This window comes from Mesoplodon bidens (genome assembly GCF_964165515.1).
Source record: "Mesoplodon bidens genome assembly, chromosome: 3".
Classification (NCBI taxonomy): Eukaryota; Metazoa; Chordata; class Mammalia; order Artiodactyla; family Ziphiidae; genus Mesoplodon; species Mesoplodon bidens.
In genome coordinates, this window is record NC_138178.1 from 25,164,319 (window position 1) to 25,229,187 (window position 64,869).

At 42.7% G+C, this 64,869-nt stretch overlaps 1 protein-coding gene across 2 annotated transcripts; it reads right to left on the minus strand.

Annotated features, from left to right (window-relative positions):
* Window positions 1-1,815: 1,815 nt before the first annotated feature.
* Window positions 1,816-27,053, minus strand: RBM17 (RNA binding motif protein 17). Of its 2 annotated transcripts, XM_081228455.1 has the most exons (12): window positions 26,908-27,053; window positions 19,675-19,812; window positions 17,072-17,188; window positions 14,069-14,235; window positions 12,908-13,005; window positions 9,779-9,835; window positions 8,467-8,608; window positions 6,261-6,412; window positions 5,127-5,200; window positions 4,532-4,630; window positions 3,366-3,438; window positions 1,816-3,232 (listed from the first exon to the last, which is right to left on the minus strand). In XM_081228455.1, the coding sequence occupies exons 2-12, from the start codon at window positions 19,795-19,797 to the stop codon at window positions 3,129-3,131; spliced, it is 1,206 nt and encodes a 401-aa protein (XP_081084581.1). In that variant the 5' UTR covers window positions 19,798-19,812; window positions 26,908-27,053; the 3' UTR covers window positions 1,816-3,128. The 2 variants fall into 2 exon arrangements, with proteins under 2 accessions (XP_081084581.1, XP_081084582.1); XM_081228456.1 differs by lacking the exon at window positions 9,779-9,835.
* Between the last annotated feature and the right edge of the window lie 37,816 nt (window positions 27,054-64,869).

Here is a 64,869-nt window from a genome sequence, read left to right on the forward strand (position 1 = left end):
TTTAACCCCGTTTTGCAAGACCACAATCTCCAGTCTAAACTGCTGAGGCTGCTGCTGGACCCGTTGGCTGAGTCTTAGTTCTGATAGGCTTTCCCAAACCAGCAGGACTCTGTGGAACTCTCAGCTGACTCGGACTGCGGGCCACAGGCAGAGAAATCTTCTCTGGGTGAGGCCGTATTTCTTCTTCACTCTGCTTTCGAACCAGCTCCCTTTAGTCTGATTTGATGGTTTTCCCCCAAGACTTCGCAGCTTGCGTGTCCTGTGTCCTGTGGTGCTGCTTCCCACGTATGGCTTGTTTAATCCTCCTGACAACCCTAAGAAGTGGGTATGATTATCACTTCCATTTTCAGCAGAGGCACCTGGTCACACAGCGAGTGAGCAGAACCAGGGTTTGACGCCACGCGACCTGGCACCGATACCACAGCTGCCTAAGAGATGACCAGTCCAAGCCAACGCCCTGCAGATTTCCCTATCCTTCCCCTCAACGTCAGTCTTGTCTGGACCCTAAAGTACAGTAACAGTTTGGCAAAATGTTTTGCCACCAAATAACTAGGTTCATCACTTTTTCACTAAGACAGTAGGTCCTCCATTCTCCATCTTTTAGGATTTGTCGTTTGCAATTCCAGATACCAACTTTTTTTTTATCAGTTCTTGGTTGCAAATGAGAGAATTCACTCTGGCTTGTTTAAACAGAAAAATATTTTACAAACAAAAACAAAACCTAGGTAGCAAATGGAATCGCCAGACAGGAAGGCCCCAGTCAAGTCTGGAGGCTTTACATAAAGAAAGAAAACTCCCACACCACACCTAAAAACTGCTCCAAAGACTACCCTGCCACACAAGTGGCGCCGCCCCAAGACATGCCGCTATGGGGTAAGGTCTCTGCTACCACCGTCCCAAAGGCTACACAACGCTGGGCCTACTCTCGCCAGTGGGAGGATAGCTGACGGGAAGAGCCCAGGGCTGAACCCCCGCCCCTGCTGCCAGACACGCTGGGAGAGCAAGCTGAGTCTCTACCTCAGGGAGGCGGTAGAATGCGGGGGACCCCCAAACACAGGAAGGGCTTTCAGATCACAGGCGGGCACAGAATGACAAATGTCTATTACACAGAACCTTTCTAGTTATATTGTAGCTTCATTAATTTTCAATTTACTTTGAAAATTTTCCATTGAAGTTACTTTGAATTTTAGTTAATACTGAAGAAAATTTCAAATTTCTCAAGCACTACATTGCAGGAGATTTAAAATTATTCTAATGTTGGAAACTCACTGCAAGTAATGTACTAAGTGATTACTGCAATCATGGATAATTCAATAACTACAGAGATTGGGGAGAAAGATATTCACTAAGTTGTACCCATGCTAATAAAAATCAAAGTAGTGCAGTCACTTGTATTTCTGTGGTTGATCATGAGAATGTTGGGAAAATCCACCTAAATGCAAATAAACAATGATGTTACTATAAAGCGTAACAATAATGCAGATATCAAAGGGGCTGGAACTTATACTTTAAAACATCAGGGTTTATACAAATTAAACTAAGCCATAATAATAAATACTCAGCGTGAGCACATTTAGGTACTGGTAACCCCAAGCCAGGCACCATCACTGGTATTCCGGAGCTAAGTCCGCAGGTGGACCTGTTCTAGTTTCAGGCTGGCTGTTGATTCTCACGTCCTACAAAATTCTGTCCAATTATGTAATTCTTTTACCTTATATTCTTTAACCCAAATTTATTTCAGGGTATGTGCACTTTTATTTCAAAAGCAGAGTCTTAATTCACTTTTTACTCAGTAAAATAATACCACAAAAGAGAAAATGTTATTCTTTTATTTATGTTAAATAAAAACATGAGAAAATCCTTTTTTAAAAAGGGTCAGAATATTCCTTATGTCTCCAAACCAAGTCCATGGATGCAAAGAAATGCTGAGTACTTTCCTCCCCCACAGGGTCACAAGACGCTCTCATGTCGTAAAGACCTAAAGAGACAACACAGGCGCATGTCCCGCAGCTGCCGCTTCAGGTAAGTCACATGCAACATTTGGGCAAGCAAGGAACAGAACACAGGCACAAGTATATTCTGGAAACACTTCCTGCTCTGGCCAATGAACCGTAGTGCCAAACATTTTTATGTTTTGTTTCGGGCCCTGCTAAATGTTTGAGCCACATACACCACTGCACTTCAATGATACAATTTTTCACAATTCCATAATTATATTAATCGCCAGTACAGTTTAAGTAACTGATGTGGCTGAATTTTATACATTTTAAAATTATGTATGAGAACTAACACTACTGCAAATTTTGCCAGTAGAAACGTGACCCCAGGGAACCACCATTTCCAAAACATAATCGGGCACACATTTACAGTGTACCTGCGAGGTTTTGAATTAACCGGTCACTTCTGATCTACGCTGAAGACTAGGCTTGAATATCTGAAAACAAAGGCTATATTCATGATTTCTATACCCAAATACCCCTAAATCCATCACAAACCCTACAGTCTTGACTTAGCTTAACCGAAAATGATTCATCCAAACAGGTCATGGTAGGCTCACAATTCTTCAACCTTAGTTTAGGTCATAAAGAGTTTTTTCTACGATTGGAGTCAATAAGAAGAATTTCTCTGTTAGAGAAAGCAGAAATTTTCACCTTTGGCAGACTGCCAAGATGATACTTTATTATAGAATTTATGAAGCTACAGTTTAGTAACTTGCAGGTTTTATTAAAATGAATCAAAAAAAAAAAAAAGAAAAGCAAAGGGTAACACAACCCCATATCCCAAAACTTTCTAGATTTTTTTAGTGCAAGAAATGCCGTATCACTGAAGCACTTGAGAATTATCATGAAATCCTAGCAAAAAATGTAATCACCTCAGAAGTGGTAATAAAAAAGAGAAACAACCAGAGAGGCACACAGATTGTTTTTTTGTTTGTTTTTTTAAAGGATTTTTATACTATATTAAAAAACCACAAAATAAAAAAGGGATCAGTCAACATATATCTTAGAAGTCCTTCCAGAGTCTCTGTACCCACAGCCATGCAGGCTGCCTGTTGCCTTGCTCTCCTCTGCTCAGTCTGTGGCTCGTTGAAGGATCGTTGGAGATGACTCAGGCTCTAGTTCTTACAATCACACTTGTTCTGCCAAATCCAAGACCCTGAATTTATCCAAATTGTAGAAACATGCTTTAACCACCCGTCCACCAAAATACCTCCCATTCAGATCAACAACAGCTAAAAGGCAAACAAAAAGACAAGTCAGTTAAGGCAGGTATTCCATTAGTCATTACAAGAACATGTTTTAATTACAAAGATTAAGATCACAAATTCAACTTTTTAATTCTTTATAGTTAGCTGTACAACTTACCTTTAATTGCTGATTCAACCCTCTCAAATTCTAAAAATATTCGTACTGCTTCATCATCAGGGGCACCAGGAATCTGGAAAAGAAATGAAAGTATAGTAGGTAAAGATATCATCGGAGATATCATTGAATGTGAGTTTTCTCCCATAAATGATTTCTATCAGAGTAAGTATTCCAATTATCATCATATACAGATAAGCAATGGTCAAATACCAAGGAAATAAGTATAATTCATTCATCATCAAAATCTGCTGAAGGTCCGTTTATGACAGGTCTTGTGTTAAGTGCTGAACACACAGCCAAGCAGGACCTTTGGAGGTCCTATGCCATCTGACACATAAACCAATAATTACGCAGTCAACAGACAGCAACAAGATATGGAGGAGAAGCTGAAGTGAGCAGAAATTAAGGTGAAAAGACCCGTATGCTAACCGTCTCTCGCACGAGGCTAAGCTCCTTGGCAGAGCTTCCTAGGCCCCGCTTCCATAGCCCCACTGCCACTGTATAAGCACGGCTCCTGCTAACCCCCACCACGCCCAACCACTCCATTTTGCAGCCCTCCTCGGTCTCCCAGAAGCCATGACCCTAGTCTGAACACCCGTTCTCTCCTACCCAAATCCTACCCGCTCATTCCAAAGTTTCGCTCACACCTGATACTGTTCACAAAGCCTCCTCTAACTATTCTGTGTGGATCTAATCCTTCTCTCACCTCCTGTACTTATAAGTCAACATTACAGAGTCTAGCAACTGAATGTTCTCTAATTTCACGTGTTTGTTTTGTTGTTTCTTCAACGGAACGTTATCGCCAGGAGCACAGAATGTGTTTCCCCACCCACAGGCTCTCAATGCAGTACTGGGTATGTGGGAGGCACTAAGAAAACACCTGCCAAATGAATGAGACCAGAGGCACGTCCAAGTCACTAAACTACTGAGCACACTGTCATCTGGTCTAAACCTCAGTCACAAAATGAAATGTCCTTTGAAGTCCTTCTTGTGTTTATGTTTGAAATTGTAGTAACTGAGTAAAAGCAGTGTTAACTAACCAACATCTGTCACCTTCTATAGTATGACAATATGTTACTTACAGCACACTCTGTCTCTACAGAAAATGTTTTGTAGTCTATCAATTATAACTTGGTTTTATAAACATCAAAAGAAACCCCTCTTACTTCAAATATCACACATTTTCCAACTTTGCCATATTTTTCACACTCTTCCTTGGTTTCAACTTCCAAGTCTTCATCTACCTCTCCTGCACCAACCATGTTCTATAAACAAAAATAAATACATAAATTCCACTGTAAAGTATAATTTACAAATATGTAAACGAGATGTATAAATAACTTTTTTCCATGATGGCAAATCTTCCTAATCCCAAATGACATGAAGAAAATTTTCATCCCTGAAATATCCCAAAGTTGGCATTAAAACATATATAAAATATAAAAATATACATTAAGCTTCATAAAGAGTTATAAGAGCAACTGTGCAAGCATCAAAATACATAAACCAAGTTGAACTTCTAACAATTTCAAATATTTTAAAGTAATTACTCACTGTAGTCTTAAATACTGTGTTTAGCGAAGAAGCATTAGTGAAAAAGGAATCTAAAAATCAGTCTTATATGGAGTCTATCCAAAAGTGTCATTTTCAGTTTTCTTTAACTGTTCTGTCACCAGGGGGGCTGCAAGCATGCAGGGACAGGTCAAGGTGGCGTGACACAATTCAAAGAGAGCAAACAGGTTTCCTCCTTCTGCGTCTTACCCTTAGTAGGACCACTTTAGTAGGACACTTAAGTATTTCAGTTAATGGATTTGAATCTGACTTCTTGGCTGCATCTGTAAGAAAACATCATCAGACATAGACATGCTACAGCACTGAGTCCAAGTTACAATGAATAATTTAATTTCAATAGCAATCCCCACTATCTATGTCCTAGAGCTATCTATAAGCATCCGCACAGTCTCTCAGCAAAAATGCAGCCTTATCTGGCTGAAAGCATCACTTTGCTTTGGTATAATTTTTACCATAATTTCTAGAACTTTTTAATATCCCCAATTACCTGCATTTTTGCTCAGCTCACTTCCTAATGGGCTCACAGGGCACAGTGATCACAACCCTCAGAGGTGAGTCTTGGCTCAGGCAGTGGCCGAAGGTCCCCAGCCCAGTGTAATGAGCAGCCAGCCCCTGGCTGACCAATTTCAGACACTCCCACAAAGCCAGGTGACTGTTGGTTTTCGGTTCTAGCCTGTGAGGCTCACTGCTGCTTCCTAAAGCTGTGCATCGACAGGGCTCCCAGAAAAGTTCTCTCCCTTCTTTAGGAAAAGGTGTTCAGCTAAGCTGACTCAAAACCACTCAGTTCTGCTAAAAATGCTAAGTCATGTTTGACTCATTCCAATACGCCCTCACTACAGAACATACTGTAACAATCAAATGAAAATAAAATACCAAGTAGGCATCACCTACCAGTAGACTGCAAAATAACATTAGTCTCACAGAGCAATCAGTCAGTAAGAAAATTAGGATGAAAGGGCAGAAAAAAGAAAAGAGCAGAGAACCCTTACAGGATGGAGATGTAGCAGACAGAATCACCGATATACTGTGTATGGTGGCTCTGTCTTGCTATAAAAACTTAACTATGGTTTTATCAATGTAACAAGGCTCTTTGCTAGTAGAAGCAGGCATGACCTGGTTTTCTGGAGTCCTGTTCATTTCTGCCTAAGTCTCTTGTCTTCTTTTTCTTCCATGGGCGTTCCTATCTGTCTGTCTGTTCTGAACTATTTGTAAAAACGGGCCTCAGGATTCAGTTTCCACAACGCAGAGCTGGAACGCATCACAATCAGGATGGCCTGCCTCCACCCTGCTCACCCCCAGGGACCCGCTCAAGGGGAGGCCCACCTTTTTCAGTGGCATCGCCCACGATGATCTTGCCTCCCCGCTTGCTGGTCTTCTCCACGGACAGCGCTGTGCTCAAGCCCTGCTCGTGCTTCCCAAGACCCTGGCCTTCCCGGAAGCCGTACTTCTGCATGATTTTATGTGCTACTGTGCCACTGTGGGGAGGAAAAAGGGAAAGGTCCTCGCACTCAACGTCATCAGCTACAGCATAAATTGGATTTTACATCACAGTAATCTCCTTCTGGAAAGAGAGAGTGTAAATTCCACAAGGGCTTCGACGAGGCCACATATAATTACCAACGGGCCATGAGATGGAAGCCGTGGAATGTTTAGGAGAAAGATAAAAAGTGAACACTGAAATCCTGGGCATCCTGAGATTACCCCTGAGATGAGGGAAACACTAGTTCCCCTAGTGAGATTTCCCCAGGCTCTGTTAGAAAACACTAGATTTCCTGTGTGCTCCAGTATCTGCTCTGCTACAGGGCTCATAACCAGCTTATTTTAAAGTGAGCCTGTCAAAATGTAAGTATGGTTTCACATAATGAAGATGATTGCATTTTTCTAAATAGTACAGCAGAGTTTCCAATGACTGACTTCATACATGAAAGGACACTTAGGGACCATCTATTTCAGAGCTGGAAATGAAGAAACTGAGGCCCAGTTGGGCTGACGAGCTTAAGGCTAACTGAAAGCAAAGCAAGACACCACATGAGAATTATTTCTGTAGGAGTTTATGGGAGGATTGAAAGTGTAACCCACCACTCCTGATTCTTAGTCCACTGCTCTTCCTCTAATCCCATGACAGTTTTCAAACTGCACCGTGAGGAGCCTCCTGGGTCTCAAGGGTGCCCCCCACTGACCACTGCTACTTAGGGCTTAAATCACAAAACGCTGCTTCAACCAGAACTGGACCTACAGTATTTCATGTATGTAATTTCCTTAAATATTTCATTTGAACAAGCTGTTCTAGGGCTAAAAAGAAAAGACTGAAAACTGATGAACTGTACTACACTGTATCTTCCTTAGGCATAAAGATTTAATTCCTGTTTAAAGGAGATTCAGCAAAAAGTCAATTCTTACTAGCAAAAGGTCAATGTTTTCATTAGCAGGAAAAACCAAACAAAACCACCCCAATGGCTTCACGTCTGTCGCCCTCTAGCATACACTCTAGGGCAGCCTTTCTGCAATGAGGGAAATGTTCTCCATCTGCACTGCCCAGTATGGTAGCTGTTAGCCTGGTGAGCACTTGAGACTAGTGTGACTAAAGAAATACATGTTAAATTCTATTCACTTTCAATTAATTTAGCAGCCACGTGTGTCTAGTAGCTACCAGAGAGAACAGCACAGGTCTAGAAGACGGACACAAGATGAGAAACTCCAGATTCTCCTGTGGTGTGCAAACCCTATGGTGGAGGACCCACCTCCTCCAACTCTGACTAGCCCAGCTCCAAGGACGCTAAGAATCAAAGCACATGCACACAGGTGAGGGCAGACCAGTGTCACTACTACAGTCACAGCATTGCCACCAGAGGCAGTCCTTCTAGAGGACACAGAACTAAGGCCTTAGTGCAACGCTGCTTCACCTGACAACCCCTCAGAGCACGAGGGGAACAGACTAAACAACATAAAACACTCTTCTAACCAAAACGCATGCCAAGTCCAGTGAGACTTAAAATCCACAAGCCCCACCTGAAAGTCAACCTTAAAACTGATTTTCATACACCAACAAATTTCTAATTATAGTTAGAACGACTGAGAGTTTTTAGACCAAAGGTATAGAACCATGACCTTAAAGCAAAGGTCATTTTATCAAAAAAAAAAAAGATGTCATTCATCTTTTGGACATAGCGTTAAGTCAGCTCTAATTCATATGACCTATTTGCAAATGTTATGAAAACAAATATAATGATCACAAACTATTCCTAACTAGAGAATATAATGTTCAGCATCTAAATCTTTCAAAATTTCCATCAGAAACCTTTATGTTTTGTACAAAACATAACAGTGTCATGCTGGGATACCCTCCATGTGACTTGAACCCTGATCCTCAAGAAGGAGGCTGCGTGACTGAGCACACTGAGCATCTCCCCATAAACGCAAAAAAGGCCCCATCCCAAAACATGCTGCACCTACTGGAAAGGCTGACAGTGCCTCCCATTCGGCCCCGCCCTCCCTGCACCTGCCGAGGTGAGAGCACCCGGACCATTACCCCATGTTGGCGAGGAAGGAGTTGCCAGGGCCAGTCGGGGATCTGGGTCTGTCTTGTTCCTCGTACACTGGGGGAGGGATAGCAGCTTTGGAAGACTGTGAGCGAGGTCTTGAATCCTCTTCATAAGGGAAGTCTCGGGGTACTGTTGGATGAAAACAAAATAGGTTTACCAAAATGCGACAAAACAATTCTGAACTGCACTTGGACCTTCTGTATGTTCCAGTAGATCTGATCAACCCCTTTTTTGACTCCCATAGCATCCTGTGTACCTGTCTTAAGAGGCTCATCTTACGAACTTATTACACTGGCAGACAATAAAGGTCTTTGAGGTTAGGGGCCAGACGCCAGTTCAGTGATTTGTAACCCTAGCTACACATTAGAATCAACAAGGAAGCTTGTTGATCCAGATGCTTGGGCCCCACTCCCACAGACTGGTTTCAACTGGGGTTTATGGTTCGTCAGGTATTTTCACACAAAAGGTATTTAACAATTTTTTAATTACCTTCTTTATAAAAAGGTAACATTCATGGTGCAACAGGTATTAAAAAGCACTAGGGATGACTACATTTTCCTGGGATAGTTTAGGTATGGTCCAACCCAGAGGGCAGGAAGATGAGCTTCATGACTCCTCAAAGTTCAACTCCAGGGCTTCCCTGGTGGCGCAGTGGTTGAGAGTCCGCCTGCCGATGCAGGGGACACGGGTTCGTGCCCCAGTCCGGGAAGATCCCACATGGCGCGGAGCAGCTAGGCCCGTGGGCCATGGCCGCTGAGGCTGCGCGTCCGGAGCCTGTGCTCCGCAACGGGAGAGGCCACAACAGTGAGAGGCCCGCGTACCGCAAAAAAAAAAAAAAAAAAAAGTCCAACTCCAACCCCAAATCCTAGAACAGATCACTGGGAGAAGCCTGCTTTGGCAATCTGAGTGAATGCACACAACCTGTGCACTGACCTAACCCAGGAAGGTGCTGCCACCTTGTGGAGGGTCACAAATTTAACAGCCCCTAGACCACTGAGCACAAAAACTCAGCTACTATTTGTTTTTACCCAACTCCAAATAACGAAACGTTGGAGAAGACAAAATGAATTATTTTTAAAAACAAACAAAAAAAGAATCTCACAAGATAAAAACCGACGCCTCAGAGCCTGGTATAAAACTTAAGGGGTGGAAGGGAGCACTTGGCTGAGGGTTAGAGCAAGGACGGGTTTCCAGCCATTTCCCTGCACTCAAGGACACCTGGCTGATTCCAGCTAAGACTTCCCACAACTGGGTTAAAGATGTGTATCTGAACAGAGAGGGGAAGAAACAGGTACGTACACTCTTTGTCTTTCTCTACAAGAGAAGTGGGTGGTGCAATGGCAGCTCCGCCCATACCTGCAGAAAACAGAAATTCCACCAATTAAAGGAGGGAAAGAGTTTCAGATGCCGGATCCTCAGCAATGTGACACACGCCACCTGTCACATCACACCACCCTCCAAAGAAAGAAGCAAGAAGGGGTGCTACTCCGTCTCTCCCACTAACATCTGAAGACTTCAGTATCTGAATCCAGGATTAAAAATACAGAAGTAGGGGCTTCCCTGGTGGCGCAGTGGTTGAGAGTCCGCCTGCCGATGCAGGGGACGCGGGTTCGTGCCCCGATCCGGGAGGATCCCACATGCCACGGAGCAGCTGGGCCCGTGAGCCATGAGCCTGCACGTCCGGAGCCTGTGTTCCGCAACAGGAGAGGCCACAACAGTGAGAGGCCCACGTACCGCAAAAAAAAAAAAAATAACCCAACAAAAAAACAAAAGTAAGTATTACTGCTTCCATTTTCCAGATGAGAAAATGATCGCGGGACAGTGAACAGGCAGAGACAGAATGAAACCCAGCTCCGTGTGAGGCCAGAGCATCCCCCACAAGACAGCACCCTTCTTTCCAGGATGCAAACCACTGGGACTGAACACCTATTTGGAAGTGTCAGTACTTCTGGTTACAATCTGTTTTGTGTTGTCACCATTCCTGCTCATGTTTCCTGGACAGAGAATGGTGGACACGAACAAACCAAAGTAGACTCCATTTTCTATCAGACAACCAGAGGGAAAACATGAGCAGAGAACATAAGGAATTTTTCACTAGGGAGAAGTGCTAACATATATAACTTAATCATCAATGAAACACTCGAAAAAATTTGATACAATGTAAATTAAAGAAACCAATTACAAAACCATGCTGCACCAGCACACAATGTTTCACAAAAGAAATCCCCCAAAGCCAGTGTATGTGCGTAATGATTAACAGGCCTAGACTAGAAAAAATACTTACAGAGAGATATGAGCCTTAATAAAACTTCTATGTCTTTTGAAATACCTATTATCATTTTTCACCGTGCCACTAAGACCTAAGTGATTATTAACTGATTCTGAAAAGATCAGCTCCAATGAGTTTAGTATACAAAATTCAGGGTGTTTACTGAAAATTTGTTACTAATCACATTAAAATATGACCATCAATATGTTAACAGCAGTACACATAACGGATATTAACACCGTTACTTCCCTAATATTAGATTATATCGTTCCTGCTAATGTTCAAAAAAAAAAAAAATGTCCTCAGTATAGAAGGCACACCTCCTCACAAAAAAGGGCAGCTGATTTGTAAGTTGGAAAGATGAAACCAAGAAATACTCAACCTATGTGTTGGATTCTAAAACAAGTTAATAAATCAGGCATTTGTTGATTAGGAAGATAATGAGTCTGACATGTTAACATAATGCCTGACACACAGAGCACACTCAAATGTTAACCCTATTCCTCCTCAGAAAAACAATGCAGTGCCTGATAGTGCTTGGCACGCAGTAGGCCTTTTTTCAGCTGAGGTATAATTGACATGTAATATTATATTAGTTTCAGGTGTACGACATAATGATTTGGTATTTGTATATACTGTGAGATGATCACAACAAAAAGTCCAGTTAACATGTCACCACATACAGTTACAAACATTTTTTCTTGTGTTGAGAACTTTTAGGATGAAACCCAGCTCCCTGTGAGGCCAGAGCATCCCCTACAACACAGCACCCTTCTTTTCTTGTGCTGAGAACTCTCAGTCAACTTTCAAATATGCAATTATTTTATCCCCAAAATGTAATGGCCTAAAACAATAAACATTATCTTAAAAAACCCCAAAACTATGCAATTATTTGTATTATTAACATAGTGACCATGCTGTACATTACAATTTCATGATTCATTTTGTAACTGGAAGTTTGTACCTTTTGACCCTCTTCACCCATTTCTCCCAGCTCCCCACAACCCCTGCCTCTGGTAACCACCAATCTGTTTTCTGTATCTATGAGCTTGGTTTCTTTGTTGTTGTGCAGTAAGCATTCTATAAATCTGTATAATTCATATCTGCATTGAAAGAGTAAGAATCTAAATTAGTACAGATCCACTCCTTTCCAACTCATTTAGTATTTTGAAGTTTAAACTAAGCCCTGAAAAGCCTTGGCTGTACACTGGGAAGACCAAGCTTGCCAAACTGCTGCTCATAAAACCGAGTTCATGTATGTGGAAATACACTCCAGCTTCATGATAACATTCTTCTTAGGTCTCATGGTAAAGGTGACCACATTGCAATGAGGTTTTCAGGTAAAAAAAGATCTTGGTTAGATGCACAATGGACCCGTTTCATACACAACGTTATTCCCACCAGTCCACTATAACAGGGATATCACAGTTATCTGAGTTGTGTGGTATAAAGTTGTGTGGTGTAAAGGAGGTAATCCATCAGAGTGCTTAGAACAGTGCCTGGTATCCAGGAGACAAGAAGATTTCAATTTCTCATTTAAATCTCAATCTGTCAACCAAAGTGGTGAACTAAATCCAGGAAATCCCAGCAATCAAACATGATGAAGCTAAAATAAGTAGCATTCCACTCTCTCAAGAATGAACACTGCTTAGCTATCTAATGATCACTAAGAATTTGGCTCTAACACAAATACAATGCTGCTCTTAGAGACCTCTTAGAGATGGAAGAGGTCTTACGAAGCACCTAGTTCAAATGCTTGTCTCCCTGCTCCCCGTACGACACTGAAAGAAACCAGCGCCCAGGGAAGCTCAGTCATGCGTGTTAGTGGCAAAGGTTCTGGAAATGAGTGCCTTGACTTTCCATTCAGTGCTGTTCTTAACGGAAATGTAGCTGGATATAGAGAACAGGTTAGTGCGACTGTGCTGAGGGTAAAGTCGAGAGTGGGCATGTATTTTAAGGTATGTTCCAAGTGTCCAACAAGTAAATGTTAGAAAGACTGTGAAAACAATGTAAATTTACACTGTCATGCACATGTGGGTTGCTGAGATTCTGGAGAGAAAATTACCCAAATCAGTGTCAGATGAACCATTTATGAAATTGAATATGAAATGGTGGAACTGCACCATGTTTGAAACACAGTATCTGTGTTCATGCCTTACTTCTCTTCCTCCTCTCTCGCTCATAATCTTCATCTTCATCAGAATCTGGATCTGGTCGCCTGGAAAACCCACTAGCTTCATGTCTGTCTTTACGCCTCCTGTGATAAGAGGAAATAAACGTTCACCACAGATGAACCAATTCAGAGATGTGAACTCAAGGACGTCACCTTGACTTTTTTTTGTGGGGGGGGGGGGGCCATGCAAACTGGTTAAAGACTAAAGTAGTAGAAGTATGAGAAGTGAGAAAAATCCAGAAGATAAACCGAACAAATGTAAGAGGTATATGAATATAAATAGCAAGAAAAATGTTTCCTTGATATTTACCTCTTTCAATTTTAAACCATATCAACAATAGGCAATAGTTAATTAAATAATTTTGATTCTCTAGAACATGTTTTCACTTCATGAAGTGATTCAATAAATAGTATATTAATATTTTATATAACTAACAATTAATACTCAGTATTTTTAAAAGAAGAAATGCAAATAAATCCTTGTTGCCCATTCTTTCAAAAAACATAAAAGATGTATATGAGTTTTTAAAAACTCCATCTGGGGCTTCCCTGGTGGCGCAGTGGTTGGGAGTCCGCCTGCCGGTGCAGGGGACACGGGTTCGTGCCCCGGTCCGGGAGGATCCCACATGCCGCGGAGCGGCTGGGCCCGTGAGCCATGGCCGTTGAGCCTGCACGTCCAGAGCCTGTGCTCTGCAATGGGAGAGGCCACGACAGTGAGAGGCCCACATAGCGAAAAAAAAATAAATAAATAAAAATAAAAATAAAAATAAAAACTCCATCTGGCTCAAAAACAGTAAAAGTTAAGAATAACATTTTAAATACTTTAAGTAGTTATGACTCTAGCAGAGTCACAGCATAGGAAAAAACCCTATTATTCAACATCACTTTGTAAGTCATTTCTCCAAGAACTCACCCAAGACGTATACTCTAAGTTTTCTGCAACTGTATATGAAATTTGCTCTGGAGTTTGTTTTCGTGCTGGGATATAACGACCACACATTCTTAACAACAACCTGACTCCTCCTGACAACTGCTCAGACCAACCAGGAAACTCACTCAGCCTTACAGACAGCACTAAAGTTCATTCACCAACATCTGAACGACCATTTCAAACGTAGAGCACCTCCACATCTGCGCGAGGCCTTACTTTTCTCTCTCTTCTATTTCCTTCTGTCTTTCCAGCTCCCGCTGTCTCTGTCGCTCCTCTCTTTGGCGCTTCACTACTTTCTCATAATCGTTAGGAAACATGGGATCATATTCATCAGCTAGGGGAATCAAAACTTCTCCTGCAGAAAACCCACTGGGAACCGGGTCCTGAGGAAGGGAAAAATGCCAAAGTAAGTATCATCCTCTGTCCTGGAATTTTATGCACAGAATTAAGGTCAAAAAATACGAGGGCTTGGGCTTCCCTGGTGGCGCAGTGGTTGAGAGTCCGCCTGCCGATGCGGGGGACACGGGTTCGTGCCCCGGTCTGGGGGGATCCCATATGCCGCGGAGCGGCTGGGCCCGTGAGCCATGGCCGCTGAGCCTGCGTGTCCGGAGCCTGTGCTCCACAGCGGGAGAGGCCACAGCGGTGAGAGGCCCGCGTACCGCAAAAAAAAAAAAAAAAAAAAAAATACGAGGGCTAGGAGGGGCCCTGAAGACCACCTGTCTGCCTCTGCTTTACAGATGAGGGAGCAGATGCCCGAGGAGGTTCAGGGACTTGACGCGGCCACACACCTAGCCTGAGAGCAGCAGAAAATGACAAAGTTCAGTACTAATTCCATAAACACCCTACAGCACTTGCCTGGAAGTCTTAAACAAGCTGCCACCACCTAAAATTTTAAGCAATAAATTTGATTATTTATAGCAAACACAGAATACTTCTATATATATATATATATATATATATATATCTGTGAAAACTTAAAATACAAAACAACTCATGAATAACGCATTCTTATAGTCATTTAATAGAATAACTTTAGATTCTGATTACATGGAGACATGACATATTAAGATTAAAAAAAAAAGAAAAAAAAAAAGGTAAAAAGCATCCTCTTGGGCTTTGTGAAATCCTCTGGAATGCACACCCTCCCCAGGCATCTGCATCTCAGGCCTGAGTCTGCACAGGTGGAGGTAACTCCCTTCACATCATCATTCATTTTTTTAAGGTCCACTAAGTCAGGTTCAGATGACAACATTTTGCATTTCTCTTCTGTACATTTAGAAACTGGGGCTCCTCTTTGAGAGAAAAAGAGGTAGTAGCCTTAACAAAGAAATCGGAACAACAAAAGGCAGACAGCACACAGTCAACTAGACACACACGATGAGAAGGGGGCTTTGCCCTAGGCTCGTGGTTTTGACCTCCATGGTTCTCGTAAGCCCTGACCTACTGCGTGGTCTCACGTTCCTAAACCTCCATACTTTCTTCTGTTAGTTTCCCTAGCACAATGCCTCCTTATTGTCTGTAAAAGTAAGATGCCTTCTTCCCTGGTCTCCACAGATCCCCCAAATGAGCACAGGTCAGTGTCCCCAAGCGCCCACTCTGTACCTCTTTCAGGAGGAGCATGCCCAGCACTGCCAAAGGCAGGAAGGTGGTCTGTAAAATGTACTTTATATAAGAACACAAAACTGGCATGATAAAGAGAGGTTATGTTCATCATCAATGGATCTAAATCCAACAATTCCTGGATTACACTGTGCAGTTTGATGTTTTTTCATCATAAAACAAACACTTCATGGTTTCCTTACACCTAAAACTCAAAAAACACTTTGATTTGATGAATAAAAGAAATTAGAAAAGTAACTGTAATCACCTCCCAGGCCCTATCACTGGAAATCTTACAAAAATCTATTTAATGCAGGGCTACCAAAGGGCAGTTATTCATCTGTGTTCACATAAAAGACATTTTAAAAACACAAAAGCACATGAACGACATTTCCTTTCAGTTATTATTAAGATAGGAGAAGCTAACAATGAGCCCCTCGATTTACAGAACACTGCCATCACAAAGTTTCTAACTCAGAGACTAGACTGTCAGCATGAAGGTTAATTTTTTGTCATTTCAATATTTGACAGCAAACAACTTTTACTGTATAAACCCTGCTTAAGTTCAACAATGAGCCATCCTTCTCTAAATGCTATAAAGAATAAAGCAGCTTGCTTGATTTTAAAAGCCTGAATGTTAATACTCAATGCTGGGACGGTAGGAAAAACCCAAACGCTCACATGTTACAAGTGATACTATTTACTGATACAGCTCTGCTGGAAACAAGTTGGCGCTAAATAAATTGCCCATAAAAGTGACTGATCTCCTAATGTCACCTCAGGAAATCTATCCTAAGAAAATAATTTTAAATGCATAGAAAGCACTCTGCAGAGGTGTTCACTAGAGGTCTACTGGTTCTACAGTTAGGAAATAGGTGTGTAAATCACCATACATTCACCTGATGGGAATGCTTTACAATTAAAAATTGGCTATGCAGCAAGAAGGAAAATGCTTACTGATTAAATTTGGGGGTGATATTATAGGTTCTAGAGCCAATACACAATAACAGAAGATTGACTAACCAGTTTTTCATTAGATGTAGCAAAAAAAAATTAGGCAGAGAATCTGTGGGAAAAAATGTTGAATGACTAAGAATCCTCAGAAAATTTCCACTGTGGGGTGCCTTTCCCTCTTGACAGACTATCAGCCTGCAGGAGCATGACCAGTTCCTCTGGTCAAGAAACCCCACCAAGAGCTTCACAGCAAACCCACACGGGGGAATACTGTGAAGTCAATAAAATGATCATATGGTCCTAGGCTTTTTGACACAGATGGACACTCACAATATATTAAGTGAGAAAAGCGAGTCAGAGAACAGAAGGTGGAGAAGGCGAAGGATGGAAAGCTATTCCAAAATACAAAGTTTTTAAATTCTGGAGGGTAGGACCGAAGTCATTTATTTTTCTTTTTGCCTACCTCCAGTTTCTGATTTTTCTATAATTAACTACTGTGTTTTAAACAGATGAATGTTTTAAACTTGATAAAACAAAAGTAAACATTAAATTGAAAATGATACTGCCTAGAGTGCAAGGCCTACTGAGAAGGTGTGTTCAGAGTGATGTGTAAAGCGCAGCCTGTGGAAAGCAGGAGGCCCACCCAGCTGGGGGTGGGGAGTGTACCTTGAGGCCCGCCGCCACGTGCGGCGGGGTGTCCACGATCTGCCGCTCGTCTGAAGAGCCACCTCGCTTCAGGTCGATTACTGGGGCAAGGACCGTACTTTGTTTTGTCCTCTGGCTCTAAAATCATCAAAAAATAAGAAAAGTGTACCGAGGCTTCAAATTAAAACTCATACTGTTTGTAACAAAACTTTTTTTGGACTCTGCAACAAACCTTTCAGATATGAGAAAAATAATCTTAACAGCCTTTTAATTCAGTTATTACAATAACCATATACTAGTTTCTTTAGCCCTTTTTTTTTTACAACACAAATTTCCTCCATTTTTGTAAAAGCTTTACAGAAAGCTTGGTCGCTTTTGTTTAAATTTGCATATGAAATAATATAAGAAAAAAGCTCTACATTAGGTTCTCCGCATTACACTTCAACTAGTGTGGATCTTTCACAAGGAATGGGTATGTTTTATATCTTGGGCATACACTTGTGGATTAGTATATCTAACCTGTATATCTCTACTATATTTCGACTTCTGCTTTTCTATTTTATCTTCCATTGAACCAAGACTGCCCACTAATTATGTCCACTTATAGTCTAATTGAGTTTATGTTATTAAGTATGAGAATTGTTCCTAGGAGTCAGTCACTTTACAAAAGAGAAGACTGAGGCCTTCAAGAATAGAATATATGAAATAGCATTAGCATTAGAATGTAAAACCTTATTTATACATCTTATGTCCAAAGCAGAAGTTACATGAAACGAAGATTTAAAAATTAGACCAACTTAAAAAAAATTAAAACAAATAAACAAGACTTGGGCTTCCCTGGTGGCGCAGTGGTTAAGAATCCGCCTGCCAATGCAGGGGACACGGGTTCGAGCCCTGGTCTGGGAAGATCCCACATGCCGCGGAGCAACTAAACCCATGTGCCACAACTACTGAGCCTGCGCTCTAGAGCCCACGAGACACAACTACTGAGCCCGTGTGCCACAACTACTGAAGCCCACACGCCTAGAGCCCATGCTCCGCAACAAGAGAAGCCACTGCAATGAGAAGCCCGCGCACTGCAACAAAGAGAAGCCTCCGCTCACCACAACTAGAGAAAGCCCACATGCATCAAGGAAGACCCAACACAGCCAAAAATAAATTAATTAATTTAAAGAAAAGACTTGTTTTGTTAATCTTTTCATGTGGGATGAAAGTTTGTTTTAGAAAGACAATTCTATCTCTTTAAAAAGAAGTAGTATTGGCATAAAAAATTTAAATCTGGTAATGATATATGAAAAAGACAAAAACTCTAATCAACAGAACTGACAAAACCAATTTAAATTTTAAGAGTGTTTTCTCTACCTGTGGGTATCCTAATCTTAAAAACCTTTTATAATACTGAGAAATCAAATGTAAACATTTTAATATTAATGATGTATGTAGTGAAGCAAAAAAAAAATAATTCCAACTTTAAAAAAATTTATTGTGTGAATTTTCAAACATTAAGGAGAATGATTAATGAACTCATGTCTCTTTAACCTGGCTTCAACAACTACCAACTCGTGGCAAATCTTGTTTCATGTATCCCTGCCTCCCCTGCCAGAGACTGGAGTATTTTAAAGTAAATCCCAGAAATGATATCATCTTATCAGTAAATATTTCATCTTATTAGTAAATACGTATCTCTAAAGCAGTTCTTCTCAACTTCTTTTTTCATTATTGCCTCCTCCTTCAAGGAACCTTTTAATACATTTTCTTCTCCACCTATGAAATTTTAATACCACAGATACACCACACACCTGTTTATGTATTCTGTGTATATCTGGCCTTTATACATAAGAAGAGCAGGATTTTTTTCACCCCTTAGAACCAATATTTGCCCCATCTGGAGGGGATACAGCCTCCACTGGGGAATCATGTTCTAAAACAACAAGCAAACCATAATACCATTCTCATTCCTAAATGTATTTGATAGGAACATTTTAATATCAAATATCCAGTAGACAACTACTTTTTTTTTTTAATGTTTTACCCGGTGAATGATTTCAAGGATGTTGCCAATGCCCAACATTACACAACAGAAACAAAAACAATTACCCCAGACTACAAACCCTGATACGTTCACAACCAACCCCAGCCTTCAGTAACACACACATTATCACAGCTCAGTCATTACCGCAGAGCTTCGTTCTCAAAGTGCTGCTTCCAAACCACCTCCAACAAACAGCAGGACTGCTCCCTAAAAATGCAGACTCCCCAGGCCCCAACCCAGAATCAGGATTTACCAGAGTATCAGGTGTTGTATAGCCTTTTAACCAAATTCTCAATCTTGGACAACCAAGACTGACAACCTGCACACTGAAGTTTGACAACCAGCATCATTGCTGAAAACCAAGAGTATGCTTTTCCTCATTCTGATTCCCTGAAACAGTTCTATTCCCAGGAGAAGCAAAATGACCTTCAACTCCTCCCCCACCCCAGCCTCTCCCCTTACGAACTGCATCCGACACATTCAACAAACCGTACGTATTCAACCAAGAGGCAGAGCAGCAGGCTACGCTTAATCCGTAGGAGGCACCTGCCGGTACACCTCTGCTCTCGCAGGTGGGCTTAGCTTCTCTTACCTTTGCCTGAGTGAGAGCTGCCTTCTTCACCTGGAGCTGAGACTGCAGAAGTTTGAAGTTTTTGGACCAGCCTTCCGTTTTTGAGTCACTGGTCTCCACTCCCAGGTCATCGTACAGGGACATCTTCTCAGTTTAATGCTGAAAGGCAAGAGGGGTAGGGGTTAAAGAATGCAAAAATGTAGTGAAGATTTCCAATCTTCCCATGTTAAAATAACGCAGTATCATAGAACTCCAGAGGTAAGAGGTATCTGAAGAGATCATCACCTGGTCCAGGAGCATTCAGTGACAGAAGCCAAGATGCCTGATATCACCAGTCAGCACCCTGACACAAAAAGCTACATCCATGTACTATTTTAATTTATTTTTTGTTTGTTTGTTTGTTTGTTTGATTAGTTTCTGCTTTATTACAAAGTGAATCAGTCATACATATACATCTGTTCCCACATCCCTTCCCTCATGCATCTCCCTCCCTCCATGTACTATTTTTAAAATAAACCTCTAGAATGAATTTTCCTATATATAAGATCATGTGGTCAAGTATTTCACGAGTGAAATCCTTCTGTTCTATAGAATGAGGTAAGATGGAAGTTCTAGATTCAGGGCATTATTAATTACATATATTCAATTTTTTAAAAACTCTATTTTGTGTCAACAGCAAAAAGTAGAAGCCTTACAAAAACACCTATTACAAGGCTGATTTAGCACAATTAACTACTTTTTTTTTTGGTGGTGGTGGGCCGTTATCCTTTTATAAAGAAAAAACCGTAATATATGCCCCCAATTAAGGGGAAAAAAACAGAAATGACCTCACAGATGTGACAGGAAGGTAGAGGCTTAGATCTTATTAATAACCAGGTTTCCCCATATCCCACCAAGCAGAAATCTGTAATTTTTAATGACACGGATTACAAAGACAGAATCAACAATCTACATGTGAATGATCAATATATACTATCCCTGGCAGAATAGAGCAACACAAGAGGATGACAACAAAAACAATAGTTAACACTTACTAAAAGCCTTATCACACACCAAGAGCAGTCCAGGAGGGAAATGGGGACTTCCAGAGGGAAATCTGCCCCAGGTCACAGTGGGAAGAGCCATCTCAAATGCCGTCGGGAGAACTGCACAGCTCACGCTGGTCAATCCTTACTGCCACCTTTAAAACACCTCAACGTTCTGAAACCCACAAAATGGCTCACTTCTCAAAATAAGAAATCAATCTCTTTCTCACAGATGGAAAGAGGAAAAAAAATTTTTAATTAAAATCCCTAAACTGCAAAGAAATGCTTAACATGGGTAGTTTCTAACATACGGACACATTCCAAAAGTCTGTCAGTTCCCAGGCTCAGACAGCATTTTGCCATTGAAACTGTGTTATACAAGTCCTGTTTTGCCTGTGTCTGTGTCTCAGGAAGAGAAGGTGATATAGACAGGAAGGGAAATATTTAATTTCCCCCCGGGTCACGTCTGACCCCGGGCAAAACTTCGGTCTGTCTGCTCATTTCTCCACCCTTCTGTGCATGGATTCTAAGACCCCAACACCTTGGCTGACCCGGTTCCACTGTGCTTGGGGCGGGGGTGAGGGTGGATGCCGCCTTCCTCCCTCAGTATAGCTGTTCCAGTCCTGAGCAGAAGTCAGCCCCTGTCAACTGCAGTCGCCTTCCACAGTGTCTTCCCTTCTTAATATGTGAACCGCAGACTACCTGAAAGCTCTCAGTTTTGATTTCTCAATGAAAGGCCCCAAGGCAGCACAGAAGTAGGGTGAATACAAGCAGAGCCAGGGTACTGGTGGCTGATTGCTCCAAAGAGTCACCTAAAAAAATCAAGGAATGCCTCTACTTTCTCCTCCTCAAGGCTCCTGTGACAACTCAACGGCTCAGGTGACGGCAGCACGGACAGAGAATTTCCTAGAGCACATCCCACCGGGAAATGCCTACTGTCTTCAGTGCCAGACAAAGTGAACGTGGCAACACCTTGTCATATTAAGCTTGAGACAAGTTCAAGTCACTGAGGCTAAATGGAGGAAAATTAATGACTTCCATTTCTTAACTAAGTATGGCTGAAATTTGACCATGTCTCCAAAGTTTTGTAGGGCATGCCCCCGGGGTCCACTTCAGAACCTACTATTTTAATCCACAGTCAGTGTAAACTCCATGAAAACCTACATCAGTCTGTGGAGGTCACTGCTCTACCCCCAGACTAAGATCAATGTCCACCCCAGAGCTGAACAGGCAGTTAGGCCGACTGCAGAGTTAACACTCTATTTGCAACACCCCCCAGGCCATGGCTTCAGAAATTCCTTGCCCACAATGACTGTGGAAGACAAATGCACCAAAAAGCTTTAGAGGATGTCATGCTTTTCTCCCAGCCTACCTGGTATTCAAAACTAATCCTTCCTCTCTAGATAACACATCCTTAAAGTTGCAGTTTAACCTGAAAAACTGAGAGCAACAGCAAAGAAAAACAACGCTGAGTGTCCAGCTTAGTACTGTGGGCCCGTGAATGATGCAGGTTTGAACCGCAGAAGTCCACTTACATGCGGCTTTTTTTCCATAGTAAATACTACAGTACCACACCATCCGCGGTTGGTTGAATCCACAGATGTGGAACCGTGGATACAGAGGGCCAACTGTACAGTTATATTTGGATTATCGACTGAGCAGAGGGTGGGTGTCCCTGACCCCTACGTTGCTCAGGGGTCAACTGTAATGTGGTTCTCAAAACACTACTTCAGAAATGACCATGCATCTTTCATCTAACCTAGTTTAATTTTTTTTTTTTTTTTTTTTTTTTTTTGCGGTATGCGGGCCTCTCACTGTTGTGGCCTCTCCCATTGCGGAGCACAGGCTCCGGACGCGCAGGCTCAGCGGCCATGGTCCACGGGCCCAGCCGCTCCGCGGCATGTGGGATCTTCCCGGACCGGGACACAAACCTGTGTCCCCTGCATCGGCAGGCGGACTCTCAACAACGGCGCCACCAGGGAAGCCCTAACCTAGTTTAATTTTTTGAGACCTCTTCATTCAGTTGGTCACCAAACCAAAGCCTAGTAAACAAACTATGGGTTCATTTGTTGTATCTTTCTTTAATCTTATAAAAGCAAGGTAAGACTGACACATTCTGGGAAACAAATATAAACAACGCATTCTGAGAAATCATAAAGCTAATTATCAAAATTTGTTTGCAAATCTAACTCCACTTTAATTCTCCCAATATCGCTTAATAAGAGATTTGAGAAATTCATTAAAAAAAGTATTTACAAATAACATTGGTGCCAATGGAAATAGAGTACCCAAATGCCCACTTAACTATGAAGGGAAAAGACCAGCTTATTCACTTTTGCAGCTCCAATTTCTGGCACAGAGAAGGCATTTAATAAACAGTTTTGAAATATCAATAATTAAGTAAATTCTATTTGGCCACATGAATCAGCAGTGAAACTACACAATGCCCATAGGCTCCACGAGAAAGTAAAGAGCAGGCAAAAGGTTCTGGAGGTAGATGGTGTTAACAGTCGCACAATGGTACCATGCACTTAAAAATGGCAAATTTTATGTTATGTATATTTTACCACAATAAAAATTAAAAAAAAAAAAGAATAGGTAAAAGGGCGGGGAGAAGCAGCACTGGGGGAGGGGGTGTGAGGTGACAGGCTGCTGGACATATCCCAGCCAGAAGAGTAAACTGATGGAAACATTTTCCCAATTTCAGGGTTACAAAATCAAGCAGCGCAGAGGCTCTCTACCTCCAGCAGAGTCCTTCTGGCTAAGAACCCAGTACTTAACAATGTCATCGCTGCTGGTGAGGTTTCAGGAGACCACACTTCCTCCGACTCCAGTCTACACTGAAGCTGGCTGTTGACAATTCCACCTGATTCGCCTCGCTCTGCAAGCTTTGGAAGTCATTGTGCAGCAAAATCTCATGTTCCTTAAAAGTTCCTTGTTTCTGGTCTCAAAACCTTCGAAAACACACTTTAAATATTAGAAACTGATGTCATCTCACCAGCATCTGCTAGTTTTCTTTAACTCGGAGCTTATAAATCAGATCTCCGCATCCCAGTAAATTCAGAAGAGCTTTCTTTACTTTTCTTCTTCTCACTCATCTTCAAATTCACAGAAGTGGATTAACCACAGCAACGACACACTTCTATGGCCTGCTTCAATTAATTACTATAATGCTACAAGCACCAGTGAATTCACCACCCAAAACAAGAGACAGGATCTGGAGAAGAAACCACACTCAACCCACATGGCCCCCATCCCATTCCACCCAAGTGATCTCCCGGGCCCAGGGGTGAGCAGCAACCTGAACCCCATTCTCATTAATTCCATGCTTTCCTCCTTTTATATAATCTTATTGACATAGCTTATTGCATCTATTCCTTAAAAGGTGTGTATATCTTTATTTTAGTTGCGTTAAGCACCTGAAAATATATCACAGTTGATTCATTCATTCTCTCCACTGCAAACATTGAAATGTAACAAGTGCACTAACAAGACTCTGTTAGGACCTGAACTTAACCTCATTAATGCTGAGATGCCTTTCAGATGATATAACACATTTACTTCATGAAGTATGATGCCAGGTATTAAAAACGTAGCACTTTCTAACATTTGGATATACCTTAAGAAGCCAGGATCAAATGCAAATACAAACAGGTGATTTTTATTAACTTCTTTAAAATACCTTCTCACTATTTACTTCTTTACCATGGTAACACCATCCTTTGATCAACAAATCTTCCATGTATGCTTTTTTTTTTCCTTAAAAAGAAACATGGTAAACACAGTCTGCCAGAAGAATGATGACTTTTCAAGATTCTACCTAAGCTGGCAAAATATTTTTTAAAACACGTGCAACTGGCAGAAAAAGAACATGGAAGACGTCATCTCAGAAGCATCCCACCTACTCGTCTTTCAAGTGCATCTCAAGCCTTTGGTGACTACGACCCCCACATAAAACCAACTACCCCCCTGAACACACTCAGATCATGTTATGATGTCCACTGGGTGACACATCTATCTCTAACTATATCATAAAGCCCTTTAAGGGAAGGGCTGTTTCTGTTTTCATCTTTATATCTCTAACTGAGCACCATGTTTGGAACACTGTTAAGTGATTTACAAATATTTTCTAAATATATCAGAGTGGACAGAAGATGTTAATGCACCTACTGAAATCATATTATTATGAAACAGTAAGATCATCCCTTTAAGGACATAACTTGTGGTAAGCAGGATATGAGATAAGCATGGTAAAGTTTACACCATAACTAATGGGAGAAAGACTACTCCCACCATACAACTAATAATGAGTCAAGGTCTGAGTTCTGAGCACCTAAAGAAGCAGGCTTGGTAAGAAAAGACCTTTTTATCACTAAATAGATATTCGCGTATCACAAATTAAAAACGAAGCTTAAAGAATAGGCGAAGTACTGTACATACAGACAGAAAGGAACAGGAAGGGAACTGTAAGGGGCGGTGCCTGTTGATGTCCACAAAAAATACAGGTAATAAAAGGCATCTGCTTTGTGTGTAAGATTTATGACTTTTTAAAGAATTTTTAAAAGGTTTCCCTATACCTCCACCTCTGACACCCTTGTCACAGCTCAGTATTCCCATCCATTCTCATAAAGTCTATCATTACCGAAGCACCATAGGCCGGAGGGTATTGCAAAAATAAATAAAGTCCACGAGTCACCTGTAACTTAAATGTATCAGAGAACGTCCTTCGCTATTTCCTATTATGAAAGACTTGGGGAATGAATACCAACCCTGGAACATCTGCTCCCTACAGGTAATTTAAAACAAGCCAGGTAAAAAGAAATCCACTTTATAAAGTTACTTTGGGGAACGCACAGTTCTCCAGATTCTTATTTTCCATAAAGGCTATCTTTATCCGTCACAGAACTCCACGATCAGAACACCTCAGAGGGCCAACACCTCTGTGACACCTTGTTGTATTTCTAACTCACAACCTACTCTCTATTGTAAACTGTACAGCAGGCAGCACACTTCTTAATAAAGTTCTAAAAATAAAACACTCTCAGTTTAAATTACTAATGTAATACCCCATATTCCCTAAATATCCTTACTATAGTCAAAACGTCTGTGGCATTTACCCCATAAAATTGTGGAAACTGAGTTGCAGCCTTTAAAAACTCCACCTGTTGCAGGAACACACAGTCCTCACCTACATGAATGTGCAGAATTTTGCCCTCATCCAGAATATCCTACTTTCCACCCATCTGCCTGCCTCTAGCAATAAGTACCTCCCACGTTTCTCCTTCACTGACTTCTCAAAGAACCTTCTTGATCTGACCTGACTACCCCTCTTCACACCTCTGCCTTTCCTGCAGTTTCCAGAATGCACTAAGGTGCCTCACCTCTGGTACCATTACATTTATTTCCTTTCTCTGCAGGAAACATTTCCCTCATCTTGCACATCTAACAAAACACCCCCAAGACTCAGTTTCAAGCCTCATTCCCTTTTGGAAGGTTTTCCAGACCCCACTCCGGTCAATCGGATCAACCCAGGCGTGGCTTTTTATGCTCGTTTCCCCGGAAACTAAACTCACAGAGCGTGGGGACAGAATCTTATGCATCTTGCATCCGCTGCTACTAACACATGGCCTGGGCGAAAAGAGATGCTCAAAAAAAAAAAAAAATGCTGGGTGATTGGACATCGAAGCTAAAACACCGCTTTAAAAGGACAAGGACCGAGATAGTGCCGGAGTCACGTCTTCCTCCACCCGCCCAGGTAAAACCCCGTCCCCGAGAGAAGTCCACACCTGATTCCCCGTTCTGCAGCCTAAGAAGGAAAAGGCTTCCTTCCTTTGCAACCCCGGGCACAGGTGACCCAGGCATGCCTACGGGGTCCAGAGGCCCAGCAACTTTTCCCAAAACACTACCGACGGTGGGGAGGAAAAGCCGCCCTCGGGTCCAAAGGAGATGTGGACAGACGGGAAAGAAGAATGGAAGACTAGGAATGCGAAGGCCCGGCGACCCGAGGCAAATAAAGGAGCGGCGAGGCGCGAAGGGAGACACGGAGGGTCGGCCGGGGCCGGACCGCCTGATGCGAAGGCACCGGCGGCTCGGGGGCGGCCCGGGACACCAGCCCCTAACAGCGCGGCCTAAAGCCGCGGCGTCGCGTCCAGCGCCACCCGGGGAGGCGCACCCGCCCCGGTCCCCGCCCGCCCACCTACCCTTCCGGCCCGCCCAGGGCGCCACTTACCCGGCCCGCCCGGCCGACGCTCCCGGGCCGCGGCGGCGCACAGGGGCCGAGGCGCCGCGGACTCGGCGGGCTGGGCGCTCGGCTTCAGCCCCCGACGGCCGGATCTCTCCGGCGCCAACCCCTACGCAGAGCCCGTGGGGCGCGCGGCGGCGCGGAGTCACGGCGCGTGCGGCCGGGAGAGAGGCGCGTTGCTCCTGCGCCGAGGACGCCCCGCTGTTGCGCGCCCCCTGCCGGCCGGAGGACCGCACCTGCACCGCCCCCGCGCCCGCACCGCCCCTACGCCCGCGTCCTTCTCTCCTGCCAAAAGGTGTCGCGGTGGCGCAAGGTTGCGACATTTCAGACGCGGGGAAGCCTAGCAGTGACCGCAGATGGGGAGGAGGAGGACTGGTGCAGGGCTGCAAAGGTCCACTTCAGAACCATTCATCAGTGTGCACAAAGCTGAAGATAAATCACAGTAGGAGAGATGAATGGGGAAACGGCTGCAGAAGAAACGGCCAGAGCACTGAATTAAGTGTAGGACTAAGGAAACCATGGATATGAACTTAGGGTTACAGGAAAGACGTACATGTTATAAAGCCTCACAATTTAAGAATGATATGACAAAAGTTGGGAGAAAAGAGAAAATGGGATTCCGTGTCAATATGATTTTCACATCTATATTTGAAACCATATACAACCCCTGTGTCCCTGTCCTTTGAAGTAAAAGGCTTTTGCTTTAGTCTCCCAGGCTCCCCTGAGTCTCAGAAGGCTGGCTCAAGAGATAATGATCAGGAATGTGAAGATGTAGAAATAAAGAATAGCTATTGGGTCAGAAAACAGGTAACAATTTAGACTAAATCCGCCACAGAGCGGAATCACCAGCTCCCAGTTCCCTGAAAGAAAAAGGTCTGACACACATTCCTAAGTTGTTTTTACAGGAAGCAGACCTCCACCAGATGAAAACTGCTGACTGCAAGCACTTAGACCTTGAAACCGGAAGGTTGATAATGCTGGAAACTTCCCCTTGATTCCAACCAATCCGAGAATTGTGCACAAGCTGATCAGGTACCCTGCAGCCCCCTCCCTCACACAATCTTTAAAACCCCTTCCCTGAAAGCCATCAGAGAATTCGGGTCTTCTGAGCATGAGCTGCTAGTTCTCCTTGCTTGGTGCCCTGCAGTAAATGCTGTACTTTCCTTCACCACAACCTGGTACCGTAGATTGGCTTTACTGCATGTGGGCAAGTGGACCCAAGGTTGGTTCGGTAAAATATTTGAGGGTAAAAACATTTCAAGCTAATAAATCCAATAGTCAACATTTAAATGTACATCTTAGTACAAAGGAACATATGAAGAAAGAATATAATTAACTAAAATCTGGTGATAAAGAAAAGGGAGGAAAAGGGGCAAAAGAGAGAAATACCATAGGGAGTCAGTAGACAATCTAAAGAAATAGATGGTTAAGGACATCATGTAACATTCTAATTATCATTAACGCAGAACTAAAATATAAAAAACCTTTCAAATTTTCAAAACACAGGCACACAACTGCAGCAAATCAAACAAAATCACTCAGTGAAATGTTTGAAAAAGTTGCAAAACAGAAACCATCACAAAACAACATGACAGAACTAAGACCACACATCTTATGGGAATAAACGTAAATGAGTCAAACTTACCTACTTACAAAAATGCAACTTCAGACTGGAGCACAAACCATAACACAACGCTATGCTGTATACAAGAAAATGCATAAAATAGAGTGATTCTGACAGTTTAAAAATACAAGAATGGAAAAGATATACCAGGAATATGCAAACATAAAGAAATCAGGGGGCTTCCCTGGTGGCACAGTGGTTGAGAATCCGCCTACCAATGCAGGGGACACGGATTCGTGCCCCCGTCCGGGAAGATCCCACATGCCGCGGAGCCGCTAGGCCCGTGAGCCATGGCTGCTGAGCCTGTGCATCCGGAGACTGTGCTCCGCAATGGGAGAGGCCACAGCAGTGAGAGGCCCGCATGACGGAAAAAAAAAAAAAAAAAGAAATCAGGGATCACAAACTTATTATTACTCAGGGTTGATTTCAGGGCAAAAAGCATTAAATGAGGTTAAGAAGGGCATTTTATAACCATAATTTACAGTGAAGAAAAAATAGGAATATCTATGGAGAGAGACCGACTAGGTAGATCCCTGGCTGCCTCTTCACCCAGTCTGTGGCAGGAGGTGAGTAGACCAGATCACAGGACATGGCAGTAAAACTCATCCCTGGGGGCCAGAGACTGGTGAACAGATAAAATAGATGTGAACAAATGTGTTTGTCCAGGCACTGGGTGAATTTTGGGAAAAGATCCCAAGCTTGGCCCATGATGGTCTGCACACCTATCCATGCAGCCCATCAGCCAGCCAGCTGTTCTCACGGTGCTTCTTTTCTTCTTGTTTTTTATTTTCCAATCTGTTATTTATTTGAATGCAGCTGCAGGACCATGCCGGGGGCAGCTGGATAAGCAAGCACTGCCTGATGTTTTAGTCTGTCCTCTTATGTCAAAAGGGGTGAGGGAGCTCTCTGGGATCTCTTTTATAAGAGTACTAATCCCATTTATTAGGGCTTCACCCTTATGCCCTCATCACCTCTCAAAAGCCCCACCTCCTAACACCATCACACTGGGAATTAGGATTCAACATATGCATTTTGGGAAGGACAAAGACATTCAGTCTCTAACACCTGGTATTTTGCACAGTATGTGAGAAGGAGCAAATCCTGTAGAAATCATTTGATAAAGACCTAGTGCTCAAAGGGAAACAGAGGATGGGAGTGATCTGCCGCTCAGGGCCTGGACATAAGGAAGTGAATCTTTCCACTCCACATCCTACAAGATGGGCACCAAGTGAGGATCCACCTCACCCAAGAGAGGCAGATTTCTACTGGGAAACAGACTATTCTCTTAGCCGCTCTGGTTAGGCAACACTACCAATCTTTTGACGAGCACTAAACGGGTGATTCAGAACCCTGGTCATGTAGGGCTTACAATTTGCTTATATTACTGGCATTTGACTTACATTACCTCACCTTAATCCTCATGTAATATGGTGGAGACATACATTCATCAGAAATTCCCCATAGAAATTGATTGAGAAAAAATGCAGTGAGACTGTCTCAGTCAGCCCAGGCTGCTATAACAAAATATCACAGACTGTGAGGCTTAAACAACGCACACTGATGTTCTCCCGGTTCTTGAGGCTGGAAGTCTAAGAGCGAAGTGCCGGTGGATTTGGTTCTTGGTGAGGGCAGCTTCCTGGCCTGTAGGCGGCCACCATCTCACCGTGCACTCACACGGTGGAGAGAGACAGCTCTGGTCTCTGTCTTCGTATAAGGACACTAACCCCATCTTGGGGACCCCATCCTCACAACCTCATCTAAACCTAATCACCTCCCAAAGACACCACCTTCCAATGCCATCACACTGGGGGTGACGGCTCCAACAGGTGAGTTCTCGGGGGACACAAACATGCACCCCATGAGAGAGAGAAAAGAGCCACATTTCTCAGGGGCTCTGGATGCTTCTGGATGCTTCCTTTTGAGGGGACTAAGCGGGGAGGAGGAAGCATGGGCTGCCTGGGCCCTTCTCTCTGTCCAAAGTCAGGTGGGGCCAGGATGTGGGCTCTGGGAGGCTTCCAGAAAGGGGACAGGGCCCAGCGCAGCACAGCAGTGACAGAAGAAAAGATTTTAGCCTTTTCGCTTTCTGGAAACACTGAGGGAGGGGAGAGACGTCCATACTGGAGCCTGAGGAAACTTTCCATGTGAAAGAGTGTAAAATGCTGCACTGTGTCCTGAAAAGGAAGGTATGCTAATGACCTACTTTTTCTTTTTTTGGTCAAAGTTTCCAGAGTAGGGTCCTTTGGCCCTGTTACCTCACACAGAGACCGGGCAGGGGAGGAGGAGCCTTTATTTGGGTCACACTGAACAATTCTGCATGGTTGCAGTATTATCATCATTTTACAGATGACGCCTCGTGAGGTGAAATGACTTTCTCACGGGCGCAGCCAGGAGGTGAACACACACCTGAGCACCAAGGAGTACTCTGTCTCAGCTGAGGCCAGATAGGAAGGCGGCTCGGACTGAGCGTTCAGGCTGACTTAGGGGAAAAGGAGCGAGGAAGTCATTCTTGCAATAGGATGTGTCCCTCGAACATTTAAGAGATGAAATGAATTTGCCGAGTGCCTCCTCTCCACCAAGCTCTGCAGGAGAAAGGGCCCGGAGGGAGGACAGAAGGTGTCCAGCCTGGTTGTCCCCACTCCGTGATGGAGGCACACGGGGTGTGCAAAGTCCCCACTTCTGAGGCCCAGAGCCTTCGGGGGGGACTCTCCAGGTGGAATCAATTGTCCCCTGGGGCCTCCCTCATCGGCTGGACATCTCCAATTTGAAAGCTGTTTACTACTCTCTCCACCTCCCTTTTCAGTTGGAGTTTTGTGCATTTCCAAATCACTGTCACACATTTTTTTAAATAAATTTATTTACTTTATTTATTTATCATTGGCTGTGTTGGGTCTTCGTTGCTGCACGCAGGCTTTCTCTAGTTGTGGCGAGCGGGGGCTACTCTTCGTTGCAGTGGGCGGGCTTCTTGCTGCGGTGGCTTCTCTTGTTGCAGAGTGCGCGTCGGCTCTAGGCGCGCAGGCTTCAGTAGTTGTGGCACGCAGGCTCAGAAGTTGTGGCTCGCAGGATCTAGAGCGCAGGCTCCATAGTTGTGGCGCACAGGCTTAGTTGCTCCGCGGCATGTGGGATCTTCCTGGACCAGGGCTCGAACGCATGTGCCCTGCATTGGCAGGCAGATTCTTAACCATTGTGCCACCAAGGAAGTCCAAGTCACACATTTATAGACAGCTTTTTGGTTTACAGACTGTAGATGCAGTCACCTCTGTTGGGAATTTTCTAGCTTAATCCTCAGGAGGAAATCTTTTTTTCTCCTCATCTCTGAATTTATTAGAAACGTCATTCTTGAATCTACTTCCTGTCAGTTGTAACCAGTATTCCATTAATTTTACAAACTGAAAATCTGGGGCTTAATGAGATGGAGGTATATAACCCAGGCTTTGCAATTAGCAGGCAGGATAAGCCAGTTGTGGAGATTGGGGCCAGACAAGAGGCACGACGGGGTGGGGGCCAGGGGTGAGGGAGGGCCGGTCCAGCAAGGAGAGAAAACTTACCTAGTGACACCTAGCGAAACAAGTTGTGGGATTTTTCTCCAGCAGTGCTCAGCAGCATGGAGGGAGGAGAGCAGAAATTAGATGGCAGAATTAATAAAGAAACTAGAAATTAGCAGGGCAGATGTTCTAGAAAGAGAGGAGGCTCGGGAGGTAGCATTTGGGATGACAGAGCCTGGAGGGGGCCTGGAGGAGTGAAATAAAGGGATGGATGCACACAGAGGAAACGTTAGTTAAGGTGATAGTTGGACCAAAATTATAATTTGATCAAAAATTAATTCCCAGGGACCCCGTGTGTAGTGATACTTTTGATATTCCATGGAGGATGATTTTTTTTTTAATGTATCTCTAAGCAGGTTTGTCCGTTTTTCAGAAAAAAAATTTTGGCTTTTTTCCCTTCAGGTTTTTCCTTTCTAAGTCATTCTCTACAGTTATCCTTGCCCTGTAATGTTGATAATAGAAAACGTTTAGAAACAAACTAAATAGTCAAATAATAAAGACTTAGGGAAACTCAGTTATGTGGGGTCACAATTTATATGGAAGGATCCCAGTTTTGTCTTAAAAATACGGAAATATATATGGAGACGGTATTTAATGGATATTTACCAATATGGTTTTCTCCAGATAGATGGGATTATAGCCGCTCTTTATTTATTTTGTTTGTATTTTTTCCCAGTAAAAAAAAATGTTTTTAAGTGTGTTGAATTTTAAAAAAAAATTTTAATTCATTTTCTACCAATTGATGTCTGTTCTGCTTGTTTGACAAGGTTTTCCATAACTTTTAAATTGCTTTGGTTGAAAACTAATCCTTCCAATAAGAAATTTACCTTTTTAAAACCATGATTTTTGTGCATGTTTTATGATTTTAATGTGGATATTTTTTAGAAGTTGAGTTTACACATGCACACACCTAAATCGGCCAATGAGTTATAAAATGTCTTTATCTCTTTCCAGCAGTGAGGTTCCCACTCTTTGAGCAGTGAGACCAAGAGCTTGAGCTGTGAGCCATGACTCGTGGGGGTCTTATCTTTTCCATCGTGTCATTGGGTGCCATCCCCAGAGCGCATGGGCAGAAGCAAGCCTTGCTCCAGAACTTTGATCTTGAGTACAGCTTTGAGTGGCAACCTTCATGTGGTCCTCACTGTGTGATCGGGTCATCAAAGCCAGATCGGTGGCTTACGTGGCAGGATCGGGAAATGAGTTTATCTGTGATCAGAGGGTTTCGAGGGATTAGTAACCCTTTCAAGTTATACTCTCTGCCTCTCTGGAGCAAAAGCATTGCAGAGAGTAGCGATGACAATTCAGTACAGAGGTTAAAACATTCATAGACGAGTAGAGGAGAACCAGTGCTGACCGTGTACTGGGAATTTTAACGTAAATCATCTCATTTATCCCTAAAAACCCAGTGAGACAGGTGTTATTATGAACAGGGACTGAGGCTCGGAGAGACCGAGTAATTTGCTGAAGTTACACAGTTAGTAAGTGGCTGAACCACGATGAGAACCCAGATCTGTTTGACTCTGTCTGAGGCTAGTGTGCTACTATAACAAAATACCAGAGACTGGGAGGGTCATAAACAACAGAAACTACTTCTCACAGTTCTGGAGGCTGGTAAGTCCAAGATCAAGCTGGTGGCTAATTCAGTGGCAGGCGAGGACCCTCCTCCTGGTTCGTGGACAGCCGTCTTCTCGCTGTGTCCTCACTTGGTGGAAGGGGCAAGTTTGCTCTCCGGGGTCTCTTATAAGGGGACAAATCCCATCAAGGGAGCTCCACTCTCATGACCTCATATCTCCCAAACGCTCCATCTCCTGACAACACCATGATTTTGGGGGTTAGGATTCTAACATACGAATGGGTGAGCACAAACATAGCAGATACACTGTAGCAGATGGCTATCACTAGGTTCCATGTTTTTTGAGGGGGTTTTTTTTGCGGTACACAGGCCTCTCACTGTTGTGGCCTCTCCTGTTGTGGAGCAAAGGCTCCGGACGTGCAGGCTCAGCGGCCATGGCTCACAGGCCCAGCCACTCCGCGGCATGTGGGATCTTCCCAGACCAGGGCACGAACCCATGTCCCCTGCATCGGCAGACGGACTCTCAACCACTGTGCCACCAGGGAAGCCCCGGTTCCATGTTTTGATGTCTTACAAAAAGGAAATGAAAAGCTGTGGGCGTTTAGCAAGCAACTGAAAGCCAAGTTTGAAAGCCAGAGGAATTCCCTAGATGCTTATAAAGGGCCTCTCATATCCTGAGTAAGCAGGAGGGTGGAGAACACTGAAAACCATGCCCAGTCAGCATCCCTCTTGTTTTAAGAAAATGCGAAGACCTCTTTTCCACAAGACAGAACCATCTCCCTACTTCCTCCTAGGCCACTAGACTCTAGCTAGCATTGAGAACCAGCATAACCCGGCCAGGGTTTTTGCCCCGAGGAATGCATATTCCAACATGTGTCTCCATAACTCTGCAGGTTGCCTGGCTGCCACTCCAACAACCCTGCTGTTCATTGTGGTCTTTGCATCCACCTCATTCCACTCCCTACCCTGTCTTCTGGTGATTAAGAGCTGGCACCTGGCCACTATTATAGGGATATCACCTCCATTCTTATCAGTGAGCCTAGCTGGGCAGCTAACCCAGGTACTACTCAGTTTGTACCCTCAGAAATGAAGGATGGTTGACCAGGAGGCTGAGAGAAGTCTTCCCAATGAAAAGTCATGATCTCTTGCCCAGTTTCCTGATCTGAGCCAGTTATCAGACCCAGAATCCATTGACCAAAGAGGAGGCTGGTTCTTCCTGCAACACCGCTGCAAGTATACATACTAATAATTCCCCCAGGCCTTCCACTAGGGGACCTGAGGTCCTTTACTTGGGCAACCGTACTGGGGAGAGAGAAATAACAAAAAATTTTGAGGATTACTGTTTACACTGATACCTGGAAACCTGATGGTCAACCATGGCCCCCTTGTCCAAGCTGGGGTACAAGAGGACAGATAATAACTCAAGTCCTGGCCAAGGTCCACCTTACATGCACCTACCCAGTGGTGCATTTTCCCAGTTTCTCAATGTGTAATTGAGATGGACATACTTGGTTCCTTGGCCTGTGGGTGAGGGCTGTTATAGTGGAAAAGGCCAGGAGGACATTTCTGAAGCTCCCTCCTCCTGAGTCAAGATAGAAAAATCAAAAACAATACCATGCCCCAATGAATGGGAAGAATGGCAGAGATTAGTGCCACCCTGAAGTATCTAAAGCAAAAATTGGCAAATCTTTTTTTTTTTAATAATATTTTCTTTTCTTTTTTTTGACAGTTTTGCTTTATTTATTTATTTATTTATTTATGGCTGTGTTGGGCCTTCGTTTCTGTGTGAGGGCTTTCTCTAGTTGTGGCAAGCGGGGGCCACTCTTCATCGCAGTGCGCGGGCCTCTCACTGTCGCGGCCTGTCTTGTTGCGGAGCACAGGCTCCAGACGCGCAGGCTCAGTAGCCGTGGCTCACAGGCCCAGCTGCTCTGCGACATGTGGGATCTTCCCGGACCAGGACTCAAACCCGTGTCCCCTGCATTGGCAGGCAGACTCTCAACCACTGCGCCACCAGGGAAGCCCAAAAGTTGGCAAATCTTTTAGGCTTTGCAGGCCATGGTCTCAAGTACAACCATTTAGTTTTGCTATAGTCGCACTAAAGCAGCTATCAGCAATATGTAAATGAAGTAACATTGCTGAGTTTGAATAAAACATATGGATACTGAAATTTGAGTTTCACATAATTTCCATATATCACAAAATATTATTCTTTTGATTTTTCCCAACTGCTAGCTCACAGCTTGTACAAAAATAGGCAGTGGGTTGGATTTGGCCCATGGGCCATAGTTTGTGGACCCCTGAGAGATCTAAATGAGGTAGGGTGATAGTCCCCATCACACTTCCATTAAATGCACCAGTCTGACCTTGGAAAACATCAGACAGATCCTGAAAAATAACAGTAGACTACAATAAGTCAACCAAGTTGAAGCCTCAATTGCAGCTCCCATAGCAAATATGGGGGTTTTGCCAGAGCAGATGAATGCAGCCTCAGGCACAGAACATGTGGAATTATGGTTTGGCAATGAGTTCCCTTTTTTTTTTTTTTTTTTTTTTCGCAGTACGCGGGCCTCTCACTGCTGTGGCCTCTCCCGTTGCGGAGCACAGGCTCCGGACGCGCAGGCTCAGCGGCCAGGGCTCACGGGCCCAGCCGCTCCGCGGCATGTGGGATCCTCCCGGACCTGGGCACGAACCCGTGTCCCCTACATTGGCAGGTGGACTCTCAACCACTGAGCCGCCAGGGAAGCCCCAATGAGTTCCCTTTTATTTCAGTCATAACTAGTTGCAGGAGACAACAATCTACATTTACGGTTTTGCCCCAGGGCCATGTTGACTCTCCTACCCTCTGTCATATGTTTGAAGAGATCTGGAGGGTCCAGACATCCCACAGAGCAGCACATTGATACTATGCAATCAGGCCGCTTGAGCAAGAAATGGCTGGCCCGCTGGAAGCCTTCGTAAGACATATGAGCCACAGAGAGTGGAAGATAAACCCTAAAAATATCCTGGAGCATTCTGTGGGTTTGGACAAATGTGTAATGACATGTATCCATCACTATAGTTCCATACAGAGTAGTTTCACTGCCCTAAAAATCCTCTGTGCTCCACCTATTCATCCCCCACTCCTGACAACCACTGGTCTTTTTATTGTCTTCATAGTTTTGCCTTTTCCAAAATGTCATATAGCTGGAATCGTAGAATCAAGATTGATTTTAGATGTTTCTTCTTTTCTAATATATTCATGCAATGCTATAAACTTCCCTCCAAGCACTGCTTTTCCTACATACCACAAATTTTCATCCCACCAATTGTGTTTTCATTTTCATTTAGCTCAAAATATTTTAAAAATTCTCTTGGGCTTCCCTGGTGGCGCAGTGGTTGAGAATCCACCTGCCGATTCAGGGGACACGGGTTCGTGCCCCAGTCCGGGAAGATCCTACATGCCGTGGAGCGGCTGGGCCCGTGAGCCATGGCCGCTGAGCCTGCGCGTCCGGAGCCTGTGCTCCACAACGGGAGAGGCCACAACAGTGAGAGGCCAACATACCGCAAAAAAAAAAAAAATTCTCTTGAGATTTTTTTGACTGGGTGCTATTTAAAAGTCTGTTGTTTAATCTCCACATATTTGGGGCATTTCTAATTATCTTTTTGTTATTAATTTCTAGTTTAATTCCATTGCAGTCTGAGAGCAGACATTGTATGATTTCTATTCTTTTCAATTTGTTAAGCTGTGTTTTATGGCCCAGAATGTAGTCTACTTTGGTGAATGTTTCATGTGAGCTTAATGTGTATTGTGCTGTTGTTGGATGAAGTGGTCTATGAATGTATTATATCCAGTTGATTGAAGGTGTTGTTAAGCTCAGCGATGTCCTTACTGGTTTTCTGTCCGCTGAATCTGTCCATTTCCGAGAGAGAGGTGTTAGGTCTCCAACTGCAATAGTGGGTTCACCTATTTCTCCTTGCAGTTCTATCAGTTTTTGATACTGTCGTTAGGTGCATACATGTTATATTTTCTTGAAGAATTGACCCCTTTATCATTATGTAATGTCTTTCTGTATCCCTGGTAACTTTCCTTGCTTTGAAGTCTGCTCTGTCTGAAATTAATACAGCTACTTCTGCTTTCTTTTGATTAGTGTTAGTATGGTGTGTTTTTCTTCATCCATTTACTTTTAACCTATATGTATCTTTATATTTAAAGTGGGTTTTTTTATAGGCAACATAGAGTTGGAAGACTTTTGATTTAATTTTAAAAACTTGAAAGGTTGAGGTGTTGGAAATATTTAGGAACAAGTAGAAGAGAGCTGAGGACTCTCACCTTTGCGCTCTCCTGGTGGGCAGGTGGTGGTTCTTTAAATTGCTCCTGGTGCTATTAAAATGGTCTATACTGCTACAGCCATTTTATGACAAGGGTGTGCATATCCCAGCTTTCCAGGGTTTCATTATCATCAGTAGTAACTTATTTGCACTGTGCATATGACTCAGTTCTGGGCTGAGTACAGAGAAGAAATTACAAAGGGGTATGGGGTACACAAAGGGGCCTATGGGGTGGAGGAACCTCAAGTGCATCATTTGGGTCACTGAAATGGATATGTCACGACACACATGTAATACACCAAAATATACCCAGACACATTTTCAGGAATGGGTACCAGTTGCCATTTCACTCACTTTCTCTCAAGAGACTAGCCATACACAGGTCAGTCAGAAGGAAGTTCTAAGGTTATCTGTAGGCTAATTTATGAACCTGGTGAAGGCTGGGATTTTTTAACTAAGTACTGATACTTGTCACATTCCTCACCACAGGTAAAGACCCACTAGTGTGTCAGGATACCACTATTTCAAATCATTGACTAGATGACCTTAAGACCTCTTCTACTTCTGAGGCTCTACATCTAATGTCCTTTTAAGGGACAGGAAATGAGAGGAGGGTCTAGAACAGAGACATCTGAAACCTAGGAGGATAAGGTAAGGCCAGTCATTGGCCAAGTTATCGCGAGCTGACTCCTACAATATCACCTGTGTCCACCCTCATCCACAAAGGAAGCATGCATGTTGCACGGATGGAACACTCCCCTCTTGGACAACAAAGTCTTGCTCTTTGGGCTCTTTTCAGAAACTCTCTTTAAACAACCTTCCTCCTGTTAGCATATGCTTTCAACAGGCAACTAAAAATTTATCAGATTTAAGTTTTTAAAAATTCATAACTAGGTATCACCTCACACCGGTCAGAATGGCCATCATCAAAAAGTCTACAGGGCTTCCCTGGTGGCGCAGTGGTTAAGAATCTGCCTGCCAATGCAGGGGACATGGGTTTGATCCCTGGTCCGAGAAGATCCCACAGGCCGCGGAGCAACTAAGCCCATACACCACAACTACTGAGCCTGTGCTCTAGAGCCCAAGAGCCACAACTACTGAGCCTGCGTGCCACAACTACTGAAGCCCATGCGCCTAGAGCCTGTGCTCTGCAACAAGAGAAGCCACCGCAATGAGAAGCCTGTGCACTGCAACGAAGAGTAGCCCCCGCTCGCTGCTCAATGCACAGCAATGAAGACCCAACACAGCCAATAAATAAATAATTTGCCATCTCTCAAACCACTAAAAAAAAAAAAGTCTACAAATAATAAATGAGGGAGAGTGTGTGGAGAAAAGGGAACCCTCCTATACTGTTGGTGGGAATGTAAATTAGTGCAGCCACTATGGAGAACAGTATGGAGGTTCCTTAAAACATAGAACTACCACATGATCCTGCAATCCCACTCCTGGGCATACACCCAGACAAAACTCTGATTTGAAAAGATACATGCACCACAATGTTCATTGCAACACTATTTACAATAGCCAGGATATGGAAACAACCTAAATGTCCATCGACAGATGAATGGATAAAGAAGATGTGGTACATATATAGAACGGAATATTACTCAGCCATAAAAAAGAATGAAATAATGTCATTTGCAGCAACATGGAAAGACCTAGAGATTATCATACTTAGTGAATTAAGTCAGAGAAAGACAAATATATGATTTCGCTTATATGTGGAATCTAAAAAAAATTGATGTAAATGGACTTATTTACAGAACAGAAATAGAAATCACAGACATAGAAAACAAACTTATGGTTACCAAAGGAGAGGGAGGGAGGGATAAATTAGAGGTCTGGGATTAAAATATATACACTACTATATATAACATAGACAATCAATAAGGACCTACTGCATAGCACAGGGAACTATACTCAATATCTTGTAATAACCTATAGTGGAAGAGAATATAAAAAAGAATATATATATTTATGTATATGTATAACTGAATCACTTTACTGTATACCTGAAACTAACACAACATTGTAAATCAACTATATTTCAATAAAAGTTAAATGAAAATAAAAATTACACTCCTATTCCAGCTCTGCCCACTTCTTACACACATTATCTTCAACGGACATGTGTTCCCAGATTTTCCCAGACATTCATGACAATAATTTCTGATTTTACTTCACAGGGGCTTACACTCCCTTGCTAACTTTTATTTCAGAAGGGAATTTATTTCCAAGCTCTAGGCTTTCGTGTACTGACCACATGCATACTATTTAGTACCTCATTTAAAAATGTCCTCTGTAATAAAAATTTTAAGAAAATATCTCTTACCATTTCTTTTTTTTTAACATCTTTACTGGAGTATAATTGCTTTACAATGGTGTGTTCGTTTCTGCTTCATAACAAAGTGAATCAGCTATACATATACATATATCCCCATATCTCCTCCCTCTTGCGTCTCCCTCCCACCTTCCCTATCCCACACCTCTAGGTGGACACAAAGCACCAAGCTAATCTCCCTGTGCCATGCAGCTGCTTCCCACTAGCTATCTATTTTACATTTGGTAGTGTATATATGTCCACGCCACTCTCTCACTTCAACCCAGCTTACCCTTCCCCCTCCCTGTGTCCTCAAGTCCATTCTCTACATCTGCGTCTTTATTCCTATCCTGCCCCTAGGTTCTTCAGAAACTTTTTTTTTTTAGATTCCATATATATGTGTTAGCATACGGTATTTGTTTTTCTCTTTCTGACTTATTTCACTCTGTATGACAGACTCTAGGTCCATCCATCTCACTACAAATAACTCAATTTCATTTCTTTTTATGGCTGAGTAATATTCCATTGTATATATGTGCCACATCTTCCTTATCCATTCATCTGTTGATGGACACTTAGGTTGCTTCCATGTCCTGGTTGTTGTAAATAGAGCCGCAGTGAACACTGTGGTACATGACTCTTTTTGAATTATGGTTTTCTCAGGGTATAGGACCAGTAGTGGGATTGCTGGGTCGTATGGTAGTTCTATTTTTAGTTGTTTACGGAACATCCATACTGTTCTCCATAGTGGCTGTATCAATTTACATTCCCACCAACAGTGCAAGAGGCTTCCCTTTTCTCCACACCCTCTCCAGCATTTATTGTTTGTAGATTTTTTGATGATGGCTATTCTGACTGGTTTGAGGTGATACCTCATTGTAGTTTTGATTTGCATTTCTCTAATGATTAGTGATGTTGACCACCCTTTCATGTGTTTGTTGGCAATCTGTATATCTTCTTTGGAGGAATGTCTTTTTAGGTCTTCTGCCCATTTTTGAATTGCGTTGTTTGTTTTTTTTGAGACTGAGCTGCATGAGCTGCTTGTAAATTTTGGAGATAAATCCTTTGTCAGCTGCTTCATTTGCAAATATTTTCTCCCATTCTGAGGGTGGTCTTTTTGTCTTGTTTATGGTTTCCTTTGCTGTGCAAAAGCTTTTAAGTTTCTTTAGGTCCCATTTGTTTATTTTTGTTTTTATTTCCATTTCTCTAGGAGGTGGGTCAAACAGGATCTTGCGGTGATTTATGTCATAGAGTGTTCTGCCTAAGTTTTCCTCTAAGAGTTTTATAGTGTTCCGTCTTATATTTAGGTCTCTAATCCATTTTGAGTTTATTTTTGTGTGTGGTGTTAGGGAGTGTTCTAATTTCATTCTTTTACATGTAGCTGTCCAGTTTTCCCAGCACCACTTATTGAAGAGGCTGTCTTTTCTCCATTGTATATTCTTGCCTCCTTTATCAAAAATAAGGTGACCATATGTGCGTGGGTTTATCTCTGGGCTTTCTATCCTGTTCCATTGATCTATCTTTCTGTTTTTGTGCCAGTACCATACTGTCTTGATTACTGTACCTTTGTAGTACAGTCTGAAGTCCGGGAGCCTGATTCCTCCAGCTCCATTTTTCGTTCTCAAGATTGCTTTGGCTATTTGGGGTCCTCTGTGTTTCCATACAAATTGTGCAATTTTTTGTTCTAGTTCTGTGAAAAATGCCATTGGTAGTTTGATAGGGATTGCACTGAATCTGTCGATTGCTTTGGGTAGTATAGTCATTTTCACAATGTTGATTCTTCCAATCCAAGAACATGGTATATCTCTCTGTTTTATCATCTTTAATTTCTTTCATCAGTGTCTTATAGTTTTCTGTATATAAGTCTTTTGTCTCCTTAGGTAGGTAGGTAGGTTTATTCCTAGGTATTTTATTCTTTTTGTTGCAATGGTAAATGGGAGTGTTTCCTTAATTTCTCTTTCAGATTTTTCATCATTAGTGTATAGGAATGCAAGAGATTTCTGTGCATAAATTATCTTACTACTTTACCAGATTCATTGATTAGCTCTAGTAGTTTTCTGGTAGCACCTTTAGGATTCTGTATGTATAGCATCATGTCATCTGCAAACAATGACAGCTTTACTTCTTCTTTTCCGATTTGGATTCCTTTTATCTCTTTTTCTTCTCTGATTGTTGTGACTAAAACTTCCAAAACTATGTTGAATAATAGTGGTGAGAGTGGACAACCTTCTCTTGTTCCTGACCTTAGAGGAAATGGTTTCAGTTTTTCACCATTGAGAACGATGTTGGCTGTGGATTTGTCATATATGGCCTTTATTATGTTGAGGAAAGTTCCCTCTACGTCTACTTTCTGGAGGGTTTTTTAAAGCATAAATGGGTGTTGAATTTTGTCGAAAGCTTTTTCTGCATCTATTGAGATGATCATATGTTTTTTCTCCTTCAATTTGTTAATATGGTGTATCACATTGATTGATTTGTGTATATTGAAGAATCCTTGCATTACTGGGATAAATTCCACTTGATCATGGTGTATGATCGTTTTAATGTGCTTTGGATTCTGTTTGCTAGTATTTTGTTGAGGATTTTTGCATCTATGTTCATCAGTGATATTGGCCTGTAGTTTTCTTTCTTTGTGACAGCTTTGTCTGGTTTTGGTATCAGAGTGATGGCGGCCTCAAAGAATGAATTTGGGAGTATTCCTTTCTCTGCAATCTTTTGGAAGAGTTTGAGAAGGATGGGTGTTAGCTCTTCTCTAAATGTTTGATAGAATTCACCTGTGAATCCATTTAGTCCTGGGCTTTTGTTTGTTGGAAGTTTTTAAATCACGGTCTCAATTTCAGGGCTTGTGATTGGTCTGTTCATATTTTCTATTTCTTCCTGATTCAGTCTCAGAAGGTTGTACTTTTCTAAGAACTTGCCCATTTCTTCCAGGTTGTCCATTTTATTGGCATAGAGTTGCTTGTAGTAATCTCTCATGATCCTTTGTATTTCTGCAGTGTCAGTTGTGACTTCTCCTTTTTCATTTCTAATTCTGTTGATCTGAGTCTTCTCCCTTTTTTTCTTGATGATTCTGGCTAATGGTTTATCAATTTTGTTTATCTTCTCAAAGAACCAGCTTTTAGTTTTATAGATCTTTGCTATTGTTTCCTTCATTTCTTTTTCATTTATTTCTGATCTGATTTTTATGATTCTTTCCTTCTCACTTTGGGGTTTTTTGTTCTTCTTTCTCTAATTGCTTTAGGTGTAAGGTTAGGTTGTTTATTTGAGAGGTTTCTTGTTTCTTGATGTAGGATTGTATTGCTATAAACTTCCCTCTTACAACTGCTTTTGCTGCATCCCATAGGTTTTGGGTTGTCGTGTTTACATTGTCATTTGTTTCTAGGTATTTTTTTAATTGCCCCTTTGATTTCTTCAGTGATCTCTTGGTTATTTAGTAGCATCTTGTTTAGCCTTCATGTGTTTGTATTTTTTACAGTTTTTTTCCTTTAATTGATATCTAGTCTCATAGTGTTGTGGTCAGAAAAGATACTTGATATGATTTCAATTTTCTTAAATTTACCAAGGCTTGATTTGTGACCCAAGGTATGATCTATCCTGGAGAATGTTCCATGAGTACTTGAGAAGAAAGTGTATTCTGTTGTTCTTGAATGGAATGTCCTATAAATATTGATTAAGTCCATCTTGTTTAGTTTATCATTTAAACCTTGTGTTTCCTTATTTATTTTCATTTTGGATGATCTGTCCATTGGTGAATGTGGGGTGCTAAAGTCCCCTACTATGATTGTGTTACTGTCGATTTCCCCTTTTATAGCTGTTACCATTTGCCTTATGTATTGAGGTGCTCCTATGTTGGTTGCATACATATTTACAACTGTTATATCTTCTTCTTGGATTGATCCCTTGATCATTATGTAGTGTCCTTCTTTGTCTCTTGTAAGTCTTTATTTTAACGCCTATTTTGTCTGATATGAGAATTGCTACTCCAGCTTTCTTTTGATTTCCATTTGCATGGAATATCTTTCTCCATCCCCTCACTTTCAGTCTGTATGTGTCCCTAGGTCTGAAGTGGGTCTCTTGTAGACAGCATATATACAGGTCTTGTTTTTGTATCCATTTAGCAGTCTATGTCTTTTGATTGGAGCATTTAATCCATTTACATTTAAGGTAGTTATTGATATGTATGTTCCTATTACCATTTTCTTAATTGTTTGGGTTTGTTATTGTAGGTCTTTTCCTTCTCTTGTGTTTCCTGCCTAGAGAAGTTCTTTTAGCATTTGTTGTAAAGCTGGTTTGGTGGTGCTGAATTCTCTTAGCTTTTGCTTGTCTGCAAAGGTTTTAATTTCTCCATCGAATCTGAATGAGATTCTTGCTGGGTAGAGTAATCTTGGTTGTAGGTTCTTCCCTTTCATCACTTTAAATATGTCCTGCCACTTCCTTCTGGCTTACAGAGTTTCTGCTGAAAGATCAGCTGTTAACCTTATGGGGATTCCCTTGTATGTTATTCATTGTTTTTCCCTTGCTGCTTTTAGGATTTTTTCTTTGTATTTAATTTTTGATAGTTTGATTAATATGTGTCTTGGCATGTTTCTCTTTGGATTTATCCTGTATGGGAGTCTCTGTGCTCCCTGGACTTGATTGACTATTTCCTTTCCCATATTAGGGAAGTTTTCAACTATAATCTCTTCAAATATTTTCTCAGTCCCTTTCTTTTTCTCTTCTTCTTCTGGAACCCCTATAATTTGAATGGTGGTGCATTTAATATTGTCCCAGAGGTCTCTGAGACTGTCCTCAATTCTTTTCATTCTTTTTTCTTTATTCTGCTCTGCAGTAGTTATTTCCACTATTTTATCTTCCAGGTCACTTATCCATTCTTCTGCCTCAGTTATTCTGCTATTGATTCCTTCTAGAGAATATTTAATTTCATTTATTGTGTTGTTCATCATTGTCTGTTTGCTCTTTAGTTCTTCTAGGTCCTTGTTAAATGTTTCTTGTATTTTCTCCATTCTATTTCCAAGATTTTGCATCATCTTTACTATCATTACTCTGAATTCTTTTTCAGGTAGACTGCCTATTTCCTCTTCATTTCTTTGGTCTGGTGGGTTTTACCTTGTTCCTTCATCTGCTGTGTGTTTCCTCTGTCTTCTCATTTTGCTTAACTTACTGTGTTTGGGGTCTCCTTTTCACAGGCTGCAGATTCATAGTTCCCATTGTTTTTGGTGTCTGCCCCCAGTGGCTAAGGTTGGTTCAGTGGCTTGTGTAGGCTTCCTGGTGGACGGGACTGGTGCCTGTGTTCTGGTGGATGAGGCTGGATCTTGTCTTTCTGGTGGGCAGGACTGCATCCGTGGTATGTTTTGGGATGTCTGTGACCTTACTATGATTTTAGGTAGCCTCTCTGCTAATGGGTGGGGTTGTGTTCCTGCCTTGCTAGTTGTTTGGCATAGGGTGTCCAGCACTGTAGCTTGCTGGTCATTGAGTGGAGTTGGGTCTTAGCATTGAGATGGAGATGTCTGGGAGAGCTTTCGCCGTTTGATATTACATGGAGCCAGGAGGTCTCTGGTGGACCAGTGTACTGAACTTGGCTCTCCTACCTCAGTGACTCAGGCCTGACACCCAGCAGGAGCACCAAGACCCTGTCAGCCACATGGCTTGGAATGACTCTTCACACCAGCCAGTAAGAATCTGTTTATGTGAAGATCTCTTTCCTTTTTTTCCCCTTTGTTCTTCATCTGGTTTTACTGGCTCACAGGGTGCTGTGTGTGCAGGGGCCTCACCGCCATCCCTTCAGACCAGAGCTCCTGGTACAAAATGGCTGCCCCTGCACCTCAGCTGGGGGGCTGTGTCTCTTACCATTTCTTGATTTAATTACAACTCAATGATGGATTGTTGATTTATTCAATGGTTTATTTATGATCCTACTTGAATGTAGGATGCATTTCAAATTCTTTTTCTAGTTTTATAATTCCAAATAATGATTCCCCACACATTCTCATATTCCACAACACACATTTTTAAAGCAGAGGATTGTTTCCTAACAGGGGGCATGGGAATCAAAATGAAAGTGTGGAGTACACATATATGGTTAGAAAATGATAAAAATGACTTTGGAGAAAATGAAAAAAAAAACTTTTCTTCTGTTTTCCCCACCTCATCTCTTCTACCATATTTTAAGGTAAGGTGGCAGTTCTGTGACTAAAGAGTACCAACTGTATCTCCCCCATCAAGTGAAAAGCCCACAGGCATTAAAGAGGATGTCTTTATCAAAATACCTGTAATTGTGACCTTCAAAGAAACAGAACAAGAAGTGCTAGTGAATTGTTTTTTCACAAGTATCCTTCCTTCATTTCCTTTAAAGCTAAGACCTCTTCCTTAAGCAAAAACATAGTTTTTCTCTCTATTACAAAAAAGTTGAAAAACATAATTTGTTTACATCCATTTGTTTTCCTCTTCTATGATAGTTGTTTTTCACTGCTCTAAGAAGAGACATTTTGTTTGTCTGAACATCATCCCAGAAAAGAAAGCAAATCTGAAACACCTCTTGAAATCTGATTTGGGTCATCCTCTTGTCAAAGGCCATAAGGGGACTTGCCTGCATGCCTCTATGCTTTGAGTGAGAGAAGGGGATGGAATTGAACAATCATTATAGGATCATATAATCTTAGGGCTGAAAGGGACTATAGGCCCCATCACCTTATTCAATGCATAAATCTTTTCTATTGATATTATACCCACAATGTTGGGATTTCAGGGTGCTAATTAATTTCACCTCTCTCCACTCTGAGTTCTGACTTCTTGAGGCCTGGTTGTTCAGCTTTCCTTGGATTCTGTGATATACCCCATATCTTTCCATAATTCTTTCTCTTCCTGTTCACTCTCCTCTTTCTGTTTACTTTGAGTGGATTTCTGTTAATTGCAATTAAATGTTCCTTAAGACACTCTGTCTTTGAAAAGGTTTATTTATTAGCCCCAACTGTTAATCTGAAAAAATCAAACTATATGCCTCCCCTACTCCCAAACTCTTAATCTCAAATCTTAGTAACAATTTAAGCCATGCTTCTCAACATAAGCCTACAACAGAAAGTTCCCAGGAAGTTTTCTCAAAACTGCCAAGGCCCCAGCCACATCCCACACTGATTGAGTCAAACTCCAGGTGCAGGGACTTAACATCAAAATGATTTAAAGTCTCTCCAGATAATTCTAAGAATCAGCCAAGGCTGCAAACCATTGGAATGTGGCAAAAATCACACATTCTGCCAGCGTATCTAGCCTGTGGTGCAGTTCACATTCACCATAAGCTTTGTCTAACGACAATTTCTACTTTAAGAAAATCAGACATAGGAACATCCATTTTCTTTCAAAACAGAAAAATTAACAAGTAATTTTTCCTCTTTAAAAGGAAATCTTTTCTTGCCTTCCAAAATGATTTTTTAACTTTTCTTAAATAAACATTCCTTGTTGATTGAAAAATATGCTTTGATTGATTCAGCAGGCATTAAGAAAGTGAAAAGTCAAGCTACAGACTAGGAAAAATATTTGTGTTACCTATAGCAGACAAGGGATTCATTAATATAAAGGACTCAGAGTATACAAAGAATTCCTAATAATCAATTTATTAAAGAAGACAAACGCAATTTTTCAAAAATGGGTAAAAGACTTAAAGAGGCACCTGACAAAAGAAGATATCCAAATAGCCAATAAATATATGAAAATGCCCTCAACATTATTATTTCATTAGGAAAATGCAAATTAAAGCTACAGTGAGTTATTACTACACATCCAACAGAATATCTAAAATTAAAAAGATGGACAATACCAGGTGTGGTGAAAATGTAAAGCAACTACAATTAGAATCTATACATCGTTGTTGGTAGGAGTATAAAATAGTAAAACCACTTTGGAAAACTCTTTGGCAGTTTCTCATAAGGGCAACATACACCTACTCAATGACACACTTTTCCCACTTGCATGTATATGCCCAAGAGAATTGACTGTCTGTATCCACAAAGATGCTCTCAGGAGCTTTATTCGTTGGCAGTATTCAACTGGTTGGCAGTTTTATAGTCAACACACCATATGACTCAGGAATTCCACTCCTACATATACCCAACAGACTTGAGAATGTTATGTCTACAAAAAAAGTTGTACAAGAATGTTCACAGGGGGACATTCCTACACTGTTGGTGGGAATGTCGGTGCAGCCACTATGGAAAACAGTGTGGATGTTCCTCAAAAAACTGAAAATAGAACTACCATATGATCCAGGGATCCCACTCCTGGACATATACCCAGACAAAACTATAATTCAAAAAGATATGTGTACCCCTATGTTCATAGCAGCAATATTCACAAGAGCCAAAACATGGAAACAACCTAAATGTTCATCGACAGATGAATGGATAAAGAAGATGTGGTACATATATACAATGGAATATTACTCAGCCATAAAAAGAATGAAATAATGCCATTTGCAGCAACATGGATGCAAGTAGAGATTATCATACTAAGTGAAGTAAGTCAGAGAGAGAAAGACAAATATCATATGATATCACTTATATGTGGAATCTAAAATATGGCACAAATGAACCTACCTATGAAACAGACTCACAAACATACAGAACAAACTTGTGGTTGCCAAGGGGAGGGGGATTGAGGGAGGGAAGGACAGGGAGTTTGGGATTAGCAGATGTAAACTATTATATACAGGATGGATAAAAAACAAGGTCCTACCATATAGCACAGGGAACTATATTCAATATCCTGTGATAAACCATGATGGGAAAGAATATAAAACAAGAATGTCTATATGTGTATAACTGAGTCACTTTGATGTACAGCAGAGATTGGCACCACATTGTAAACTAACTATACTTCAATTAAAAAAAAATAAAGAATCTTCACAGGAGACATTCATAATAGTCAAAAACTGCAAATGTCCATCAATAGAAAAATGGATGAAAAATGGATGAACAAAAATGAACAATTATCCGGTGGAATACTATACAGTAATAGAAAAAAGAGAATAGCTTACTGATATATGGAATGACATGAATAAATCTCAAAAGCATTATGCTGAGTAAAAGTAACAAACCCCCTGAAAAAAAATACACACTGTATGGATTCCCATTATATGAAGCCAAAGAACAAGCAAAACTAGTCCATGGTGATAGAAATTAGAAAAGTGGTTATCTCTGGCAGGAAGGGGATATTGACTGGGGACACTTCCTAGGGGGTGGAAATGTTCTGTAATTTGGTTGGGATCGTGGTTACAAGGGTGCATATGTGAGTTAAAATTCATCAGCCTGTACATTTAAGATTTGTGCATTTTAGTGTCACAGATGCTAAAATTATACTTCAGTAAAAATGTATTTAATAAATATTTACAGAGTCACTGTTATGTGCCATGACCTGTGCCAGGCACTTTGGATTCAAAGATGAATAAGATCTCAAGGAAATTTCTGTCTACAAGGGAGCTGTTGAAGCTTTAGACAATCCATAAATAATAGATAATACCTTCTCTTTCCCTCCTTGGTTAACAATGAAAACTAATACTTTTTTAAAAAAGCAAAGGGTCTTCCAGGTATCAGAATATCAGCATTATTTCTGAGTAAGGATTAGAGAACATGGCTTTAGATTTATCGCCCAAATGTAGGCGTGATTTGGCAGACCTTGGGCTCTCAAGAGTCCATCCGAGGAGGCTAGGTCTGCAGACAAGACCTACTTTCCAAGATTGGAAAGCTTCTCATCCTGACATTTGTGACAACAATGGGTGGACCTTGAGGGGATTATGCTAAGTGAAATAAGTCAGACATAGAAAGACAAATACAATGTGATCTCACTTACACGTGGCCTCTAAAAAAGCCGAACTCATAGAAACAGAGCAAAGTGGTGGTTACCAGGGGCTTCCCTGGTGGCGCAGTGGTTAAGAATCTGCCTGCCGATGCAGGGGACACGGGTTCGAGCCCTGGTCTGGGAAGATCCCACATGCTGTGGAGCAACTAAGCTCGTGCGCCACAACAACTGAGCCTGCGCTCTAGAGCCCGCGAGCCACAGCTACTGAAGGCCATGTGCCTAGAGACCGTGCTTTGCAACAAGAGAAGCCACCGCAATGAGAAGCCTGCACACCACAATGAAGACCCAACGCAGCCAAAAATAAAATAATTTAAAACGAACAAACAAACAAACATGAGGCCAAGGGAAGGGCTGGACCACCCACGCCCCAAAACAGGGAGACAGAAAAACAAACAAGTGCAAAATGTTTTGTCAGTGATCACAGCACATTTACAACAGGTACAAAAGAGAATGGTCTACTCTACTTGCGGGTAAAGGTCAGAAAAATTCAGAAAAGGAGAAAGATGGGCTGACTTTGACAGGTGAGGGGTGAAGGGACTTCCCAGGCAGAGGGAGCTTGAGAAAAGCCAAGGAGGTATGAAGTGTGGCCTGACACACTTAGAGAACTTTGGGGAGTAGTAGTTGGCATAGTTAGTTGCTCAGAGGAGTGTGGAAAAAAAAGAGGCTAGATTACAAATGCCCTGTAGGCTCTGATAAGGATTTTGGAATTTACTTCCATGTAACATAGATCGTGATATAATCTGATTCCTAGTTTAGGTGGAGGTGCAGACGATGGAGGAGCTCGGGTCATGGAGAGGGATGCTGAGGACCTGAAATAAATCCACTGAGTGGGGAAAAGAGGTGATGAATGTGGAAGAGTTAAAACCCAAAGGACTTTGATCATCAACGGAATGCAGAGGAAGTAGAAGAGGAAATGGAAGAGTACTAGAGTCCCAGTTGCTAGGCCGGACGACCTTTGAAGGTGACAAAGGTCACGGAGTCTGAGAGAAAGACTTGGGGGAAAAGATAATAAGTTCAGTTTGGGAAATATTGAGTTTGAGAGATGATGGGCACCTGGGTAAATCTCTCAGAGGCAGCCTGATGTGTTGCACTGTAGCTGAGAGGGAAAATCTGGGCTGAATGTATAGATTTACAAGTGATCAAAATAATTAAAGCTGTGGCTAGACAGAGTGAGAATAGAAAAGTACCCCCCTTCTTATTGGAGGATTCTGTGTCCCTGCCTGCTCTCTTTCTTGCGAGTTGCAATGCCTCTTGCCAAAGGAATTTAGCTCCCCACCCTTTGGTGTCATGCCGGGGCCACGCAACTTGCTTTGGCCAGTGGCATGTGATGTACATTGCACCCAAAAAGCCCTAAGAGCTATAGCGTGTTCCTGCAAGCTCTCCTGTGTCACAAGGCTGGCACGTGCCAAACAGGGGCTAATTTTCTAGCTGAGATCTGAGCATGAAAAAATGATGACAGAGCAGAGTGTTAGTCTAACCTCGTCCTGGAGGAGAGCCACAGCCCATAGCAGGGCTGTAGATGACCCTCAGTTGACATGCAGCAAGAGTGAGAAACTTTTGCTAGCCATTGAAACATTGGGGTCATTCATTACCATAGCAAAACTAATACCCACTCCTACCTCTCACCCCTTCTCAAATCTACTAGAATATCAATTCCATGAAAAGCAGGGGCATGATTTTGTTCATGGCTATTTCCCTGGGTCCAAAAATGATGACTGGCCCATAATAGTTGCTCAATAAAACTTGTTAAATGAGATGTCTTCTCTAATACCTCTGTCCTTCCCTCTCTCTTAGGTAAGGACCTTGCTTCTCATTCCACTGAGAACATAAAGCAACAGAAGAGATTCATCTTACCTCCCACCACCACATTTACCAGCAGACCTACCTCTGACCCATGATTTACTCTCTTCCCCCTGTTAACAGTGGAAGGACTGTCTATGCTGCTAGCTCAGGCTGGTCCCTTCATCTCTGCATCAGATCCTCTGACTTTTCTCTTACTCAAACTTTGTGCCTGCAATCTTCTCTTTCTCTCTCTCTTCCCCTCCCTTCAGCATTTTAATCAGCATACCAGTATACTGTAATAACTCCTTCTTAGAAAACAAAATAATCTTTTGAAAAACCTCACTAATTGCCAGGGGTTAGTGGGGGAGGGATGAACAGGTGGAGCACAGAGGACTTTTATGGCAGTGAACATACTCTGTGTGATACTATCATGGTGGATACATGTCATTATCCATTTGTCCAAACCCATAGAATGTACAACCCCAAGAGTGAATCCTGATGTCAACTGTGGACTCTGGGTGATGATGACATGTGCATGCAGCGTCATCAGTTGTAGCAAAAGTCCCACTTTGGTGACGTGTTGCTAGTGTATGTGTGAGGGCAGGGGGTCAATGGGAAATCTCTGTACCTACCGCTCAAGTTTTCTGTGAACCTAAAACTGCTCTAACAACGTCTTTTCTCCCCCCCAAAAACCCCTCCTCAACAGCCCCACAACTCCCTCCAGCTACTGCCTTACATCCTCTGTTCCCCTTTAGGACACAGCCTCTCAAATGAGTTGTTCACGAACCAACTACACCACATCTCCCCTTGGATGCCAAATAGCATGGCCAAAACAGAACTCTGGATTCCAGTTCTCACTCAGAACCCTAAGCCAACTCCTACTCGGCTTCCTGATCTCAGGCAATGGCGACCTCTTTCACAAGTACTCAAGCCAAAGGTCTGAGTCATTCTTGATTCTTCTATTTTCCTGACGTCTTCATCCAATCAATGAAGCAAGTCTTAAGGGCTCTACTTTTTTTTTTTTTTTTTTGCCAAAATGATAGAAATTTATTTCTGTCTCAAACAATCAAGAGCCTAGAGGCTGGAAGAGAGGTTTCTCAAAGTCGGCATCAATCATTCTTTCTTGCTGCTCAGCCGTCTTCTTCCAATGACTTCCGCTTCATGGCCCAAGATGGCTGCTTGGTTCCAGCCCCCAGGAGGAGAAAGGGACAAAGAAGTGCATGTCCTCCCTTTACAGACACTCTCCAGAACTGCACACCATACTTGTGTTTACAGTGTTAGGGTCAGAATTTAGTCATCAGATGGGCAAGATGGCGGCAAGGGAGGTTGAGAAGAGAGTCTTGATTCCAGGAAGCCATGGGCCCAGCTAAAGATCAGAGGGAGGGGACAATGGATATTGGAGGATAACTAGCAGTCTATAGCTCAGACTCCTTAAATGTGTTCATGATTTCACTAACTACCCTGGGAGAGAGAACTTGTGTCTCCCATGTTACAGATGAGGAAGTTGAGGCAGAGAGAGACTGAAAGATTTGCCCAGCATGCTTTCTGTCCTCTTTCTTTCCTTCCTTTGCTAACTTCCTTTTTCCTGCCCTGGACCTGGAACATAGCTCTCAGTTCCCCTTGATTATTTTCAAGGAGCAGGGTCTTTTCTGATTGATCGTGGGTTTGGTCACTAGCAATCTGGGCCACCTGTGGATCTGTGGTACCTGTTCCCTATGGGCTCTACTTTTAAAATGTATCCCCAAAGTGGGCACTTCTCACCGCCTCCAGACCAAGCCACCATCATCTCGCTTGAACAATGGTGATAACCTGGTCACTTTACTCCTTTGCTTTCAACTTTCCTGTGGCTTCCCATCGACTCAGAATAAAATCCCAAACTCCTGACCTGGTCTACAGACCCTGAAACAAGCCACCCCTCTTAACACTTCCAAATGCATCTTACCTCTGTCTTCTGGCTCATCCACTCACACCATCCTGCTTTCTGTTCCTAGATGTTGAGCTCATTCCTGATTTTCCCCCAAAGAGTTACATGCCTTGTTCCCTCACTTCACCCAAGTCTCTGGCCAAGTGTCAGATCCTCCAAGGGGCTTTTTATAAACAATTATTTTTAATTTTTTGGCTGTGCCACACAGCATGCAGGATCTTAGTTCCCCTATCAGAGATAGAACCCACACCCTCTGCAGTGGAAGCACAGAGTCTTAACCACTGGACCGCCAGAGAAGTCCTTGAGGGGCCTTTCTTGATCTCTTCACCTAAAGAAGCATCCTCTCCATCCCCATCCCCGGCCTGCTTTACCTACCTGTATTGTTTTTCTTTGTAACGCTTATCACCATGGAACATTACACTGTAGGTTCATGTGTTTATTTGTTTATTGTCTGCTTCACCAGAACTTAAGCACCATAATAATGGCAAGGATTTTTGTCTGTTTTATTCTCACTATAATGCCAGTGAAATGTGCCTGGCAAACAGTAGGTATCAACAAATAGCAGTGGTAATGGCAAATGAGCTCAAAAATGAGTTCAGCAGAAAATGAAGAACTCCCTTCTTTGTATAAAACAGCCAAGTCGCCAAGGTAGGAAATACAGGTAACAATAGGCAAGATAGGGATTTTTCAGAAAAAGACTGGTGAGTAAATTAGAAATTAGTCCTGTCTCCAGCCAGGATGAAATTAACCTAGTCTCAACAGCTCTCAATCTTGTCATTTTGCAAACAAGCAACAGAATATGTCACAGTAGTTTGGGAAGGAAAAATATGAGGTTACTTAAAAAGTTTTGAACTTCTCAGAAAGAAATAATTTCATCAATTCGAGGTATTGTTAATACCCCATCTAGCCATGACTGATGAGACAGATATTTGGATTCCATGAATTTAACCACTTGCTAATGTCACTTCTAGATTCTTCAGATGAGCTCCTTTGTTCTGTTTTCGTCCTCCAGATGTCATAAAAAAAATTTGCCCATTATGAAATAATCTTCTGGCTTCATTATCCCCAAAAGTCTCTGCTTTGCTTTTTTTTGTTTGTTTGCTTTTTTTGCAGTACGCGGGCCTCTCACTGTTGTGGCCTCTCCCGTTGTGGAGCACAGGCTCCAGATGCCAGGCTCAGCGGCCATGGCTCACGGGCCTAGCCGCTCTGCGGCATGTGGGATCTTCCCGGACCGGGGCACGAACCCGTGTCCCCTGCATCGGCAGGCAGACTCTCAACCACTGCACCACCAGAGAAGCCCCCTGCTTTGTTTTTATTTTTGTTTTGTTTCATTTTGTTTTCTCAAGCTCTGAAACTAGAAGTTGCCAGAAAGAATTGTGGAAAAACTGCAAGTTTTTAAACAGAGGATCAAAGTTGCTCAGAACCTAAAGAAGCAAAATGTTATACTCCTCCCTCCATGCCCCTCCCCCTGCTTGGCCTGCCCAGCGGAGTTCCTGGAGGCCCATCTGCTCTTAAGAAGAGGTGAGTCCAGAGCTTAAGAGAACACACTCAGCTCCTTACATCAGCTGGTTGATTGCATCCAATTCTCTGGATGCTTGGTTGAAAACACTGACCACCCTGCCTCCTAAAACTGAAGGTGTGAGTATAAACCAAACTCTTGGTGTAAGTGTGGACTCAGATACGCCACAATCAAATGATTTCTCCCGAAACCCAATTTCATAAAGTAAAAGCCTGATGAAAACCAGTGAAGACTGATACCATATTACTCTTGTCTCTCAAAAGCAGAGCTCTGAATGGGTTCCCCACGCAATCTTCATTCAACAGATTCTTAGTGAGTTTCTGTTCTGTGCCAGGTACTGCTCTGGGAATGAAAGGGCACGTGAAGGCATTTCCTGCCTCTAAGACATTTAGAGTCGAGTAGGAATGATCAGACGTGTCTCCAGAGACCCTGGACACAGTTGTAAATTGGGAAGTGCCCTGAGGGTGATGGGATGTGGCGGGAGACCTGGGGACCCAGACATGACACCACTCCCAGCTAATTGTAAGTGTGGGCATTTCACAACCACAAGGAGAGTCTGTCTTCACTTGTAAAATGGAAATCCTGATAGTACAGGGACCTCATCCAATTTCTGTGAGAAGTAGGTGAGATAATACATATGAAAAGCTTAGCACAGTGCCTGCCCTGTAGCATGCACTTCATCAATGTCAGTGATTATTATTGGTATTACTGAGACATGGGGAAGAGAGGGCACGTCCAGACAGAGGGATTAGGTGAGATTCCCTTTAGGACAGATGTAGTGTTTGAGCTGGATCTCAAAGAATGAGTTAGATTTGGACTTAAGGATTTGGCAGACAGAACCAAGAACAGAGGGGGCCATGCTAGGGGATTAGTGAGCAGTTGATGATTTTCATTTTGTTTGTTTTTTTCTGTAGCAGAGACAGCATGAAGGAGAATGGAGAGTAGAATTCATGTTGGAGAGATAGGCTAGGGCAGATGATGAAGGATCTTGAATGCCAGGCTAAGGAATCTGGGCTTAATTTCAAGGACATTAAGGACATTTCTAAGATTCTAAGTTTTCGATAAAAGAAGGGGGAAAATTACCGTGTTCTTCAGAAAGATTAAGCTGAACATAATGGGTAAGAATTATGGAGGAGTAAGAGGTATTAATACATTTGAGCCAGGGAAGCCACTTGGGAACCTAGGTAGAGGTCTAGACAAAAAATGATACAGGTATGCCTACATACCCCCTCCAAATACCCGCAGCCACTGAGCTCAGATGGAGCCCAGAATCTGCTCCAGGCAACTATTGGTAATTGATCAGCACTGGCTTGAGAGATAAAATGCATTACTACCCATCCCTGAACTAGAGCCACAATGGAAGAGGTGAGGGGGTTTTGCTGATTTCCATCTAGCAAACATATCCTGCTCTCAAACAGAAAGGGAGAAAAGGAACCTCACTTTTTGACAACCTCTGTGGCATCCAATAGGAATAGTCTTCATAAGCTACAAAATGATAGCAAAGTCAATTTTTCCATTAGAGACAGAGGACTTGGTTTTTGAATCATACAAACCAACTGTTCGCTCCCAGGATTTTATGGGCAGGGCAATGCACAGCAATCAAACAGTTCCTTAGAAACTAGACACGTGAGTAGGGGAAGAGGAATTTGATTCAAAGTGGATTTTGATTTTCCACAGTACCCTTCAACTAGTAAAATATGGTGGAAATTACAAATTGTAGAAATTCAACTCAGCGTCTCAATAACAGGATGTACCTGTAGACTTCGTAGAATTTGCAGCAGCATTCTCTTGACACCAGGTTGAGAGAAATAAGACTGTTTTCACAGAACCAACTGGGGCCAAATCTGAAGCAGCATCACATCAATACTGCTCATCCTCTCAATGATGGCAGGCGTCAATCACAGCAGATACGGTCCACCATCTAACAAACACGGATTGAAGACCTCTGCGCTCAGGCCTCTCTTGCGTTGATTGATTCTCTACTTGAGGGGTTATCAATCTGACAGATATGGTTGCAGTTAGCTGGGAGCTTTTCTGATTCCCAACCCCCAAAATTAGATGGTGGGCTCTTTGAGAGCAGGAACACTTTCAAATTCCTTTGTGCATCTCCCAGTACTCATTGAATTGAATTATACTAAAGAATGCTCCCCCAGAGTGCATGAACTATATGGAATAAAGTAAAGTGTGGGACCTCCAGTGGAGATTTCAGGTCCACAGCTAAGAGGTAAGGGGCAGAAACGCCTGGGACACCACAGGCTTGAGAAAGCCACCTCTTATGGAACCGCATAAGGCATACCCACTATGTAAACACTTTTTGACAACCTCTGTGGCATCCAATAGGAATAGTCTTCATAAGCTACAAAATGAGAGCAAAGTCAATTTTTAACCATTAGAGACAGAGGACTTGGTTTTTGATTCATACAAACCATCTGTTTGCTCCCAGGATTTTATGGGCAGGGCAATTCATAGCAATCAAACAGTTCCTTAGAAATGCACCACTTGTGGTCACCACAATGCCACTATCCAAGAAAGCAAAGGCTCTCTTCTCTTGGATTCTGACTCTGAGACCACAGCTCAGCACATCGCTCTGCTAGAGAAAGGAGGGTGTGAGATGAGAGAGCCAGGCTGCTTTCATGTGGTGCAGCTGGGTGAGGCAAGGCAGGCCTGGGCGGCTAAGCATCCCTGCCAACCCATCAGTCATTTCCCTTGTTGAGGGCCCACGTCCTTTCCTCTTTGAGTAGATCGTGAGCACCCTCTGAGCAGGGATATGCCCTAATTTCTTGGATTCCCCAGGTCCTATCACAGCACCTGTTGAACTATAGGTGCTCAGTCAACATCTGTAGGTGGATGACTTGACAGAAGTGAAATCCTTTTATCCAAGTCTCACCTTCTCTCTTTCTTGGACTTCCCTTGAAGATGTTAGAAAAAAGGAAATGGTAAAAAGGGCAGAAGCAGGAAAGAAAGGGGAGAAATCATGTGATTCTGTGCGAAATAGGCTTCCCTCTTGTCCCAATCTCACAGAGAAAGCTGTGCTCAGCATTTGAACACATCCTCAAAGCGAATGCAACTCCAAAAGGCATGAACAAGAAATGGGCATTTGACTCAAGATTTTTGTGGAATGTTGGGGAAAAGGGTGAACATTGCAAAGCAAATCGCGAAGTGTTATCCTCCAGTGATTTTTAAAATCTCTTCTGAGCTATTATCCCCCCAAAGTTTCCTTTAATTTTTCACTCTATCCTAATCCCCTCTCTGACACTTTCTCTCAACCCTCCTTCCCCCTCATTCATCCACCATTTCTTTTTTCTGTGGAGCAATTTTTCTCACCCTTGGCTTCTCTAATGTGCATACTCATACCCATCCTTGCAAGGACGCCTTGGAGAACTAGTGTTTTAATACCCGAAAACAGTAATACGTGGATTCAGTAGACAGCTCACCCTAGCAAACTTTACTCTCCAGGATGACCCCCTCCCACGATGATCAGGGGCTAGCATCACCAGGTGGGACTCACCATTGCTCACTGTGGTCACTTATCTCTTTCTTCCTTACCCCAGCCTTCTCTTATTTCATCCTTTTTAATTTCTGCATTCATTCTTTCATGACCCACTTTTTTTTGGGGGGGGTGGGTACGTGGACCTCTCACTGTTGTGGCCTCTCCCATTGCGGAGCACAGGCTCCGGACGCGCAGGCTCAGCAGCCATGGCTCACAGGCCCAGCCGCTCCATGGCACATGGGATCTTCCCGGGCCGGGGCACGAACCCATGTCCCCTGCATCGGCAGGCAGACTCTCAACCACTGCGCCACCAGGGAAGCCCTTATGACCCACTTTTTTAATCTTTCTTTCATAGGAGAATCTGTGCCACTTGGGACTAGGGGCATTGTTGAGATGACCATTGACAAGCCATAACGGCAAGTGAAGGAAAAGTGAAAGAAGGTGATTGATTTCTCACCACCTCTTCCTCTTTCACCTGCTACTCCTTTACCCCCTCCTCCCCAAACTAGATTCTGATAAATAGAAACAGTTTGTTATAAGCTCTTCATTAGTGGGATGGAGGGAGAGATTGGAGAGCCAAGGCTTAGGATGCTCTGGGTGATAAATGACAAAGACAAAGTTCCTGTCTTCAAAGACCAAACAAGGGAGTGGGAATGAGAGAACAACCAAGAGTGAACAACTAACGTCTATCCATTAATCGAGCTTTTTGGAACTCACCTAACCTCAGCCTCACACACCTGGATTGAATCATCTGCCATCTTCCTCCACCTCCCCTCCCCACCCCACCCCCACTCCCCACCCCGCCGCCCTCTTTATTTCACATTTACTAGCAACTTTGCCTGAGAGTGTTCAAGGGAAGGAAAAGATGAAACTCAAATCAATGAATTTCACTTCTGCCAAAGCTCACAACTTTCATCCTCTACCTCTTGCTTCCAAATGCCAGGTATTAAAAACTGCATTTTTCCTTTGCAAGATATTCTGACATCAATCCTTCTGCCATTCCAATTTGCATCATCACCTCATTCAGGTCCTCATTATTTCATGCCCGAAGAGCATCTCAGCATCTCTGTCCCTCTAATCTCCCCTGCAACTTAAATCTCTCCTGCACCAGCTCAGGCTGATTATGTCACTTGAATTATGTCCCACCTCTCTTTAGACATTATCAGTGGCTGAAGTCCAAACATCTCATTCTGTCCTTTGAGGTCCACCTCAGTCTAAATCCAACTGACATTTCTACCCTTGGCTCCCACCTACCTCTGTTTCTATTTGGCCATAGACCACGCCTTCCCACCTCAGTATCCACCTACCAAGGTGACAGCCATGCTTCAAGGACAATTGTTAGCCGGTCCCAATCATATCAACCCAGTAGTTTTCCCTTTCTGAATTTCTATTGCTCTTATCATGTTCGTTACTATTTGTCACCTTTTACTGCTACAAAATTGTCACAAACCTCAGATAAGGCAGTGTGTGTGGGTCAGAAATGTGTTGTCTGATGCAATGAACAGTCCCTTCTGGGAAGTACCAAGTGTTTCTGATAATAGAATTGAGCAATTTCCTGAAAATTTGAGATTCAACTTGCACAGTTAACCATCTCTCCTGGGAGGAACTTAGTTACTTTAACCAAATGTTCCTTTCTTGAACATAATCAATGTTAACTAGCCACCTTTTCTTCCATAAAGAATCTCTACCAGGAAAGAAAACTGTGACCTGGATTGATTGGAAATTACCTCCTTGCAGTAGGCCTGAAACAAACCTTTAACACGTGCTCACAAAGAATTTGTCTGAAGTTGCTTTAATAGATGTCAGTTATATTTTTATGGGTATGTATCTTAAAAAATAGCAGTTGGATACCCATGTGCGTTACACAGTGTGTTGGGTCACGTGAGTTCAGCTTCCTAGAGGCCCATAACTTGACATGAAGATCTTTAATCTGAGGTCCTCAAAGTGACCGAGAGTCTCCTGAAACAGCCTGCCAAATTCCTGGGGATGTGCTGATGTACATTTTTTCCAGGGGAAGAAATCAGAGATTCCATCAGATTCTCAAAAGCCTAATCACCCCTCCCCCCACCAAAGATTAACCACCAGACTAGAGGAAAAAAAGGCATAGGAATAGTGGATGATAGAGTCAGTCTGTTACGGAACCAGGTTCATCTTACCCAACACAGCAAGACAAAAACGCTGGGATGCTGAGGTTTGAAGCAGAGAGGGGTTATTCACAAGGCAGCCAGGCAAGGAGCTGGAAGAACAAGTCTCAAATCCGGCTCCCCTAAGGCAAGGGGCCGGGGCATTTATGGGATGAAGACTAAAGAAGCAGGGTGATCTGAGGCCTAGGGAGCGTGGGGAAAGCTGATTGGGAAAAGGTGTGATGATGGTCGTTCTGCGCAGGCGTAACTAAGCTACCGGCCTCTGCATGTTCAAAAGGTCACCACGTAGACACGTGCACCCACCCAGTTGAAGGGTCAGTGGTCCTGTCTAGTCATAACCAGCTCAGCTTGAAATAGACACAGCTGACTCCAAACTCCTAAAAGACAACTTGGGCAAATATCTTATTGTTTAGGCTACATGCCACTTCAAGGACATGCAAGTCTTAAAATGACCTTGATGAGTGAAGATGGGTGAAATGGATTTAACCCAGGGTTTCGAGGCTAAAGGATTAGAAAGTGACAGTCAAGTGTCTTTCCTTCTTAATCGTAAATCCACTAAGGGCAGCAGCTTTGCTCTATGGAGCCTCAGTACGAAATTATACATAATTCATGACAAAACGGATCTGCTTTCTCCTGCTCTCCTCCCGTCTCTGCCTCGACACTGTGCTGTCAAGGTCAGGAGACAAGACTGAAAGTTCAGCTCAGTGCAAACTGTAAAAGATAACCAAGTTATTTGTCTTACATGAGTCCATCTTAGCGCTGAGAGAGACCCAGTCTTCTTATTTTGTTAGAAAAATTCAGGGGACTCTGTGATATATTTTTTAAGTTTTTCATTAATATGAATGTAAGTATTTTGTCATTGCAATCCATTAAATACTTAAAGATATTTTTTCTGCTGCTGTACTAGTGGACTAGGTGTTGCTTAGCTACTTGAACTTCAGCAACATCTTGGTTCAGAGGTCAAGACGTTTCTGTGAAACTTTAAAATAATATTAAGAAGAAACCTGGATTGAATAACATGTCAAACAATTGAATCATTTAGCTAGATTTAGTGTTTAGAGCCCTACATTTTGAAAAGGTAAGGTAAAACATTTTTGGTTAGAAGCTCACAAAATGCTGGGGTTTTTTTCCATTTATGATGAGTGAGACTGAGGCTATTATGATGGTTGTTCTTATGGGATTTGAGAATGGATGAGTCCTTCCTAAGCAAGCCTGCTGCCCCAAGGAAATCACCCATACAGGAGCACGTGATGTTTGATTGGTCTACTGGGACCAATGATATTAGTCAGGGTAAGCTCAGCTGCTGTAACAAAAGACCCAACAAGAATGTGACTTGAGGTACAAAAAAATCTACCACTTTCCTATAGAGCAATTTGAGGTACATGTTCTGGGTCATAGGTAGCTGTGCTCCAGGCATTCAGAAACCCAGGTGGAGCACCCAACTTCCACGATTACTCTGGTCACAGCATTCCAGCCAGCTGGAAAGAAGGGAAGCCAGGCAGAGGTGCTAAACATCACTTCCGCTAACACTTCCTGGCAAGAACATCACCACAGAACCACACAGCTCCAGGAGGCTAGGGAATGTGTTCTAATCATTCGCCCAAGATGAAGCGAAGGAGGACTTGGGGGACCTGCTGGCCGTCTCCATCCCACCAACTGTCACGGTGTGGTTGTCAACTCATTGGTCTCTAGTCTCTGTTCTGTAACTGGGGTTTTAATTTCATCATGTGTTTATGATATTATTCAATTTAACGAATCCCCACATTTATATCATGTTGACTTGGCTCTGTGACTAAAAGAGTTTATTTATTTTTTATTTTTATTTTTTTTTGCGGTACGCGGGCCTCTCACTGTTGTGGCCTCTCCCGTTGCGGAGCACAGGCTCCCGACGCGCAGGCTCAGCGGCCATGGCTCATGGGCCCAGCCGCTCCACGGCATGGGGGATCTTCCCGGACAGGGGCACGAACCCATGTCCCCTGCATCGGCAGGCGGACTCTCAACCACTGCGCCACCAGGGAAGCCCTAAAAGAGTTTTAACATGGTTCTCCCAACGGGACTGACTTAAACAACACGTCCTAACATTTCAAAGTGAAAATGAAAAATTCCAACCTGAAATTTCTTAAAAATGGAGAAGTAAGCTTCCCAAGATAAAACAACTGATCATTTTTTTAAGCAGTGTGCAATTTCTACATTCCTCCTTTTTGCTCAGCATTCCAGTGCAGGATAAGATGTCAAATGCGAGCCTCTGATACGGGGCTCTAATTCAGCAACACCACTCATAAAAATTATAGTTATTTGACTAAAAAGACCCCCCAGACAACTACAGGAAGAAAACCTCCAGTTGAACTAATATGAAACCCATCTGCTAACTGGCGGTGGGGGTGGGAATAACGTTTCTAAATTATAAAAAAGACCCCCTAAATCACTATTTTTGTTTTCATAGTTTGTATATTATTTTTAATAATAAAAATGTAAAATAAAAGATGTTTAATCTATTTGCTATCATTTTGTTACTAATAAAATAAAATGGATTTAACTCTTCTAATTATTGTGAGGAGGGGTTGAGGGAGGTTCTGTTGTAAAGCAAAAAAATTACAATTCAAGTTTTGATGATTTTACATAGCAGTGAATTAATCTGTGAGATTAATGTTTGCTACTTACTTCAGTCCAAATGTACCTTATAAGTCCTGGTTAATATTTCTTTGATCCTCAAAAATTTGTAAATATATAGCGTTAAATTTAATTTTACTTTAACTTCATAGAAGAAAAAGAAACTGATATAAAACTGAAGGTTTTGAGGACTTCCCTGCTGGCACAGTGGTTAAGAATCAGCCTGCCAATGCAGGGGACACGGGTTCGAGCCCTGATCCAGGAAGATGCCACATGCTGCGGAGCAACTAAGCCCGTGCGCCACAACTACTGAGCCTGTGCTCTAGAGCCCACAAACCACAACTACTGAAGCCTGCTCACCTAGAGCCCGTGCTCCGCAACAAGAGAAGCCACCTCAATGAGAAGCCCGCGCAACGCAACAAGGAGTAGCCCCCGCTCACCACAACTAGAGAAAGCCGGCACGCAGCAATAAAGACCCAACACAGCCAAAAATAAATAAATTAAAAAAACATAATAAAAAAATAAAAATAAAACTGAAGGTTTTAGTAAACTTTAGGTAACTGTTACTTTCCAAGAAGAAATATTAATTCCTAAGACTCTCTAGAGTTTAAAAACATATGAAGCATCTTAAAAGCTTGGAGGTCATTATGATTTGTTTGCTTCTTCATTGCATATGTGCTCATTCTCTGAGCTTGGCTGGATTGCACATTTTGCCCCCATTTTCCTTTTACTGCTTTACTCTTGAAGGGTGGGCACTAACCGTCCTCTTCTCCTTCCCTTTCTGAATAATTCAGCTAAAGCTTTCTGGTGGAGCAAAGGAGGGGAGACAACTGTGTGTCCGGTGGGAGGTGACACAGTAGCCCAGAGTTGGGGGGCAGTCACAGCCCAAAGGGGGTGAGGAGGGTGTCTTTATGGGGAGACCATCCAAGATGAGGAGTCAGGGTCCAAGCAGAGTGGAGCAGGGGTCCCCACAGGGAGCAACCCCGTGGGGGGAGTCAGAACCTGATCGGGGGGGTTCACAAAGACAGGCAGATACACTAGTGTTATCGGAGCCCACGTGGGGGTGGGGGCTGACACCTAGTGCTGGTGGCAAGGGTGTCAAAGCTCACACAAGGGGAGGAGGTCATCCCCAAGGGGAATGACTTGGGATGGAGGTGCAGCACCCAAGCAGGGTCAGAAGGACATCCATGGGGGCGGGGGTGTGACCTGGTAAGAGCTGTCAGAGCCTGATCAGGTGAGGGGGCTATTCCCTCAGAGTCTGGGGGTGG

What these genes read in the sequence shown, in the direction of transcription:
- RBM17 (XM_081228455.1), bottom strand. Translation starts at nt 19,797, where the DNA reads ATGTCCCTGTACGATGACCTGGGAGTGGAGACCAGTGACTCAAAAACG. An exon ending in ACGTGGCGGCGGGCCTCAAG is followed by an intron (nt 14,236 to 17,071) that starts GTACACTCCCCA and finishes TCCCTTCCTCAG; the next exon opens with GACCCGGTTCCCAGTGGGTT. An exon ending in GGTTGAATCAGCAATTAAAG is followed by an intron (nt 3,233 to 3,365) that starts GTAAGTTGTACA and finishes TTTGCCTTTTAG; the next exon opens with CTGTTGTTGATCTGAATGGG.